The 59231-nt window shown below is 42.2% G+C and overlaps 2 protein-coding genes across 2 annotated transcripts; one reads left to right on the forward strand and one right to left on the reverse strand.

The window, feature by feature from the left end:
- Positions 1-2650: 2650 nt before the first annotated feature.
- On the forward strand, positions 2651-7564 carry LOC142750363 (securin-like). Its single transcript, XM_075859360.1, has 5 exons — positions 2651-2714; positions 5724-5854; positions 6606-6687; positions 7010-7177; positions 7503-7564. The coding sequence occupies exons 1-5, from the start codon at positions 2651-2653 to the stop codon at positions 7562-7564; spliced, it is 507 nt and encodes a 168-aa protein (XP_075715475.1).
- A 20275-nt stretch (positions 7565-27839) lies between these two features.
- On the reverse strand, positions 27840-45894 carry LOC142750364 (uncharacterized). Its single transcript, XM_075859362.1, has 8 exons — positions 45780-45894; positions 44890-44934; positions 42689-42790; positions 41032-41209; positions 39779-39864; positions 38259-39071; positions 30529-30732; positions 27840-28968 (listed from the first exon to the last, which is right to left on the reverse strand). The coding sequence occupies exons 1-7, from the start codon at positions 45886-45888 to the stop codon at positions 30536-30538; spliced, it is 1530 nt and encodes a 509-aa protein (XP_075715477.1). The 5' UTR covers positions 45889-45894; the 3' UTR covers positions 27840-28968; positions 30529-30535.
- Positions 45895-59231: the final 13337 nt, after the last annotated feature.

Raw genomic sequence — 59231 nt, forward strand, 5'->3', positions numbered from 1 at the left:
GATTAAAGGCGTGGTTTAAAATGGAAAAAAATTGCCACGTCGATCTACGCGCGCCGCATCTGTTGCCCCTCTTTGCGACTCTTGAAAGTTGGCATGCTTGTTCATATAATGCAGATTTTGCATGCATTTTTTAAGCCAAAACCAGAATTAGATCAAGCATAGGAGACACTAAGGGTCAGTTCACACATTTTTTTTTTTTACGTTGGAAAACGCGCCAAAAAACGTCCGAAAATGCCTCCCATAGATTTCAATGGGAGGCGTTTTTTACCCACGTGCGGGAAAAAGAAGCGACATGCCCTATCTTCGGGAGTTTACGTTTCTGACCTCCCATTGACATCAATGGGAGGCAGAGAAAGTGTATTTTGCTGTATTTTTGTCCATGGGAAACGGCGTGGAGGCAGGTCAAAATCTGCCTCAAACTTCCAAACTGAATTGTGAGGCAGAATTTTCTGCCTGCAAGAAACTCTGTGTGAACATACCCTAAAGGGTTGTCCGGTTTTAGCAAATCAAAGTTCTTTTGTATAATTAAATGTTATAACATTTTCCAGTATACTTTCTGTATTCATTTTGCACAGTTTTCAAGATCTCCGTTTTTTTTATTCAGTAAGAACATTCATTGTTTACTACCAGTGGATACAATTCTGTCCATGGTCATGTGAAGGACACACAGGTGCGTCGTTGAGGCTGTTTTGTTGCGTTTGAAAACCGCATAAGGTCAACTGCATGGGTTTTTTGTCTCTGTAAGGCCGGATTCACACGAGCGTGTTCAGTCCGTGATATACGGTCCGCAGGTCGGCCGTATTTCCCGGAGCGATCACAGTGCAGGGAGCCGGGCTCCTAGCATCATCGTTATCTATGACGCTAGGAGTCCCTGCCTCTCCACGGAACTACTCTCCCGTACTTTGAACATGCTTTCAGTACGCGACAGTTTTCCCGCAGCGAGGCAGCGACTCCTAGCATCATAGATAACGATGATGATAAGAGCCCAACTCACTGCAGTGTGTTCAGTCCGGAAAATACTGCCGACATATGGACCGCATATCCCGGACTGAACACGCTCGTGTGAATCTCATGCTGCAGTTCTGTTGCGTTTTTTAAAGGAAATAATTGATGGACATAGTTTTCACTATTAGCTATCCACCCGTGTTGAAGTTTGTTAGGTGCTTCCTGTATATAGTTCATTACAATGCATTGCAGAACTGTTAGCAAAAACTCAAGCAGTTCAGAAACAACTTTGGCAGCGCGGTCATTAACAGCATGCGGTCAGACATTATGAAGATGCGTTCAACCGCACAAAAAACACATTGTAATCTAATAGCGCCGTCTGTCCATAACAATAATGTCACCATTGACTTCTATTCAAAAATGACTTGCTGCGGTTTAAAAACGCAACATAAATGCAACTTGGCCGCAACTAAATGACAGCAAGCGGAGATCTTTAAAACGGCAAGGAATTAATACAGAAATTATGTTGGAAAATTGTATAACCTTCAATTATACAAAAAAATAACATTAATTTGCTGAAACCGGACAACCCTTTTAAGGCCTTTCATTATATATTTCTGTTTTGGTTCCGTTCCTGATTTTGCCTTAAAAAAATAGATGCAAGATCTGCAGCAAATCTGCACTATGCGAACAAGGCTTTATGGTCCATTCACACGTTGCGGCTGAGGTGCGGTTACACCCACTTAAAAAAACTGCATTCAAAAACTGCATTCCATTTTCACCGCTATTTGTTTAATTTTATGATGCAGTTGTGGTAAAAAAAAAATATGCAACGACATTGAAAAACAACGCAGCAAATCACTGTAAAAACGCATGCGGTTTTTAGAAGCATTTTTTCGATGCAGTTGAAACCGCATCTCAACCGCAACGTGTATATGTTCCCTTAGTGCGACTTCTCAGCGATTTTTGTAAAAACATGGCAAAAAAAACAAACCAGTAATGAGACAAGTGGAAGGGGTTAATTGGATGAGATTCATTAATTGGTCAGCTGATATTTAGCATAAAAGGGTGAAAGGGTTTCATTTCCTCATGTGGTGACGGGTTGGAGCAGTGTTTGTGGTGTGGCTGTAAGTAGCGCTGAGGTGACGCAGGTTGTGGGGTCATTTGTTCTATGTGAGTGTTTAGCAACTAGATGGCGATATTCAACAGATATGTTCTGATCCACTTTCCTCTAAAATGATCTCTCTGGTTGTTGCTTTGTGTTTGGGGATATGGTAGCCCGACTTATGAGTAGTTTTGCCTGAAAAGTTCTTGTTTAATGTCGTCCCTTCTACCAACTTTTTTTTTTTTTTTTCGTGGGGGGTAGTTGGTTTGGTCTCTATAGGGTTAAAAGTGGGCCTAGTATTCCGGCTGTAGTTTTGCTGAACATTTGTCTTTTGTGAAATGTATAATCCGGAGTTACAAGAAGTGTGTGGTTTTTGTCTATATCCTTATTATGTGAAAGCCTGGCAGCAACATATAAAGGAAGGCCTTCTAGTCTTCCACTACTGGATCCAACTCTAGGGTTTTTTTTTTTTTTTTTTTAAATGCATGCAGAGTCTACAGCAAGTCTGTAATGTTTGGTCATGGCTTACTTTTTTTTTTTGTCTAAAGTGATCTCTACAAGGCTGTGTGGTGAGGTCCAAACAAGAAAATGGAAGCTATCATGAGGGTTGAGAAGGAAAATGGTGACCTCTGCCTTCTTCCCTCCAAGACTAATCGAGCACCGTGTAAGTTTAAGATCAAAGCACGTTCCTTCTACATGAGTTCTGTTTTACAGGAACCTGGCATGTCCACCCCTGAACACCATGTCTCTCTAGATAGATATGTCCTGTGTATAATGTTGTACTGGCCCTGAGTTACAGCCTGTAGTCCAGAGCTGCATTCACGATTCTGCAGGGTGCTGCTTGGAAAAGAATCAGCTAAGATCAACCATTTGGGGAAGTGCCTCAAAATAAGCTATAGAAGGCTATCCGGTTACTATGCAGTGCCTGGTGTAGAAATGACCCTTTAAATCCTGGAATGCAAATGAAGTGCTAAAACTGCTTGGAGATTTGTCCTCTGAAGCTAGCAGAACTATGAATGCAGCTCTGAATTATATGCTTGGGTTTATTAATGCTGCCATAAGCAAAGCTAAGCCAGGGACTACGAAGTGACCCTGATAGCTGGCGGACAGCAAACATTCAAAGAAAGACAAATGAGCATGAGCGCACACAATACCCAGCTATCAGAGATATAGAAAGATGAACTAAGATATAACTTTTATGTATTCTAACTAAAAGGAGAATTGGGACAAACATAAGTTTAAAAGTAGCCAGAGTAGACCAGCAAGAAATGGTAGGTAGAGGAACGCAAACGTGGTAAGTAGAACAAGTGCACCTGAGCATTGGTATAGCAGACCAGCGGCAGTCGTACGCTATGCCGCTTAGTTTCAGTATGATTGCTGGCCTAACAATGAATACGTCCTCAGGGGTATAATTAGCCATTAGCCCCATTATACCCCTAAGGATGCTACTAGCGAAACATGTTGGGGGGGGGGGGGCTTTAGTGCCTTTAATAATTCATTGTTAGGCCAGCAATCATACTGAAACGGTCAGCGGCATAACGTACGACTGCCGCTCGTCTGCTATACCAGTGCTTAGGTGCACTTGTTCTATTTACCACGTTTACGTTCCTCTACCTACCGTTTCTTGCTGGGCTACTCTGGCTACTTTTAAACTGTTGTCCCAAATGTAATCCGTTTAGTTAGAATAAATAAAAGTTTTATCTTCATATATTTATATACCTCTGTGATAGCTGGGTATTTTGTGTGCTAGTCTGTCTTTCATGGCTAAGCCAAGGCGCAGACAACCTTCATCTAATGTGTAGTAAGAAATAATAAATGAATAGTGTGTGTGCAAGTGTAATACTATAAGTGAAATATAGGGGGCAGTAATAAATGAAGTGCCTCAATAGAAATAAATGGATAATGGGGTGCAAGTGAGTGAAACATGGAGGGATAGTGTGTACGTCATGAGGCACAACGTGTATAGCCAGGTAGAAGCCTATTTGTGACGCCTTGATAATTCAATTCGGGTCTTTGATGCTGGGAGAGCATGGTGTGTTGTTGTTTGGCATAGCAAACAGGGTAGCCCGCTCTATGAATTATCAAGGCGTCACAAATGGGCTTCTACCTGGCTATACACGTTGTGCCTCATGACGTACACACTATCCCTCCATGTTTCACTCACTTGCACCCCATTATCCATTTATTTCTATTGAGGCACTTCATTTATTACTGCCCCCTATATTTCACTTATAGTATTACACTTGCACACACACTATTCATTTATTATTTCTTACTACACATCCCATGCACCACACACCACTCCCCTCAAGACTAGTGGGAGTGGCTATTATTATTTAAAACACCTGCTCACCCTTTCATCAGCGTTTCTGACCTGGCTGTGTCCATTTGTAAGTATGGCCTTTTTCGGTATTTTTGTATATGTCCCCTTGTTTTTATCGGTTCTGTTTGAACCTTCATCTAATGTTTATATAGTATTACCCTCCAATGACTTGCATCTTGGGAGAGTGGATTCAGTACACTTGCTGAGATACATGCCAAGGGGTTATTTTTTATCTAATGCCTTGACCTAAGTAGTCGTGTGCTGTTGAACCTTCTCATTCTCCTTTTTTCTCCCCACCAACCGAAGAAAGACACGTGACAACCGAGGTTGGATGTGAAAATGGCCACAGCAGCCATTTATTAATTACAACATTTAGAAAAATGCAATTTAATCCGGATAAATACGAGGAATTCAACCAAACAATTCCTCCTCTAATTCACATGACCCAACATGGGTCAGTATCAATAATAATAATAACATTACAGCAGGGGAAGTACTTGAAGCCATTTTTCCTGTTTTTAGGTCTCATGCACACGACCGTAGCCATGTGCACGGCTGTGATTTTCAGGTCGGCCGGCAGCAGACTGTCAGCCACGAGCCGCCTGCATTTCGCAGGCCATGCACATGGCCACAGCCATTATTTTCAATGAGCCCGGACTGCAGAACATGGCTGTAATAAGACATGTCCGTTCTTTCTGCGGTCCGGTCTCCCGGGCTATGCAAGGACCGCAAAAGCACGTTCGTGTGCATGAGGCATTACCTTGAGTTGGCCATCTGCAACCACCACCAACGATTTACTTCCAGCCGTAAACCAGCTCTGAGGCACCGCTCACCTCTGCAGATGGCTCCAACTACCAGAAGACCACTTCCTATGAAGTCTTCCAAATAATATACCTTTCCGGGGGGTACACATGCCCCCACCCACCAGTTTGTACTGACCGACCTCAAGGACTCTCCAACCCCCTACTCCTCCTTGCCCTCCCCTGCACTGACCCCACCATTGTTAACCCCCTTCCCTCCTATAGGGGTCATGGAGGCTTCCCCTTATTACTTTCGGGCTGCAGTCCAGCCTCTCCTATATATTAACGGCAGCAGTAGTGGTAAAATGAGCTGGTCTCAAAGATAATAAATTCAGAAATGCTGATCAGTCTTTATCTGGCTGTTGTAGAACTATTTATTCGGGTGCTCTAAGGTCATATTTATCAGGATGCTACTTGCCTAGGTCAGTCTATAAAGGGACTATTGGACCACCGGCCACTTTCAGAGACCATGTTGATCCTTGAGACCCTGCATGATTTTTGATGTGAGCACTGGATGATACACTGCTGATCTTTACTAACTTTCTTGCAGTTGCACAGATTTCTAAAGGGTCCCTACGAGTGCATAATGCAAAAAACTTCACTGTGCCTAAACCTCAAGCACTTAGGAAGGCGTTGGGAAATATTAACCAAGTGCAATCCAGGAAAACTGCTTCTACAAAGGTAAGTATAGCTGGTCACATGAGATGTCGCCTAGACAGTGGGAGACTTAAGGCTCGATTCACACAGGGTTTTTTGATATCTGATCCACCTATCGACTTTCAATTTTATACACCTCGTTGTGTACTTGTGTTTTTATACCTTTTGAGTGTTACAATAAAATTATATATTCTTGTGTACCTATAGTCTATGACTCCTTTTTCTCTTGGTTTCTAATGTTAATGTGGAGTTTTCGCTAGCTTATAGTGATATTTTTGGAGGTAGTACATTTCGCCTTGTGGGTGATACCTAGCCAATTACCATACCTGTGAGACCTTTTTGGTTGTTAATTTGGTTACATGAGATGTAGCCTAGACAGTGGAAGACTTAAGGCTCGATTCACACAGCTTTTTGGGCTTCAAAAACGCCAGAAAAAAGTGTGTTCAATTTTAAATTCCAGTAGTTTTTATATTTCCAGAAAAAATAAATCTTTGAAGGAGGCCTAAAAGGGTTGTCCAGGATTAGAAAAACATGGTTGTTCCTCCAAAAACGGCACCACATCTGTCCATGGGTTTTCTGGTGCTGCAGTTCAGCTCCATTAAAGTGCAAGTTGCTTGTGGTATTGCAGCTCAGCCCTGTTCAGACATGAGTGGTGCTGCTTTTAGAAAGTCTTAGATCTTCTAATCTCAGACAACCCTTAACTTTTATGTGGCCTTCCAAAAAGCTGCCTATGCAAGCTAGTACTGACCTAGAAACCTTTTTCTCATGTCCACAGGTGGACAAAAAAGACAACTTGGTGAAGCAAAGGCCTCAGAAGTATCCTGAAATTGAAACCTTCATCCCATATAACCCTCTAGGTACTATTAGCTATCCACCCAGTTTAATTGGTAACCAATCAAAACTGACATCTGTCAGGCACAAGTGGGTACATACCCTAACTTGTTCACTAAGGTGGGGAAACTTACTGAAGTAGGAGCTTCCTATTACATGTGACTAATCTGGCATCTCTATAATGTACATGTTGTGATCATAGTTGTACAAGCTTGACTGGTGGATGGCAAATCTTACTGCTATAGCTGCTTTGTTTCTTGCTGGGTCTTAGTTACAAAGTTCATGGCTCCATATCATACATGTACATGCAAAAACCTCTTAACCAAGATTCTCACCATTTTTGAACAGATTTCGAGACCTTTGATGTTCTTGAAGAACACAAGCTCAATGACCGCTGTCTTGCTGGTGTTCCGCTCTTTGTTTCAAGGGATGATGCCATTAGGTTTGATGTACTTGCCAGTCCTGTCTTTTCACCAATGAAAAATGAGCCAATAAACTATGGCAAGTATCTGGGATGTGAATGGTTCAGTGTGGTATTTCTTCGGGCTTGACTTTCTAATCCACTTTGGTCTAGGGACCGAAGTCTAGAGGTGATATTCTGTCTGTTGGAAAGCGTTGGGACGTAATAGGTTACTAAACTGCAGAAGGAATAGTATGGGGAAGATGCAACAGAAGCACAAATGTCACCACTCCAGCACTACAAATGTGTGCCCCTATTTTCAGTATAGCAGCAGGATATGCCATAAATGGGGAGGGGGAACCCCTTTGCTTTGCTATTGAGAACAAGGACAAGTTTTATTCAGTTTAGAAGTAACGTTAATGTACATATATTTTCTTCCAGATTTCTTCGAGACCTTCATCCCTTTATTTGATGACATCCCTATTGACTTGCCTCTCCTGTGATATTTTTTTAAGCTTTGAACTGTAAATATTTCTATTTAAATAAAAATTATTTTATCTTACCTAGTTTTTTGTTACCCTTGCAGCTTTTATGAAATTTGTAATCTATTTGTTTCTCAAGTCTGATCAACCGTTTCAGTACAACATTAAAAAAAGACTGCTACCTGAAAATGGACGAATAGCCATGAGTTTTGCTCTGGAAGGCTATGCTGCTTGCGAGCATTCAACATTGAGTAACAATATAGTCCATGGTCATACATGATGTATTGGTGGTTTCCCTTGGTGCACTGAGCTGTCTGCGAGTCATGACTTTTTGACAGTACTTCTAAGGCTTATAGTTTGGAAAATTAGTAAATATGCTTTTATCTTTTTTTTTTTTTTTTTTTTTTTTTCTGGTATTTTATAGTTCGATCTACTGTAAATTTGGTTATATTGCCTATGTCTATTTTTAGGGTAATTTGGCCAGGGCTAGCCCTAAGTCAATGATTGGCAGGGGAGGGTTGTTTAAACTACTTTCCATTGACATGGGCTCCAGTGCAGCCCCAGTTACAGGGGAATTTACAGTGGTTGTCTTCCGATTTCAAAAATAGATTTTAATACCAAAATGTTGGCCTACTGAAAAGTATGTACAGCATATGCACTCAATACTTGGTCGGGGCTTCTTTTGCATGAATTACTGCATCAATGCGGCATGGCATGGAGGCGATCAGCCTGTGGTACTGCTGAGGTATTATGGAAGACCAGGTTGCTTTGATAGTGGCTTTCTAGACATGTAAGTCACATATGGTATAACAAATTGTTAGAAATAGACAATTCACTGATTGTGATTAATGAGTAACCTTTTTAAATGTTAGTTAACTCGATAAAATAAGGGGTACAATCACCACCGTGAAAAAAGCCCACCATGCTAAATTAGAAATGAAATAAAAAAAATTAGTTGCAAACCCTCCTAAATTAGTATTTTAGGATATATCGGATTAAAAGACTTTTAAACATTGGTGTTACAGCGAATAGAACCCATAACACCGGAGTCTCCTAATACCGCTCCCATGAACCCCAGTGCAAGGGTTAAATTATCAATAACGTTGTCACCTATGCTCAGGGGCGTAACTAGGAAAGACTTGGTCCCCTAGAAAACTTTTGACTGGGGCCCCACTCCCCTGGGTATCACACCCCCCCCCCCCCACTGGTAGATCGCGCCGTACACGGCCCCCTGTAGATCGCGCCGTACACGGCCCCCTGTAGATCGCGCCGTACACGGCCCCCTGTAGATCGCGCCGTACACGGCCCCCTGTAGATCGCGCCGTACACGGCCCCCTGTAGATCGCGCCGTACACGGCCCCCTGTAGATCGCGCCGTACACGGCCCCCTGTAGATCGCGCCGTACACGGCCCCCTGTAGATCGCGCCGTACACGGCCCCCTGTAGATCGCGCCGTACACGGCCCCCTGTAGATCGCGCCGTACACGGCCCCCTGTAGATCGCGCCGTACACGGCCCCCTGTAGATCGCGCCGTACACGGCCCCCTGTAGATCGCGCCGCAGCCGCTACATCGGTAGTTATGCCACTGCCTGCGCTAGAAATCCGCTTATGTCTGGCCCTACACGTTTCTCTATAATTTCATCAGGCGTCTGTTCATTTATAGAGCTGGCTACTGCGCCAGCAATATTGAATTGTTATGATATTCTGTTACACACACGGAAACGTGCTCGCATTGATGTCAGCAGCATGCTTCACTCAGAACTTGGAGTATATATAACTAATACTCCACCCCATGGGCAGAGGCCAAGCCCTTGGGCAGAGGCCAAGCCCTTGGGCAGAGGCCAAGCCCTTGGGCAGAGGCCAAGCCCTTGGGCAGAGGCCAAGCCCTTGGGCAGAGGCCAAGCCCTTGGGCAGAGGCCAAGCCCTTGGGCAGAGGCCAATCAATATCACAAACGGCATTCGTGACGTGATCATGTGACACCCAGCATGTCATGTGACATGCCCGGATATCACAGCCATCGCCTAACTAAATGCGCATGCGCGGAGAGGCAGCGAAGTGCATCTCATTATAGCCCCTTACGTCTAAGGGGAGGTGTGACCTGTTGTCATGGGAATCAAGAATGCTGTTCGGGCTCAAGACTGCACCCTGGCAACCAATAGTCCAACATACCCTCTGGTCTCACACTATAGGAAGTGGATTATCAAGTCATTAATGTACAATGTAATACAGCATGACCCACAAAACATATATAATTGGGACACCCGTACCAATTCAGAGATTTAAGCTCTTAATTTAATCTAAATAGATTAATAGATGTTTAAATAAAGCACGTATAATTTGTCTGCTCGTTCAAGGCATCTGGTTGTACACATGCCAACCTATAGATCCTCTGTGCCTCTTTTCCCAGGATCAGATTGTCCCAGTTCCCTCCTCGTGGTGGATGGGCCAGTTCAATCGCCTGAAAACAAACATTCTGCTCTTCCTTGATGTTTCTCATGTATATGTTTTGATATGGGAGTATCCCCCACACTTGTCACATTCCCTACATGTTCTCTAATTTGGCGATTAAATTTCCGGAAAGTTTTGCCAACATAATTCAGTGGGCATGGACATGTAATCAGGTAAAACTTTTGTATTTTCTCCCATTCTGGATAAAGTTGCAAGCTCTGCAGCTGCCACATTTGTATGTACCTGGAATCTTCCTATCCGACCAAGTTTCTTGTTGCAATATTGGATCAAAGCAGTGATGCATCACACTGTCCTTTTTTTTTATATTCTTTCCCGTTTGGAAAGTGACGGTTGGTTAGTGATCCGGTCTGCTAAATCTGTGTCTGCACTGAGAATACGCCAATATCTCTTAGAGTGTAGCTAAACGTTCGACAAACTTCTGACGTGTCATAGTGACATGTCAGAAGTTTGGATTGGTGGGGGTCAGAGCATGGAGACCCCCACCAATCTCTAGAACGAAGCAGCTGAATTTCTCGTGTGTGTGTGTGCACGCTCATCTGCTTCGTGTATGTTCGGCTATTTCCGGAAATGTATTGGTGTACGGACTCTATACAAAGTCTATGAGCCTGTACACCAATACATCGGCTTTCCGGAAAAAGCCAAACGGAAATGAAGCAGCTGTGTGCTAACACGAGCACTTCAGCTGCTTCGTTCTAGCGATTGGTGGTGGTCTCCGTGCTCGGACCCCCACCAATCCAAACTTCTAACATGTCCCTATGACATGTCAGAAGTTTGTCGAACGTTTAGCTACACTTTAAGTATTTTCATCACTCCTGATTGTTTAGAGTGAAAGGTGCCTATGAGTCTCGTGATATTCTCTTCCTTTCTCTAGGGACTAAGATTAGTTCTGTCTGAGCCATCTCATAAGCCTGTTTCACCACCTCTTTGGGAAAACCTCTCCCTCAATCTATTACCAAGATCCTGTGATTGTAGCTCAATCTTTTAGGGAAATACAATTCTGATGTACCCTCATAAACTGGCCCCTAGGAATATCTCGTTTGAGAGGATAGGGGTGACAACTGTCCCATTGCAAAAAGCTATTTGTTGCTGTCTCTTTCCGGTACACCTTAGTACGAATAGTGCCTTCCCTCATTTCAGTAATCTTAAGATGCAAAAGTTATAACGAATGGTGACTAATATCACTAGTGAACCTCAGTCCCAAGTAATTCTCATTTAGAGCTGCCACAAAGGCATTGAACTCCAACTGTGGAATTCCAGAGCAACAATATGTCATCAATATATCTTATCCAGAGACCTACTGATGAGGTCCATTTGGAAAATTGATCTTCAAAGACTACAGTCTCCTCCCACCAGCCAAGGTATAAATTGGCATAAGTGGGAGCAGTAGGGCTCCCCATTGTCGTACATCGTTGTTGATGGGAAATGTGGTCCTCAAAGACAAACCTATATTCTTTTCCAATACGAAATGTAGCAGTTGAAACACAAGTTGATTGTGAGCCACATATTGGGTACCTCGTGACCCGAGGAAATATCCCACTGCTTGGCAACCAAGCTCATGCGGTATAGAGGAATACAATGCCTCTACATGAAGACTTGCCAACATTGAACCTTGTTCCAACGTGATACCATCAATTTGTTTCAATACATCCATAGTCTCACGGACATAAGACATGTCAAGCTAAGAACAAAAGGACGCGAAACTACGTCTATATATGTGCTTACATTTTGAGTTAGATTATTAATGCCTGATACAATTGTTCTACCATGTAGGGGAGGGTACCCCTTATGGATTTTTGGTAGGCTATAGAAACATGCCATGGTTGGGAATTGTGGAAGCAGAAAATTTAATTCACTAGCACTAATAAGTGCTATGCTTTTTGCATCCTGAAGCGTATATAACAACTCCTTCTTAAACCTTGTGGTGGGATTCTCCTTAAGGATTGTGTAGCACTCTGGATTGAGCAGTATATCTTCACACATCTTTTTATATTTCTCCCTATTCATAACTACAATGTTCCCACCCTTATCGAATGCTTTTAACACGTTCTGAGGGGGTCAACATTGGTAAAATCTCCAACTGGCGGCAGTTTCCTACTTCTTGTTTTCAGGCTAGTAAACGGGCCTTGCCCTGGGGTTGTATTGGCTACGAGCTGAGGATGTTGGATCAGGATATGAGTGTTAGGCAAAATAATCTGTCCCCCCTCAGAACGTGAGGCTCTTACTACTTTGGAAAAGAGACAAAATATAGTGGTAAAAGCATCCGATAAGGGTGGGAACATTGTAGTTATGAATAGGGAGGAATATAAAAAGATGTGTGAAGATATACTGCTCAATCCAGAGTGCTACACAATCGTTAAGGAGAATCCCACCTCAAGGTTTAAGAAGGAGTTGTTAGATATACTTCAGGATGCAAAAAGCAGAGCACTTATTAGTGCTAGTGAATTAAATTTTCTGCTCACACAATTCCCAACCATGGCATGTTTCTATAGCCTACCAGAAATCCATTGTCTTTGAGGACCGCATTTTCCATCAACAACGAGGTACGGCAATGTGGAGCCCCACAGAATAAAGTTAACATGTTGTTTTAATTGCACAGTGAATTCCGTAAAAACGGCGCGCAAAAAAACATGGAGGAATCGCTGTTTTTTTCATTTTCTACCCCACAAATAATTTTTTTCCCGTTTCCTAGTACATTATATGGCAAAATAAATAATAGGAAAAACTACAATCGTCCCGCAAAAATCAAGCCCTCATAGTACTATATCGACGGAAAAATAAAGAAGTTATGGCTTTTGGAAGGTGGGGAGGAAAAAACGAAAATGAAAATCTGAAAAAGGGCTGCGGCAGGAAGGGGTAAAAATGGCCATTATTTCTCTTTACTCTAAACCGTCGGCTAAGATCCTTTCTTCTGGACTTTTGTCTAGAGATATATCAGATACTAATGGGACTAGGTTGTCCTTTATCCCCTTTGATATTTACTTTGTGTATGGAGCCCTTCTCAGAAATGATCCGTAGTTCCAGTAACATTTCAGGCATCAAGGTATGGTTGATGGCACATAAAATAGGTTTATATGCGGATGATGTTATTTTAACTTGTACCTCTCCTTTTGCGTCCTTGAAGGAGTTATTACATATTATTTCTCTGTACTCGGAAGTATCCTATTATAAATTGAACATTTCTAAATCAATGATGTTATCTATTAATATTGATCCTCCCCTTAACCCCTTCCCGCTCCTGGACGTACTATTAGGTCATGGCAGCTGTATCGTTCGCACTCTATGACCTAATAGTACGTCTCGGGAGTAATGGCCGTTTCGGCCGTCCTCCCGACACATACAGGAGCTGTGACAGCTGCTGTCTAGTACAGCAGCTGTCACAGCTCCTACAGCGGGGACGGATCGCTGTGTCCCCGCTGATTATCCCCTTAAAAGCCGCGTTCTATAGAGATCGCAGCTTTTTAGGGGTTAAGCTGCCATCGCCGGCCTGATACACGATAGCGGCCGGCGATGGTGACTATGGCAACTGGCCACCAAACAATGGCGTCCGGCTATGCCATAGACGGAAGCCTAGTGGGTCCTGACAACGTCAGGACCCACTATGCTTGCTGTCAGTGAGTAGCTGACAGCTCTAATACATTGCACTACGCATGTAGTGCAGTGTATTAGAATAGCGATCAGGGCCTCCTGCCCTCAAGTCCCCTAGTGGGACAAAGTAATAAAGTTAAAAAAAAGTAAAAAAAAGATGTGTAAAAATAAGAAAATAAACGTTTTAAAAGTATTAAAAGTAAAAATTGCCCTTTTTATCTTATCAGTCCTTTATTATTAATAAAAATATATAAACAAACAAACAAACTATACATAATTAGTATCGCTGCGTCCGTAACGGCCTGAACTACAAAATTATTTCGTTATTTATCCCGTACGGTGAACGCCGTAAAAGAAAATAATAATAAACCGTACCACAATCACAATTGTTTGGTCACTTCACCTCCCAAAAAATGGAATAAAAAGAGATCAAAAAGTCGCATGTACCTAAAAATGGTAATGATCGAAACTACAGTTCGTTACGCAAAAAATAAGTCCTCGCACGGCTTTATTGATTGAAAAATAAAAAAGTTCTGGCGCTTAGAATAAGGTAACACAAAAAGTGAATGATTTTTTTACCAAACGTATTTTATTGTGCAAACGCCATAAGACATAAAAAAAAACTATAAACATCTGGTATCGCCGTAATCGTATCGCCCCGCAGAATAAAGTGAATATGTCATTTATAGCGCACGGTGAACGCTGTAAAAAAAATTGAATAAAAAAACAATAGTAGAATTGCTGTTTTTTAGTCACCAGGCCACCTAAAAATAGAATAAAAACTGATCAAAAAGCCGCATGCATGACATGAAAACTGCAATGGATTCCTCAAGGGGTCTAGTTTCCAAATTGGGGTCACTTTTGGGGGGTTTCCAATGTTTTGGCACCACAAGACCTCTTCAAAGCGGACATGGTGCCTAATAAAAAAGAGGCCTCAAAATCCACTAGGTGCTCCTTTGCTTCGGAGGCCGGTGCTTCAGTCTATTACCGCACTAGGGCCACTTGTGGGTTATTTCTCAAAACTGCAGAATCTGGGCAATACGTATAAAATCCTTTTGTGTTATTAAAAAAATGGTATAAAGAGGATTTTCTGACAAAAAAAAAATATAAATTTCACCTCTACTTTGCTCTAAATTTCTGTGAAACACCTAAAGAGTTCATAAACTTTCTAAATGCTGTTGTGAATACTTTGAGGGGTCTAGTTTCTAAAATGGGGTGTTTGATAGGGGTTTCTAATATATGGGCCCCTCAAAGCAACTTCAGAACTGAACTGTAACCTAAAAAAAAATAAAAAATTAGGCAATACTTCGCTTCTTACATTATATTGATAATGAGCCGTGCCCACCCCGAGATGACCCCAGTTTTGACCGTTTGTATAAACGGAGACCCCTATTTGACCATTTCAGTGCCCGGTTTTCCCAAGCATACACCCCCGAGAAGTGTATTTCTATTGATGAGTCCCTGGTACATCTTAAAGGGAGGGTTGAATTCCGCCAGTACCTGCCGGGTAAGCGGGCAAGGTATGGCGTGAAGATGTATAAGCTGTGCGAGAGTTCATCAGGGTATACCTACAGATTTAGGATATATGAAGGAAAGGCCACCCCCAAACCAGACTGCATCCTTGACTACAATAGGTACATGGGAGGGATGGACTTGTCAGATCAAGTCCTGGAGCCCTACAGCGCCATGCGGTGTGGTATAAGAAGCTGGCCGTGCACATCATACAGATGGCATTGTACAATGTGTACGTGCTACATCGATGTGCAGGCCAGAGGGGAACTTTCTTGGAATTTCAAGAGGTGCACCCTGTACTTCTGGAAGCGGGGCCACACGCATCGTACCAGGGTGGCAACACTTTCCAGGAGAAGTTCCCCAAACTGCCAAGAAGGGAAAAAGTCAAAAGAGGTGCAAAGTCTGCTATAAGAGGGCGATAAGGGATGACACAATATATCAATGTGACATGTGTCCCGAATAACCAGAGCTCTGTATGAAAGAGTGTTTTAAAATTTATCATACATCCCTTGGTTTATAATTTACCCCAATTTTACTTACCCTGATGCCCTCCGCACAGCTTATCCTCCCTCGTCTTTCCCCTCTGGGCCCTGCTGTGTGCCCAGGCAGCTGATAACAGCCACATGTAGGGTATTGCCATACCCGGGAAAACCAACATTACAGTTTATGGGGTGTAGGTCTCCGGTCAAAATGCTCACTACACCTCTAGATGAATGCCTTAAGGGTGTAGTTTTTAAAACGGGGTCACTTCTTGCGGGTTTCAGCTGTACTGGTACCTCAGGGGCTTCTGCATACATGACTTCACACTAGAAAATCCCCAGTAGGCCAAATGGTGGTCCTTTCCTTCTGAGCCCTCCCATGGGCCCAAACGGCAGTTTATCACCACAAATGGGGTATTGCGGCACTCAGAACAAATTGCGCAACAGAATGGGGTATTTTGTTTCTTGTGAAAATAAGACATTTTCAGACAAAACTACATATTATTTGAAAAAAATAATTTTGTTTTAATTCCCAGCCCAATTCAAATAAGTTCTGTGAAAAAATTATGGGGTCAAAATGGTCACAACACCCATAAATGAATTCCTTGAGGGGTGTAGTTTCCAAAATGGGGTCATTTGTGGTTAGTTTCTATTGCTTTGATACCTCTGGGGCTCTGCAAATGCGACATGTCACCCGAAAACCAATCCAGCAAAATCTGGACTCCAAAGAACAAATAGCGCTCCTTTCCTTGTGAGCCCTCCCATGGGCCCAATAGGTCGTTTATCACCACAAATGGGGTATTGCTGCACTCAGGACAAATTGGGCAACAAAATTTAGTATTTTATTTCTTGTGAAAATAAGAATTTTTGAGCTAAAACTACATATTATTTGAAAAAAATAATTTTGTTTTAATTCCCAGCCCAATTCAAATAAGTTCTGTGAAGAAACTATGGGGTCTAAATGGTCACATTACCCATAAATGAATTCCTTGAAGGGGTGTAGTTTCCAAAATGGGGTCACTTCTGGTGGGTTTCCATTGCTTTGATACCTCTGGGGCTCTGCAAATGCGACACGGCACCCGAAAACCAAACCAGCAAAATCTGCACTCCAAAGAACACACAGCGCTCCTTCCCTTCTGAGGCCTCCCATGGGCCTAAACAGTCGTTTATCGCCACAAATAGGGAATTGCTGCACTCAGGAGAAATTGGGCAACAAAATGGGGTATTTTGTTCCCTGTGAAAATAAGAAATTTTGATAAAAAATTACATCTTATTGGAAAAAATGACAATTCAAATAGGTGCTGTGAAAAAACTGTGTGGTCAAAAATGTAACAACAACCATATTTGAATTCCTTGAGGGGTGTAGTTTCCAAAATGGGGTCACTTCTGGTGGGTTTCCAATGCTTTGATACCTCTGAGGCTCTGCAAATGCGACATGGCACCCGAAAACCAATCCAGCAAAATCTGGACTCCAACAAACACATAGCGCTCCTTTCCATCTGAGCCCTCCCATGGGCCCAAACGGCAGTTTATCACCACAAATGGGGTATTGCCGCACTAAGGACAAATTGGGCAACAAAATGGGGTATTTTGTTCCCTGTGAAAATAAGAAATTTTGATCACAAATGACATTTTATTGGAAAAAATGACATTTTTTTCATTTCACAGCCCAATTCAAATACGTGCTGTGAAAAAACTGTGCGGTCAAAATGGTAACAACAACCATAAATGAATTCCTTGAGGGGTGTAGTTTCCAAAATAGGGTCACTATTGGGGGATTCCTACTGTATTGGCACCTCAACAACTTTTCAAACCTGGCATGCTGCCTAAAATATATTCTAATAAAAAAAGAGGCCCCAAAATGCACTAGGTGCTTCTTTGCTTCTAGGGCTTGTGTTTTATTCCACGAGCGCACTAGAGCCACATGTGGGACATTTCTAAAAACTGCAGAATCCGGACAATACATATTTAGTAGTGTTTTACTGGTAAAACCTTCTGTGTTACAGAAATTTATTTTTATAAAATTGAAATTCAGCAAGAAAAATGAAATTTGCAAATTTCACCTCCACTTTGCTTTATTTCCTGTGAAATGCCTGAAGGGTTAAATAAACTTCTGGTATCGCCGTAATCGTATCGCCCCGCAGAATAAAGTGAATATGTCATTTATAGCGCACGGTGCACGCTGTAAAAAAAATAGAATAAAAAAACAATAGTATAATTGCTGTTTTTTAGTCACCACGCCCCCTAAAAATAGAATAAAAACTGATCAAAAAGCCGCATGCACCCCATGAAAACTGCAATGAATTCCTCAAGGGGTCTAGTTTCCAAAATGGGGTCACTTTTGGGGGGTTTCCACTGTTTTGGCACCACAAGACCTCTTCAAACCGGACATAGTGCCTAATAAAAAAGAGGCCTCAAAATCCACTAGGTGCTCCTTTGCTTCGGAGGCCGGTGCTTCAGTCTATTACCGCACTAGGGCCACTTGTGGGTTATTTCTCAAAACTGCAGAATCTGGGCAATACGTATAAAATCCTTTTGTGTTATTAAAAAAATGGTATAAAGAGGATTTTCTGACAAAAAAAAAATATAAATTTCACCTCTACTTTGCTCTAAATTTCTGTAAAACACCTAAAGAGTTCATAAACTTTCTAAATGCTGTTGTGAATACTTTGAGGGGTCTAGTTTCTAAAATGGGGTGTTTGATAGGGGTTTCTAATATATGGGCCCCTCAAAGCAACTTCAGAACTGAACTGTAACTTAAAAAAAAAAAAAAAGAAAAATTAGGCAATACTTCGCTTCTTACATTATATTGATAATGAGCCGTGCTCACCCCGAGATAACCCCAGTTTTGACCGTTTGTATAAACGGAGACCCCTATTAGACCATTTCAGTGCCCGGTTTTCCCAAGCATACACCCCCGAGAAGTGTATTTCTATTGATGAGTCCCTGGTACATCTTAAAGGGAGGGTTGAATTCCGCCAGTACCTGCCGGGTAAGCGGGCAAGGTATGGCGTGAAGCTGTATAAGCTGTGCGAGAGTTCATCAGGGTATACCTACAGATTTAGGATATATGAAGGAAAGGCCACCCCCAAACCAGACTGCATCCTGGACTACAATAGGTACATGGGAGGGATGGACTTGTCAGATCAAGTCCTGAAGCCCTACAGCGCCATGCGGTGTGGTATAAGAAGCTGGCCGTGCACATCATACAGATGGCATTGTACAATGTGTATGTGCTACATCGATGTGCAGGCCAGAGGGGAACTTTCCTGGAATTTCAAGAGGTGCACCCTAATACATATTTAGTAGTGTTTTACTGGTAAAACCTTCTGTGTTACAGAAATTAATTTTTATAAAATTGAAATTCAGCAAGAAAAATGAAATTTGCAAATTTCACCTCCACTTTGCTTTAATTCCTGTGAAATGCCTGAAGGGTTAAATAAACTTTCTAAATGCTGTTTTGAATACTTTGAGGGGTCTAGTTTTAAAAATGGGGTGTTTTATCAGGGTTTCTAATACATAGGCCCCTCAAAGCCACTTCAGAACTCAAGAGGTACCTTAAAAAAAAGGCTTTTGAAATTTTCTTAAAAATATGAGAAATTGCGGTTTATGTTCTAAGCCTTGTAACGTCCAAGAAAAATAAAAGAATGTTCAAAAAATGATGCCAATCTAAAGTAGACATATGGGAAATGTGAACTAGTAACTATTTTGGGTGGTATAACCGTCTGTTTTACAAGCAGATGCATTTAAATTCTGAAAAATGCTATTTTTTCAAAATTTTCTCTACATTTTGCAATTTTTCACCAATAAACACTGAATATATCGACCAAATTTTACCACGAACATGAAGCCCAATGTGTCACGAAAAAACAATCTCAGAATCGCTTGGATAGGTTTAAGCATTCCGACGTTATTACCACATAAAGTGAAATATGTCAGATTTGAAAAATGGGCTCTGAGCCTTAAGGCCAAAACTAGGCTGCGTCCTTAAGGGGTTAAAAGATCCTTGTCTGCGTTTCACATGGCTTGGGCTACGTCGGGGCTCCCATACCTAGGGATAACACTCTTTTCTTCAATCTCTGAAATATTAACTGACAATTATTTGTATCTTCTTGTGGGAATGTGGGCAGAATGTGAGAGACTAACTGCCTTTCAACTGTCCTGGATTGCCAGAATCAACTTAATTAAAATGTTATTACTTCCCAGATACCTGTACTTTTGTAGAACCATTCCTTTACACGTACCTGCCTCTATTACTTCACAAATTCAAAAACTGCTTCTTACTTTTATTTGGAATGACAAATGAGCGAGAGTAGCTAAAAATCTATTATTTCGTAAAGTGCTTACAATATAGCAGCTATTATGGATCAACTTCACTCGTTATTGAACTCTTAGTCCAATAATTTATGGGCTCAATTGGAAAATGATATGTTCCCTCACTCATCCCTAAAAATCCTTATGGCTGCGTCTTATGTGGGTGCACGTTTACCTATGGTGACATTGCACACCACTTCTGATTCACTGAAGATTTGGAAACGATATATATGTAAAAATAGATGGGTACATTTTGGTCATTACTACTCCGATTCAAGCTTTTCAATCTTTTGTACCACATGTAGCTTTGTTTCCATTGGAGAATGCAGGTATGACAATTCTTTCCAATTTTTATGACAGTGGTAATGTGCAGTCCTTTGAAAATTTAGAAAAGGTGTATAACATTCCCCGTAATTTATTTTATCAATACCTTCAATGTAGACACTTATTACAATCAATGAAGCTCCCTGCTAAGCCCCTCAATCTCTCGCCCTTTCATAAGTTTTTATTTCAGTGGCAGAGGTACGATAAAGAACTTTCTTGTAGCTATGATCTTCTCTTGAATAAGGATGTCTCGGGAAAGTCTGCTAATATGTTGAAATGGGAACGAGAGTTGGGGAGGTGTTTTCTGTTGAGCAATGGATGAAAGCCTCTGGGTGGATTCTTCGACATTCTAAGTGTATTAATCATATAGAGCTCATACAGAAAATTCACCCTAGTTGGTATCTGACTCAGTCTAGATTCGCTCACTTCTTTACTGGTAGTTCCAATATTTGTTGGAGGGGCTGTGGTTCTATTGGATCCACTCTACACATGTGGTGGTACTGTTCAGCGATTAAAGTTCTGTGGGCAGAAGTCTTTAATTTAATTCTAGATCTCACTGGTGTATCTATTCCATATAAACCAGAACTGGCCGTCCTTGACATTGGGATAAAGGATATTCCTCCCGTCTTTAGAGTATTGGTGCATCACATTTTCATAGCCACTAGACTGGCCATAGCCAAATCCTGGAAATCTCACATCTCTCCTCTATCAGAAGTAATTAATAGGGTAAATGTTAATTGTCATCATGAAACTCTGTTATTGCAGAACCCTTCCAACCATAGTAAGAGTTTAAATAATTGGAAGATTTGGATGGACTCAACATATTATCTGTAATGTCATGCTTCACAAATTATTTTATAATTGCTATTTTTGGTGCAGCACTCTTGTTATATGTTTGTGCATGTAGAATGTGTGTGTTTCTTATGATGTTTTACATGTACTTTATGCAGTGGCGGATTAAGAAGACCATGGGCCCTGGGCTGTTACCCAAACTTGGCCCCCCATTCTTCACCGCCACCCTGCCGCGCCGTAAATATTGCTAACACTACCTTTTTGCACAAGCATTAACAAATGGGTGTTACAATTTCCCTTTCACAGGGCTGTGTCCCTACATACTGACAGTATCACACTGTGCAGGGACACATCCTCCTGACAAGGGGAATGGTAACACCAATTTTTCTATAAGTCCTGGACTTCAGAAAGACTTTATGTGGAATACAAGGATTTCCTATAATAAACATGTCAGGAGAGGGGACAGAGTCTCTACAAATCCAGTGACTCACATGTGACGACGTCTCAGATGCTAGTAGTTTTTTTCCTCTTTCCTTCTCCATCTGGTCATGAGCTCATGACGACTTCTCCTGGCCATGACCCATTTCTGCAGCCCTTAAATATATTATCACCATGCACTGCGCGCCTGAATATAATTGTGTCACACAATGTAAAGTAAAGCACCACATACATCGTGCCCCCTGTAGATAGCGCCAACCCCCCATGTAGACAGCGCCACACACACACACCCCTGTAGATAGCACCACACACCCCCCCCCTGTAGATAGCGCCACACACACAACCCCCTGTAGAGAGCGCCACACACACAACCCCCTGTAGAGAGCGTCACACAGCCCCCTATAGATAGAGCCACACAGCACTCCCTCTTGTATATAGTGCCACACAGCGCTCCCTTCCTTATATATAGTGCCACACAGCGCTCCCCCCTTGTATATAGTGCTACACAGCATCGCTACACTGCAGCCCTGGGATGACATTTTATCCCATATGACTGCTGCAGCCTGTGATTGGCCTGTGATTGGCTGCAGCGGTCACATGGGGTGAAACGTCATCCCTGGAGGCCAGCCCGGACCATTAAACAGAATACTGGGCAAGTATAAGATTTTTATTTTTTATAAATTTCGTTTTTACATAACATCTGTTTTTTTTGTTGCGGGTTTTACCTCCCCATTGAATTAAATGGGGAAAACCCGAAACAAATGAGCAGCGTTTACGCAAATACAATTGACATGCTGCGGAACAAAAAACCGCACCGCAGGTCAATTTCTGAGCTTTTTCCCCCACTTATCATTTGCGCAGCGTGTGGATGAGAATTGTTCACATCTAATCTACTCTGCTGCTACTGTATTAGGGCTTGTCCACACTTAACGGAATTGCTGCGTATTTTCCGCCCGGAAAATACGCAGAATACAGCAGTGGCAAAGTGAGTGAGATTTATCAAATCTCATCCAGACGCTGCGTAAAATTTCCGACCAGACATTTTGTCCTGCGGTGCGTATTTCTCGTACTGCAGCATGTCAATTCCTGCTGCGAAAAGTGAACTGAATTGCTGCGTTTTTTCAGAGGAGACGTCACCATCTCCCAACATTGAGAAAAATGCAGAAAAATATGCACCATTTTCTGCAGCAAAAATGCAGGAAATGGTGCTTTTTTTTCTGCAGCAGAACTTCTGCTAGTTTATGTGGAATTGCTACAGAAATTATATATATATATCTATATATATCTATATATATATATATATATATATATATATATATATATATACACACACACACACACACACACACACACACACACACTACCGTTCAAAAGTTTAGGGTCACTTAGAAATGTCCTTATTTTTGCAAGAAAAGCACAGTTTTTTTCAATGAAGATAACATTAAATTAATCAGAAATACACTCTATACATTGTTAATGTGCTAAATGACTATTCTAGCTGCAAACGTCTGTTTTTTAATGCAATATCTACATAGTTGTATAGAGGCCCATTTCCAGCAACTATCACTACAGTGTTCTAATGGTACATTGTGTTTGCTAACAGTGTTAGGGTATGTGCACACACACTAATTACGTCCGTAATTGACGGACGTATTTCGGCCGCAAGTACCGGACCGAACACAGTGCAGGGAGCCGGGCTCCTAGCATCATAGTTATATACGATGCTAGGAGTCCCTGCCTCTCTGCAGGACAACTGTCCTGTACTGTAATCATGTTTTCAGTACGGGACAGTAGTTCCATGGAGTAGCAGGGACTCCTAGCATCGTACATAAGTATGATGCTAGGAGCCCGGCTCCCTGCACTGTGTTCGGTCCGGTACTTGCGGCCGAAATACGTCCGTCAATTACGGACGTAATTAGTGTGTGTGCACATACCCTTAGAAGGCTAATGGATGATTAGAAAACACTTGAAAACCCTTGTGCAATTATGTTAGCACCGCTGTAAACAGTTTTGCTGTTTAGAGGAGCTATAAAACTGACCTTCCTTTGAGCTAGTTGAGAATCTGGAGCATTACATTTGTGGGTTCGATTAAACTCTCAAAATGGCTAGAAAAAGAGAGCTTTTATGTGAAACTCGACAGTCTATTCTTGTTCTTAGAAATGAAGGCTATTCCATGCGAGAAATTGCCAAGAAACTGAAGATTTCCTACAACGGTGTGTACTACTCCCTTCAGAGGACAGCACACACAGGCTCTAACCAGACCGCTGCACAACTGAGCAACAAGACAAGTACATTAGAGTCTCTAGTTTGAGAAATAGACGCCTCACAGGTCCTCAACTGGCAGCTTCATTAAATAGTACCCGCAAACCGCCAGTGTCAATGTCTACAGTGAAGAGGCGACTCCGGGATGCTGGCCTTCAGGGCAGAGTGGCAAAGAAAAAGCCATATCTGAGACTGGCTAATAAAAGGAAAAGATTAATATGGGCAAAAGCACACAGACATTGGACAGAGGAAGATTGGAAAAAAGTGTTATGGACAGACGAATCGAAGTTTGTGGTGTTTGGATCACACAGAACATTTGTGAGACGCAGAACAACTGAAAAGATGCTGGAAGAGTGCCTGACGCCATCTGTCAAGCATGGTGGAGGTAATGTGATGGTCTGGGGTTGCTTTGGTGCTGGTAAAGTGGGAGATTTGTACAAGGTAAAAGGGATTTTGAATAAGGAAGGCTATCACTCCATTTTGCAACGCCATGCCATACCCTGTGGACAGCACTTGATTGGAGCCAATTGCATCCGACAACAGGACAATGACCCAAAGCACATCTCCAAATTATGCAAGAACTATTTAGGGAAGAAGCAGGCAGCTGTTATTCTATCTGTAATGGAGTGGCCAGCGCAGTCACCAGATCTTAACCCCATAGAGCTGTTGTGGGAGCGGCTTGACCGTATGGTACGCAAGAAGTGCCCATCAAGCCAATCCAACTTGTGGGAGGGCCTTCTGGAAGCATGGGGTGAAATTTCTCCCAGTTACCTAAGCAAATTAACAGCTAGAATGCCAAAGGTCTGCAATGCTGTAATTGCTGCAAATGGAGCATTCTTTGACGAAAGCAAAGTTTGAAGGAGAAAATTATTATTTCAAATAAAAATCATTATTTCTAACCTTGTCAATGTCTTGACTATATTTTCTAGTCATTTTTCAACTCATTTGATAAATATAAGTGTGAGTTTTCATGGAAAACACAAAATTGTCTGGGTGACCCCAAACTTTTGACCGGTAGTGTATATATATATATATATATATATATATATATATATGCACACACATATACACATGCTATATATATATACACACACACACACACACACACACACACACACACACACACACACACTATACATACATACACACACACACACGTACACATCACAGACACACATGAATATGCACATTATACAAACACACGAGTATGCACATTATACACATATAAAGTACACATTGTAAACACACATGAATATGCACATTATACACATATAAAGTACACATTGTAAACACACATCAATATGCACATTATACACATATATAACTACACATTGTAAACATACATGAATATGCACATTATACACATATAAAGTACACATTGTAAACATACATGAATATGCACATTATACACATATAAAGTACACATTGTAAACATACATGAATATGCACATTATACACATATAAAGTACACATTGTAAACACACATCAATATGCACATTATACACATATAAAGTACACATTGTAAACACACATGCACTTACCTTTTATGTAGAATATTTGTTAGTCTTCACACAGCGTTTCTCCTGCTCACAGCCCGTCACAGAGCCCGCCGGCAGTCTCCCCTCCCCCATGTCCCGACTGCTAGTAGCACGAGAAGAGATGTGTAGAGCAGGGAAGGGGGGCTGGAGGGGGAGCTTCTAAAGCAGCATAGACCATGGCTGCTAAGTAGGTCAGAAGCTCCCCTCACCTCATGACAGGTGCGGTCCTGGCACCCGGGCTCTCTCCGGTGCTAGCGACGCCACCCGGCATGAGGGGGTTCGGGCCCTCTAATGACGATCCACCACTGAGACCAATCAGAGTGTTCCTTTTACCCCAACGAGCACAACTATTGGATGACTTTGTGGCTTGACTAAATTTGGCAGATGGTTGGCCTGGCCCAATATGAGGGAGTGGAGGGAAGAATGGCGTCTCTGTGAAAACCCGGGGTATTCCCCTCAGGAACGATGTGCTTGATGTAGTGACAGGTTATCAATAAAGCACATGTCTATTATATGTTTACTGACGGATTATGTACTCCAGTAACCCTTTACTGACATACAAGTAATATATCCTTCATTAATGTAGGATATAGTCTAACAGGAAAATGATATTGGAGGATAGTCTGTCAGTAAATGGTAAATAGAGGATATATTCTGTCAGTAAAGGGTTAATGGAGGATATATTCTGTCAGTAAAGGGTTAACCGTTAAACCTTTTATTAACTCAACTTGAAGTCCCGCACCCAAAACCACGCCCACTTTTTACCCATGTTGTGCTGGGTGTTTTGTGTTTTCTTTGTTTAGTTTTTTTGCGCAATTTGCAAAAAAGTCACACAAAAAAATGCACTTGTAAATACATCCTGAACCTGGCCAGTATTTTTGGACGGAAAAGGCGGCGACCCTACACCCAGCATAAAGTAAGATGGCAGCAGAAATCTTCACAGGCCGTGACCTTTTTCATTCTTTCTTATGCGCACACAGTCTCCCCCTCACAGTGGAATCTCCCGACTCAGCAAGAAGTCTCACAGAGCAGTCAAAATCTCATGAGAAGTGGACTGCACCCCGCTCCATGTCAGGAGTCCTCTTCATATAAAGTTGACTCATTTCTTAAAGGGGCAGAACATTAGAGAGAAACGTTTCTGAATGGCTATGCTATTACTTCATGAGTTTTGTTTTCCATAAAGTAATTTAAAAGGGGAATAGGGGATTTAGAACTTTGTTTCTGAAAAAAAGGTCTAATCTAATATAAGAATGTATAATTTAATTTCACACAAAAAATAAAAACAACCTGACTAGACCAGATTGACAATGTGGTCTGTTATGTGGCTGCATCAAGTGGAAAAATAAAAAACACTACATTTTGCTCTATGAAGCCCATGACCCCTATTGCCATTGGGACCCAAACAATTCTCGATCCACCCCTGCAGATTCTGAGACAGGAGCACCCAAAAAAAAAAAAGAATTATAAATTGTCCCATAATCTAAAAAATTTCAGAACAGGAAGCAAATACTGATCAAGATGTCTAGATATATGAATCTCATGACAAAAAAAATCGTAACAAAATGTTAACTTACAATGATTTTTTGAGGGGTTGCACAGTCATATTGATTGGATCAGGGATGGATTTTAGGGGTCATGGGGAAAATTTTCCTCCCCTAAAGAACAGAACCCATTTACTTTTTACGCAGTTATCTATTTGATTCATCTAATAGATAACAGCTGGTAACACTCTCGTTGCTTCTCTTTAGCTCCAGGCTCCACCATCTTTCTAGGTCCTGATGCTGTCCAGCATAAAGGTGCGAGGAGAGGTGAGTATATAGAGGGGTTTTTCTTGAGTTCTGATTATTTAAGGGGTCTGGTCTGGTGTCTGAATTAATTTAGGGTTCTGATCTGGGATCTAAAGTAATGTCGAGGCCTGGGCTGGGGTCTGAATGGATGTAGGGGGCTGGACTGGAGTTGGAATTAATGAAGGGGTCTGATCTTAAGTCTGAGGTAATTTAAGGGTCTGGTCTAAGGTCTGCATTAATTTAGGCCTCTAGTCTAAAGTCGGAATTAATTTAGGTGTCTGGGGTCTTAAGTAATACAGTGGTTTAAAGTCTTAATTAATTTATGGGTCTGGTCTTGGGTCTAAATTAGTTTGGGGGTGTTTCTGAATTTATATATGGGTTTAGTGTCTGGATTTATTTATGGGTCCGGTCTGGAGTCTCAATCTGTGTTGGTATAGAGGGTGGGGATGGGCTGTAGAAGTGAGGGGCCAAAGATTTTGACAATGTGTCGAAAATATGTTTTACATATTTAAAGGCATAATGAGGAGCGTGACCGAACAAAGCAAAATTCCCCATGCCACACTGCTTTTTTTCAGCCACTCCCTAGATTATTATACTGAATCCGCTACGGATTCTGTTTCATGACTTTCAGCAACATTTCACTATACCTTTCTAGTAATCCAGAATGTGTGGTAAACCAGCATATTTCAGGGTACAGACAGTTTTCTATAGTAATGTACTACTTATATAATAAAACACTATATTTAGATGTTCATATTTTTATTGAAATAGCATGACTACAACATTTTTTCCATAAAGTTGGCATACATGTATCAATATTCTAAATTATGTAAGGTGCAACCACAACCAGTAGCAGTCATGAAAATGCCAGTCTTAAAAATCCTCCTTTCATCTGGAGACGGTTTGTAACTACAGTCTCTTCTGTTGGTAATGGTGATGAAGGGTATTCAAATTTTTCACAGAGTAATGTTGACAGCTGGCACAAATCGTTGGCAGGTGGCACTTATGTCCAAGATGGCACTATGACTCAGCCGAGCCACAGGCAGAGACAATTGTCATTTTTAATGATGTTAAGCACTATGACTCAGCCGAGCCATAGGCAGAGACAATTGTCAATTTTTATAAGATTTTGCCCTGTGACTCAGCCGAGCCACAGGCAGAGAAATTTGTCAATTTTGGTGATGTTAAGCACTATGACTCAGCCAAGCCACAGGCAGAGACAATTGTCATTTTTTAATGAGGTTTCGCACTGTGACTCATCCGAGCCACAGGCAGAGATGTTTGTCTTTCCTTGTGAGTTTATTTCACAAAGTCTCCGGGTATATGGATCTATAGTCCAAAGATTGGTCAAGTCCAGGTTGGCACTGTGACTCAGCCGAGCCACAGGCACAGAAAAAAAATCCTTTGAGGTGGACCTAGGTTTGCTGGTACTCTTTTCTCCAAAAGAGACGCATACTAATTCCTTGGGATGCTTTTCTGAGGAAGAGGTCACAGGAAATTCATTTGACTTAGTCTGTGAGGTTGGTCTTGTTGTCTTTCTCAATGCAAGCTTTGGAATTGTAGAAACTCCAGGTCCAGTTTCCCCAATTATCGGTGTAGAGCTATAATGTTTGAACCACTGAAATCAGTAACAGGGTAGGTCATGGCAGATTTGTAATTATGACCACCACTGCATGCAAAAGTTTGTGGTTGTTTGGAAACATTATAGTTATGTCTTGAGCAAAGCAGAGCCCTGCTGCTCATTGCGGTGAAAGTCTAAATAGCTTCAAAGTATTGACACATTTGTTTAGCTCATATTTGCCTTGTGTGGAAATTAAGGCCAGGATCCTTTGTTCTCTATAACCAGTGCAGCCATGGACAATCCAAGATGACGTCTTATGGTGTTGAGAAGTGGTTATGTATATTATAATGTCCATGGCGTCATGCTGTTGTTGAGATAAAACAAAATGAGAAGCTTAATCAGATCATTCACATTTTATACCGTTCTACTTTATAACACTAGATGGTCAATAACAGGAATACTTACAGATTGTGAATTATTAAAGTCACCCATGGGCCTCAAGTATAAAAACTCTAACATAAAATCTGACCTTGTTGCCCATAGCAACCAATCAGTGCTCAAATTTTCATCTTAAAGGCTATGGACTCCTTTGCGGGATTTTCTCATTGCAATTGGTTTTAATGAAAACATTTTGGACGATCTTACTGGCGTCTCATTTTCCAGCCCCTCTGCTCTCCTGAACACTAATCTAAGCTTACAACTGAGATTAAAGGAGTTTTGCAGTGAGAAGAAATTGATCATTAATATTTGATCAGTGGGAGTCTGACTCTCGGCACCCCCACCAATCAGCTGTTTTGTGGTGGCCACGGAGCTCCTGCAAGTCCTGCTTCCCCCATCATTCTTGTCACTGCTTTTTACTGTGAAACATTAACACACTTGTAGCGGCGGTTTACAGTATTACAGCCTTTTCCCAATAAAATAAGGCTGTAAAAAAAACTTGGAACCGCAGCTACAAGTGTGTTAATGTTTCACAGTATGGAGCAGTAAAGGGAAATTGGCGGGGGTTCTGAGATTCAGACACCCACTGATCAAATAATGATGGCCTATTCTGTGGATAGACCATCGATTTCTTCTCACTGGAAAACTCCTTAAACTTTCAAGGGAGCAGAGAGATGGGATGGGGACTGACCAGACAGTAAATTCATCTGACAGGATGAGCACTGAACGGCATCCAGCAGTTTGTATTGTATTGTAAGACATACAAGCAGCGGAAGACAAACAGTGCCACATTTTTTAATTAGAAAATATGTTTTATTTAATAGAATACATATGCTGCAAGAAAACAAAAAGTCTGCAAAGGTGTCTCTTTTGCAGGAAGGCACTTTAGTAGCCAAGGACACATCTGATACGTCCGTGCTACTAAAAGCTCCAGTTGTCATCTAGTCTGAGTTATTGCAGGTTGAAGTGGAAGGGGATAAACGGCAATTTTGATTCGCAAAAGTTTTGAGCATCAAATAAGGTTTTTTTCGTTGCATTGCTGCTACACCTGCTGCGATAATCCGGATCATAGTCACCATCCTCATCATCTTTCTCACCATTACATATGCAGCCTGAAGACTTACATACTTCACATTGGATAAAACGTTGATGGACACAACAAGGTCTCAGAAGATGGAGTGATAACGTTACTTCACCTGCATTGTATGTTGTGAGCCGAGTACAACTGGAATTAGCAGCACAGCGAGGAGTGATCTATGTACATGGCCATAGATTATAATGAGCGGGGCAGCCGGGGGATTCTACAGTTCGCTGCTCCTTCACTGCCCCCATCAGGACACTGTAGATATTATAACAATGGTTTATCTCCCATTGCAGAATACAGGTCACAGTAAGTGGCAGTCTGTAACTGGATGACCACTTCTCAGGACAACCATAAAGTTTATGAAGAGGTTTATGGAGATCTAAGAAACTCTCACATTCTTACCTTCTTTTTATTTGGGAGAAGATGCAGATTTTTCAAAATACGCCAGAAGATGTTTGTGTAATTCCTGCATTGGTGAAGAGTAACTGGCATTGTCTGTAAACGTATTGGTCTTAGAGGCGTTAAATCCAACTCCTTCCTTTTTCTGGCTAAGATGTTTCTCAGCACTTGGAAGATGTTGGAGATGTTCTTTGTCCTCTTGTTGTTCTGTAAAACAAACGCAGTCTATAAGATCAGCTGTTAATATAATGGACATTGTTCCTACTCCACCGTCCGCCTGGGGAGCGAGATTCATAAAATATTAGAAAATGGCGTAAGCAACAACTCCCTAATATATTGTCACCAATGACACGGCCGACAGGTTTTTATCCACACAATGTAAACTAGAACAACTGCTGCTACTTCTTATAATAACAATCGGTCTCTTTATCATATGAAGAATGGAAGATTCTCGCTCCATCCAATTCATCATCACCAGTGATCAGTAATATCGTACCTAACAAACATCTTGTTTTTGCTGGATTGGGTGGTGCTTATGCAAATATAATCCCAAATTGGGCAGTTCTGTGGGTGTTCCTCATAATGGGGGTGTGGTTTCGTAATTTCCCATGAATAAGGGTTAAAATGTTGGGAGATATCAGTAATGTGATGTGATAGGATAGGACTATAAAGAGGATGATACACAGATCTAAATTATTAACATAATTTAGTCACAGATACTGGCTGGTGACCGGTTCATGCAGCTTTATGTGTACTAAATTCACTGAAGTGATTTATGAGTAAAACGTATAACTTTTATTTCATAACTCTCTAAAAACAGGGGTACAATCCCCACTGTGAAAAGCCCCACCGTGTGTATTTAAAAACGTATTAAACAAACACTCCCAGTCCTGATTCAGTTGCGAACCCTCTATGACTGGGTGTACTTCAAAGATACCGATATGGAATCAGCGTTTAAACATTGGTGTAACAGTGGATAAGACCCTAAAACACACCGGAGCCTGCAGTTACCGCACCTAAATCTCCAGATGCTAAGGTACACATCAATACCACTGTCCCCTACGCAAAAATTCCTCACTTAACCTGACCCTACGCGTTTCTATACTTATCATCAGGGGTCTGTAGCTTGGTCACTCTGGCCAGGATGCCAGCGATATTTCTTCAACAGCAGATATTCTGCTGTACACCACGGAAGCGTGCACGCATAGATGTCAGCGGCATGCTTCACTACGAGACTCTGAGTTACTATAACACATTACTCCTCCCCCTGACCTCGGCGGCGCACTCCGAACCAGCCAATCACACTGACCCACCAGATTCGTGACGCCTGACCATGTGACTCCCGGCTGTCACCTGACATACCCGGGAGCAACATCGACAGCATCAAACCGAACGCGCAGGTGCAGTGGGAGGCTGTAGGCGCATCTCCTTGCTGCACAAGAGCTCATTCTCATTAGGGATAAAGTATAACAATAATAAGTTCGGATAATTATTGCGGATCAGCTCAAAACCGCAACTAGACTGCCATAAATAAAGCACCTTCCCTGTAGATACATATTGTATAAATAAATGAGCGATATAAATGTCAGCCACACTTAAGAAATTTTGAAACACTACTGAAAAAGAAGAACCATGCCTGTTGACATTGAATGGCATACTGCAAGTAGCTGTACAAGGACCGGGTTGAACGGCCATACACCTAACCAGAAAACCAACATGATATACATTCAATCAGAATGTATATTTAGATAAAACAGGTATAATTTGTTATAGGGTCAAAACAACTCTGCATCACCCTATCCCTGATGTTTTTACCTCTACGGAACGATACTGAAGGCCATTGTGTAATCTGATCCGCCAAGTCCGCATCAGCACCTAGGATACGCCAGTACCTTTTTAAAATTTGCATGATCTCAGATTGTTTGGAGTCATAAGTACCTATGAGTCTCGTAACTCTTTCCTCTTTGCGTTGTCTAGGGACTAGAAGACTCTGCCTGTCTGCATCCCTCGCTCCCTCATAGGCCTTTCTGATTACTCCCTTGGGGAAGCCTCTCTCCTTTAATCTATTTGTGAGGTCCTGTGCCTGTATCTCAAAATCATCTATCGAGCTACAGTTCCGGCGTACTCTCATGAATTGGCCTCTGGGGATCCCTCGTGTACTACCCTATTTTGCATAAGATATGGCTGTACCAAAACAGCACTTTTAACTTTTTGTGTCATCCGTATTTCCTCATAGATTGTAATATCTTCTGAGCACGGCCCTCAATCCTCTTGTTTGATTTGTTAATTTGTGTGTTACTATGTAATTTTATTAGTAATATTGGGTAATATTATTGTAATGATGGGGGGTAGGGAAACGGACAAGTGAGCCCCAATCTACCCGCCACTCTGTCCCTGCCCACTTGCAACGACCCGCCCCAGGCGACGGTGCACAACTGGGCGGCGGTCCCTACGCTCAGTAAGTGCACGAGACAAACAGACAAGGGTACACAAAGCTAAGGGAAATGGGGCAGTTGCCCACGGCAACACCGTGAGCAACAAGAGTGGCGAACGAGCCGAGTCAAACCAGGAGGGAACGAGGTACCAAATGCAGAGCAGGAGAGTAGCGAGTAAGCCAGGGTCAGTATGGAGCAGGATCAAATAATAGAAGCTGTAGCTGGGCCAGGAAACCACACGAGAAGAATCACAAGCAAAGGAGGAACAGGAAAGGCAGGTATAAATAGACAGAGGGCGGGAGCTAGCTCCGTCTGGCCAGGCTGCGATAGGCTCTCCCGCTCCTAAGCCTGCCATCCTGAGTGGTGGAAGATGGAGTCAGTCTCAGAGACATAGACTCAGGTGCAGACTGATTACCTATGGGCGTATACACAGAAGTTGTGCCTGGCAGATCCTTTACAGTACCCCCCCTTTTATGAGGGGCCACCGGACCCTTTCTAAGTGGACCTGGTTTATTGGGGAAACGAAGGTGGAACTTCCTGACCAATACCCCAGCGTGAACATCCCGGGCGGGTACCCAAGTCCTCTCCTCAGGCCCGTATCCTCTCCAATGGACCAGGTACTGGAGGGAGCCTTGGACCATCTTGCTGTCCACAATCTTGGCCACCTCGAATTCCACCCCCTCAGGGGTGAGAACGGGAACAGGAGGTTTCCTCGAGGGAGCCAAAGACGGGGAGCAGCGTTTAAGGAGGGAGGCATGAAACACGTTGTGTATTCGAAAAGATGGGGGCAACTCCAGTCGGAAGGAGACAGGATTGAGGAATTCAATGACCTTATACAGCCCAATAAACTGGGGAGCAAACTTCTTGGACGGGACCTTAAGGCGCAAGTTCCTAGACGATAACCACACCAGATCCCCGACCATAAACAAGGGGTTAGCAGAACGTCTTCTATCAGCCTGAGTTTTTTGTACGCTCTGGGACGCCTCTAGGTTCTTCTGAACCTGGGCCCAGACTGTGCACAGTTCCCGATGAACGACCTCTACCTCGGGATTGTTGGAACTACCAGGTGAAACGGAGGAGAACCGTGAATTAAACCCAAAATTACAGAAAAAGGGGGAGACCCCTGACGAGTTACTGACCCGGTTATTAAGGGAAAATTCGGCGAGGGGAATGAATGAGACCCAATCATATTGACAGTCAGAGATAAAACACCTTAAATATTGTTCAAGAGATTGATTAGTCCTCTCAGTTTGGCCATTAGTTTCAGGATGGAAGGCAGAGGAGAAGGACAGATCAATCTCCAACATTTTACAGAAGGCTCTCCAAAACAAAGAAACAAATTGTACCCCTCTGTCTGAAACAATATTGACAGGGACCCCATGGAGACGCAGGATGTGTTTGACAAACAAGGTGGCTAACGTCTTGGCATTGGGTAGTTTCTTGAGGGGCACAAAGTGGCACATTTTACTGAAGCGGTCTACTACAACCCACACCACCGACTTGCCTTGAGATGGAGGCAAATCGGTGATAAAATCCATGGAGATATGGGTCCAAGGTCTCTGGGGAATGGGCAAAGAAAGTAGTAAGCCCGCTGGTCGGGACCTGGGAGTCTTGGACCTAGCACAAACCTCACAAGCGGCGACGTAGGCCTTAACGTCTTTAGGCAACCCAGGCCACCAATAGTTTCTGGCAATGAGGTGTTTGGTACCCAGGACGCCTGGATGACCAGATAGTGCGGAGTCATGATTTTCCCTAAGTACCCTTAGCCGGAATTGCAGGGGAACAAACAGCTTGTCCTCAGGAAGGTTCCCGGGAGATGAACCTTGATCAGCCGCAATTTCAGAGACTAAATCAGAATCAATAGAAGAAATGATTATACCAGGAGGCAAAATACAAGCAGGATCTTCCTCTGAAGGAGGGCTGGCCATGAAGCTACGCGACAGTGCATCGGCCTTAATATTTTTAGACCCAGCCCTATAGGTAACCAAAAAGTTGAATCTGTTAAAAAATAGCGCCCATCGAGCTTGTCTCGGGTTTAGCCTCCGGGCAGATTATAGGAAAACCAGATTCTTGTGGTCGGTAAGGACCGTTACCTGGTGCCTAGCCCCCTCCAAGAAGTGGCACCACTCTTCAAATGCCCATTTAATGGCTAAGAGTTCGCAGTTGCCAATATCATAGTTACTCTCAGTGGGCGAAAACTTCCTGGAGAAGTAGGCACAGGGACGGAGATGGGTGAGGGACCTGGTACCCTGGGACAAGACAGCCCCCACTCCCACCTCGGATGCGTCAACTTCCACGATAAATGGCTCCATTTGGTTGGGCTGAACCAGCACCGGGGCCGAGATAAAGCACTTCTTAAGGACCTCAAAAGCCTGGACAGCCTCAGGAGGCCAGTGGAGGAGATCAGCACCTTTGCGAGTGAAGTCCGTAAGAGGCTTAGCGATGACCGAGAAGTTAGCAATAAATCTCCTGTAATAATTAGCGAACCCCAAGAAACACTGTAACGCCTTCAGGGAGATAGGTTGGACCCATTCTGCCACAGCCTGGACCTTGGCGGGGTCCATGCGGAATTCATGAGGAGTGAGGATTTGACCCAAAAATGGTATCTCCTGTACCCCAAACACACATTTTTCGGCTTTTGCAAACAGTTTGTTTTCCCGAAGGACCTGGAGTACCTTCCTGACATGCTCAATGTGGGAGGACAAGTCCTTGGAAAACACCAGTATGTCATCAAGGTACACTACAAGAAATACCCCCAGGTAATCTCTTAAAATCTCATTTACGAAATTCTGGAAGACCGCAGGAGCATTACACAACCCAAAGGGCATGACGAGGTATTCGAAATGACCTTCAGGCGTGTTAAACGCAGTCTTCCACTCATCCCCCTCCTTGATGCGGATAAGGTTATACGCCCCCCGTAGATCAAACTTAGAGAACCATTGGGCCCCCTGAACCTGGTTAAAGAGATCAGGAATCAAAGGAAGGGGATACTGGTTCCTTACAGTGACCTTATTCAAGTTACGGTAGTCAATGCATGGCCTAAGACCACCATCCTTCTTCCCTACGAAGAAGAAGCCAGCACCTACCGGAGAAGTAGAGGGGCGAATGTAACCCTTGGCCAGGCATTCCTGGATATACTCTCTCATGGCTTCACGTTCGGGACAAGAAAGATTAAATATCCTACCCTTAGGGAGCTTAGCTCCTGGTACCAATTCGATAGCGCAATCGTATTCTCTATGAGGAGGTAACACTTCGGAGGCCTCCTTAGAGAAAACATCAGCGAAGTCCTGAACAAACTCAGGTAGCGTGTTCACCTCCTCAGGGGGAGAAATAGAATTAACAGAAAAACATGACGTCAAGCATTCATTACCCCATTTGGTAAGCTCCCCAGTATTCCAGTCAAACGTGGGATTATGCAACTGCAACCAGGGAAGGCCTAAAACTAAATCGGACGATAATCCCTGCATCAACAGTACAGAGCACTGCTCCAAATGCATGGAGCCAACAAGGAGTTCAAAAACAGGGGTATGCTGTGTAAAATAACCATTAGCAAGAGGAGTGGAGTCGATACCCACTACAGGGACAGGTTTAGGCAAATCAATAAAAGGCATAGCTAGAGACATAGCAAATTCCACAGACATGATATTAGCAGAAGACCCTGAATCCACGAAGGCACTGCCGGTAGCAGACCTACCACCAAAAGAGACCTGAAAGGGAAGCAAGATTTTATTACGTTTCATATTTACGGGAAATACCTGTGCGCCTAAGTGACCTCCCCGATGATCACTTAGGCGCGGAAGTTTTCCGGCTGCTTATTCTTGCGCCTAGGACAGGTGTTCACTTGATGCTTGTCATCCCCACAATAGAAGCAGAGATCATTCTTCCTGCGGAACTCTCTACGTTGTCGGGGGGACACGGAGGCCCCGAGTTGCATAGCAAGCTCCGAGTCTTCCGTGGAAGAGCGAAGCAACGGGACCTTGGGAGGCATCATGGGGGAGTAAGAGGGGAAAACACAAAAACGTTCAAGTTGTCGTTCCCTGAGACGTCGGTCAAGTCGTACCGCTAAAGCCATAACCTGGTCAAGGGAGTCAGAAGAGGGATAGCTAACTAGCAGGTCTTTCAGGGCGTTCGACAGACCCAACCTAAACTGACACCTTAAGGCAGGGTCATTCCACCGGGAAGCTACGCACCACTTCCTAAAGTCAGCACAATACTCCTCAACAGGTCTCTTACCCTGACGTAAGGTCACCAGCTGACTCTCGGCAAAGGCAGTCCTGTCAGTCTCGTCATAAATGAGTCCGAGAGCAGAAAAAAACCGATCAACGGAGGAAAGTTCAGGGGCGTCAGTAGCCAAGGAGAAGGCCCACTCTTGGGGCCCTTCCTGGAGCCGGGACATAATTATACCCACCCGCTGGCTCTCAGAACCTGAGGAGTGAGGCTTTAAGCGAAAGTAGAGCCTACAACTCTCCCGAAAGGAGAGAAAAGTCCTCCGGTCCCCTGAGAACCGGTTAGGCAACTTGAGGTGGGGTTCAAGAGGTGAGGTGAGGGACACTACCATGGTAGCGTCAGGCTGGTTGACCCTCTGAGCCAGGGCCTGGATCTGTAGGGAGAGACCCTGCATTTGCTGGGCCAGGGTCTCAAGGGAGTCCATAGTAGTGTCAGGGACCAGGGTAGACTAGGTATTGGCTTGTGATTATGTAATGATGGGGGGTAGGGAAACGGACAAGTGAGCGCCAATCTACCCGCCACTCTGTCCCTGCCCACTTGCAACGACCCGCCCCAGGTGACGGGGCACAACTGGGCGGCGGTCCCTACGCTCAGTAAGTGCACGAGACAAACAGACAAGGGTACACAAAGCTAAGGGAAATGGGGCAGTTGCCCACGGCAACACCGTGAGCAACAAGAGTGGCGAACGAGCCGAGTCAAACCAGGAGGGAACGAGGTACCAAACGCAGAGCAGGAGAGTAGCGAGTAAGCCAGGGTCAGTATGGAGCAGGATCAAATAGTAGAAGCTGTAGCTGGGCCAGGAAACCACACGAGAAGAATCACAAGCAAAGGAGGAACAGGAAAAGCAGGTATAAATAGACAGAGGGCGGGAGCTAGCTCCGTCTGGCCAGGCTGCGATAGGCTCTCCCGCTCCTAAGCCTGCCATCCTGAGTGGTGGAAGATGGAGTCAGTCTCAGAGACATAGACTCAGGTGCAGACTGATTACCTATGGGCGTATACACAGAAGTTGTGCCTGGCAGATCCTTTACAATTATAAGGCGAAATTAAAAGATAAAAGCCCTGAGAACTTACTTTCAGAGGTGGTGTCCACATGATATGGGCTGATATTGGTGGTTACATCATTGGATCCAGGCATGGAGATCTTAGTGTCTTCAATGATGTCTATGTTTTCAGCCCGTCCATGAGAAGCATCATCGGTTATAATGTCAGTGGCGGTGTCCACATCCTCTGGGCTGATATTGATGGTTACATTTTTGGATCCAGGCATGGAGATCTTAGTGTCTTCAATGAGATCTCTGGTTTCAGCCAGTCCATGATGAGCCTCATCGGTTGTAATGTCAGAGGCGATGTCCACGTCCTCTGGGCTGATGTTGATCGTTACGTCATTGGATCCAGGCATGGAGATCTTAGTGTCTTCAATGAGATCTCCGTTTTCAGCCAGTCCATGAGGAGCATCATCAGATATATTATCAGAAGCCGTGTCCACGTCATCTGGACTGACATTGATGGTAACATCATTGGATTCAGGCATGAAGATCTTAGTGTCTTCAACGATATCTCTGTTTTCAGCCTGTTCATAAGGAGCATTATCGGTTATATCAGAGGTGGTGTCCATGTCCTCTGGACTGATATTGATGGAAACATCATTAGATCCAGGCATGGAGATCTTAGTATCTTCAATGAGATCTCTGTTTTCAGCCAGTCCATGAGAAGCATCATCGGTTGTAATATCAGAGGTAGTGTCCACGTCCTCTGGGCTGATGTTGATCGTTTCATCATTGGGTCCAGGCATAGAGATCTTAGAGTCTTCATTGATGTCTATGTTCTCAGCCAGTCCTTGAGAAGCATCATCAGTTATAATATTAATTTTGTCCTGATGTTTTTCTGCAACACAGAACATTAAAATCAGAAATTATAAAATGAAAGCTTATATATGTTCAGTGTATTTTATTAACCGTTTACAGGTATTTGAAACCCCCTGAATGGCACATTAATCCACGAGAATAAAAAAACACAATCTCTAAAGCTGCCTCTACATCTAGAATTCCTTCACTTTTCTTTGCTGACATGACATCCCCCCAGTTTCCCTGTATAACCATGTTCCCGGATTAATGATCAAGGCAGCGAGATAGAGAAACTGATCAAATACACAAAAGTGGACCAGTGGTTATATTGAGTGCTGTATTGAATAATCTATAAAATGGAGGATTGTACTGTAAAGTGAAGCTGCACTTTTACCTTTGGTGCATGTGGGAATAACTGTATGTGATGGCGTGTAGTGTTATGTCCCAAGACGGCAGATCGTTACAGAGAACGGCTCCGGATGGTGTGAGGAGCGGGAATGCTCCGTCCTCGCCAATAAGAGGCGTTCATTGGGAAATACATTGAGATATAGTGCGCAGTTGTGATGACTCCAGTGACGTTACTGAAAATGTTCATAGATTAGGTTTTTGTTTTTTTTAGCAAAAACATATAATTCAATCAAAGAGACGAACCAGAAAATTCTCAGTGTCCATGTGATAGAAAACCCTCCTATAAATGGTTCTATGTAGATAGATATTAATATGTCACATCTGTTATACCGTATTTACCGTTGATTTGGTCGCTACTCTCTCTACTTTCATCGATAGTACATTGGGTCTCAACATCTCTCTTGGATTTTTTCTTCAACGATTTTCTATATAATTGTAATAAGGGAAGTAATATTGTGGATTAGTGACATGAATCATCTCGGTTTTCTGTAGAATGTGATAAAGCTTCATATGTTTCTTCATTTTATCTATTTCTATCTGTGGAATCATTACCCCCAAGTCATTTTACATCTGTGACAATCAGCAATTCTTTATATTACGTACATAGAGGTGTAATGTGCCCCCATTAGACCACCACGGGCGCACAACTCCAGAGTGACATGTTCATGAGCCACAAGAAGTCTACATTGTAATATTCCCTTTACTGGGTTATGTTAGAACTAGAAGAGGTGGTACAGTATTTTCTATATAGACTCCGGTGTAGAACATATATATATGGCACTGAGGAGTTATGTGCTGGAGGAACCTGGAAGCAGAACACAATTATATACCCTCCAATATCCAGAAGTGCAAATACATCCCAGCGCCATAAAGAAATATAATATGCTGTTTATCCCATTACATACATATAACAGTGTGATGTATCGGCAGAATAAACTGCATTTTTAGAGCATGTTTGAAAGTTGATTTATTTTGCTGAAACATTGCCCTGTTATATGGATGTAATGGAATAAACAGAATTTTATTTGCACCAAGAGGATCCTGAGATGTTGAGATGTATTTGCATTTATGGATGATATAGAATTGGCACCCGAAGGATCATGGGCAGAGCAGGACTGAACCCCAGTGATGACTCTTTTACCTACAACCCTCCAATATTCAGATATAAAAATAGTTACAACACCAGTAACAGTCGCCCACATAAGAACCAGCCAAAGGTGACCCCATAAAGGATCGGCATGTTTGATTTCTACATGCCCGATCCTTTGCTTCCACGGGAGATGTAACAAGTGCTTGCCTGACCGCTATATAAAGTGTATGGGCGGCTTAAGACTTTCAGGGTAAGATGGCTCCGTTACACGTCTGGGCTTTGCACTTCAGAGAATTTGGACTCCACTGTTCTAATACAACATGAAATCCGGGCAAATCACAGACAGATATTTTGCCGTTATCCTTTTGTTCTTCTATATAGAGAAGAGCGTGAAAGGAACTACAGAATATTCTTCTGAAATCTCTGGTTTGTGAGTAGACGGCTGTGCCTGGAAATCAGTATGGTAAAGGCAGGACATGAAATCATTATTTACAATACTTACTTATATCTGATGTAATGGACGAGAGAAAAAAACATTCCAAGGATGAAGATGGCGACAACAGAACCGGCAGCAGCCGCAACGTATTTATTTTTAAGTAGAGAGATGATGGTAGAAGCTGCAGAAGTCACAATAAATTTATTCCAAAACGGTATTGGAGGCGAAGGAGTAGTGGTATGTACTGGAAAAGAAGGAGAAGCAATATAAGTGATCAGATAACCGGTCTACTATAATTAATTATTATCATTACTATTATTATTACTATTATTATTACTATCATTATTATTACTATTATTGTTACTATCATCATTATTATTATTATTAATAATAATATCATTATTACTATTATTATTATTATTATTATAATTACTATTAGCATTATTATAACTATTATTATTATTATTATTAATAGCACTATTATTATTATTACTACTATTATTATAATTACTATTATTATTATTATTATCATTATTATTACTATTATTATAACTATTATTATTAATAATAATATCCCTTTGATACAAATTTTTAATCCAAAATTAATGTCCCCAAGCTTGTCTGGAAATGTCATTGTTCTGGTTTGTATGGGATGTAACCACAGTGTAGTTAGTGTCAGTGATGCCAGCAGTGATTCAGCATTGGATATGAATTAGCAGTGGCTGGCTATTTACCATATAACCGGACCCTACATAGATATATTGGGGGGAATTTATTAGGACTGGAGTATCAGATGGCAGTCTTAATGTAAAGAGCGCTGGAGTAAGATGCGTCTTAATAAATTAGGCGCATCTCTGATTGTCCGTGTGACAGAAAGTCAAATCTACTTAAACTTGAGCTGGAGTAGATTTATGCCATGATTTATGCCTATTTCTGTGGTAAATTACAGTAAATTTGTGGTAGGCTCCACCCTTTCTGTGGGCCCACCCACTTTTTATTAAAGGTGCATGAATGGCCATGTATAAAAGTCATATTTTTTTGTGCAAGTTGCGATTTTTAAACCATTTGCGATATGTCCACAGTAGAAAACCGGTAAAGGTCAAATAATAAATTCCCCTTTTGTATGCGTTTTGGTCACTAGTGTATAAGAAAGACATAGCAGAGCTGGAGCGGGTTCAGATGTGGGTAACAAATACATTGAATGGTTGCACTGCAGTACCCAGTAATACTATTAAATATGGGGGTTTTAGTTTGGAAAGATAAACCGTTTAGGGGTGACCTAATAACTATGTATAATATATATTAATGGACAGTACAGAGATCTGTCTAGTTGTCTTTTTATATCCAGGCCTGTAAATAAGGGGCATCCACTACGTCTAAAGGAAAGAATGTGTCACCATCATCATATACGTGGATTCTTTACTGTAAGAGCAGTGAGACCATGGAACTCACCGCCACAGGATGTTAATTCATTGAAAGATTCTAGAAGTGGCCTGGATGCTTTTCCTGAAAAATCTAATATTATAAGGGATCTGTAATAGATCGCTTGGGATGGGGCATTAATCCTTGAATTTATATCCTGATCATCATATTTGGAGGTGGAAGGAAAATTGTCTCCGGCCTCATAGGGGTTGTTTTTAATAAGAACCTTGCAGGATATTTGGCTGAACTAGATGGATTTATGTTTTTTCAATCTTACTACCTATGTAACTATGTCCCTTACCTCCACAATCCTGAGGTCCTTGGCACTGCTCCATGCGGAAGAAACATTTGTCTTTTTGGTCGGGGCAGCCTTTGGTGACATAGACCACCCGAATACCAATGCCTGACAAAAGGAAACATCAATTAGTTGTGTGAAAACACGGAAACATCTCCCAATCTATCAGTGTAATTCCCTGTAGTCTTCTAGTGGAAGAGACGTATCAATAAGGGATCTCAGAAATGTCGCTCTACTAACATATACATTGTATACGGCGCCTCATTGATTTATTCACATAGGATCATTTCCTCTGATCATGTGACTGTGACAATAGAATGATAGAACATCCAACCAATCACGTGCGGGAAATTCTACAAAGATCATCCCCCCAGGAATGAATATAATCCCATGTATGATCATCACCGCCACAAGTCATCTCTATTATTCCATGCAGGGCAGGAATCACAGGAATGGCCGGGTTATGAGAACCTGGAATAGGGAAAACATAATGGGAGTCACACACCGAAATTACTGGCAACTCACATGAAAAATCGCCCGTTCTATTTATCACGTGACATTAATAATCCGTGGTCACTTTACAAATGTGACATAACAGTGATAACCTGTTATCTGTAATGAAGCTGGTCTGACCCTCATGAAAGGACTTGGACCCTATTAGGCCTTGTTCACACACTACAATAAGCCCAGTATGATGACTACACCGCACATCCGGTCATAGTACATAGAATAACACGTGTGCCCAGCAAAATACAAGAAGGAGACCACCAAGCAACCACTGAGTATATATTAACCCGTTAGTGACCGGCCCATCGTGTTTCTACGTCGGTCACTAACGGGCCTTATTCCGATGCCATAGACTTTTTACGTCGCGGCATCGGAATAAGTTTACAGAGCAGGGAGCTGTCAAATCTCCCTGCTCTCGGCTGCTAGAGGCAGCTGAGGGCTGGGGGCGTCCCTGCTCTGCCGTGTGAGATCGATATTAGTATCGATCTCACACGTTTAACCCCTCAGATGCGGTGCTCAATAGCGAGCACCGCATCTGAGTGGTTTTGGAGAGAGGGAGGGAGCTCCCTCTCTCCCCCACCGACACCCGGCAATACGATCGCCGAGTGTCTGTGTCTCTAATGGCAGCCGGGGGTCTAATAAAGGCCCCCAGGCTGCCTGGAGTGAATGCCTGCTAGATCATGCCGCAGGCATGACCTAGCAGATGCCTGTCCGTGTTAAACGGACAGACTGTAATACACTGCAATACAAAAGTATTGCAGTGTATTATAATATCGATCGGAGAATTGCATATTATAGTCCCCTAATGGGACTAGTAAAAAAGTGAAAAAAAAGTTTAATAAAGTTAATTTTAAAAAAAATGTGAAAAAAAATGAAAAACCCAGCTTTTCCCCTTACAAAATGCTTTACTATTAAAAAAACAAAATAAAGTTAAAAAGGTACACATATTTGGTATCGCCGGGTCCGTAACGATCCCGACTATAAATCTATTACATTATTTAACCCGCACGGTGAACACCGTAAAAAATGTAATAAAAAACTATGGAAAAATTGCTGTTTTCTGTGAATACTGACTTTAAAAAAATGTAATAAAAAGTGATCAAAAAGTCGCATCTACTCCAAAATGGTACCAATAAAAACTACAAGTCTTCCCGCAAAAAAAAAAGCCCTCATACAAATGCATCGGCGAAAAAACAGAAACGTTACGGCTCTTCAAATATGGAGACACAAAAACAAATAATTTAGAAAAAAAAGTGTTTTTACTGTGTAAAAGTAGTAAAACATACAAAAACTATACAAATTTGGTATCGTTGCAATCGTAACAACCCGCTGAATAAAGTTATTGTGTTATTTATACCACATGGTAAACGGCGTAGATTTAGGACGCAAAAAAGAGTGGCGAAATTTCTGATTTTTTTCTATTCCCCCCCAAGAAAAAGTTAATAAAAGTTAATCAATAAAGAATATGTACCTAAAAATGGTGCTATTAAAAAATACAACTTGTCCCGCAAAAAACAAGACCTTATACAGCTATGTTGACGCAAAAATAAGAAGGTTATAGCTCTTGGAATGCGACGATTGAAAAACGTAAAAAATAGCTTGGTCATTAAGGTCCAAAATAGGCTGGTCATTAAGGGGTTAAGCCCCCAGACCAGAAAATGATGATAAAATAAGTCAGATCTCAGTTTTGTGCTACTTACCGCATGTTTTTGAGCAGGGACCATATAGAAGATCTCCTCTGATGTCTAGAAAGTAAAAAGAGACATTAAAGAACAACTCTACTCAGAAAATGAGAAACTCCATCTATTCCCTATATCTCTTCTGTACACCGCGCCAATGCTCTCCTGCTATATCTATTAGTGAGTGTATCCGGCATGGACAGGACAGTATTAGGCGGGATGCACAAACACTTTTTATTCAGCTTTTTAAAACTCGTGGAAAAATAACCTGTTGTTTCAAGCCTTTTTAGTGGCGATTTTAAATGCATTTTTAGTGGTAATTTTTTATTTTGTGACATTTGTACGTTTTTCCTGGTGTTTTTGAAGTCCTAGAGAGAAGTCTATGGGATAAAACACCAGAAAAAAAACCAAACAAAACTAGAGCACGCTGTGCTTTGAAAATATGTATGAATCCAGCCTTAGACTTCCATGTGTAATCTATAGGTTATTGGACTGAACACTGGATCAGTCCTCTCAGATTATTTACCTGTCCCAACTGGTATTAGGCCTTATTCAGACAAGCGTATATGAAAATCAATGGGGCTATTCACACATGCTGTTGTTTTTCACGCGGCGTGTGTTTCCGTTGAATGAAACTCACTGCATGTCCTATTTTGGTGCGTATTTGCGCACCACGCAGCCCATTGAAGACAATGGGTGTGTGAAAAAAAACGGACAGCACACGGGCGGCATACGTGTGCTGTCCGTGAGTCACACAACAGGTGCAAAACAAATTATGAGAAAAAAAAACGGATGGCAAACGGAACTGCAACGCAAGAAAAACGCTACATTTTTTATGCGCGCAAAACAGACACGCTCGTGTAAATCTAGCCTTAACCCCATATTCAGTGTATATCTGGTGATGCTCTTACCTGTGCTTATCCTATTTCTCGCACCTGAGTCATATCTGCGGATATCGATAGGAGCGCCATTCACAGACGCTAATAGCACATTCACAATTAGAAGCAGTCGAAACAGCATTTTGGCCTGGAGTATATCTCTTCGTGTGTATATCCAGACTAAGCCCCCACTGTAACACCGTGTAATTTTCCTACAGATTCCGTGACATCACAATTGTACACACATCACAGGGAGCAGCAAACAGCAGCGATGTCACAATGCTGTGATGTCACATTTGTACACACATCACGGGGAGCAGTATACAGCAGTGATGTCACAATTGTACACACATCACGGGGAGTAGTATACAGCACTGATGTCACAATCGGGGACCAAGACAACCACTAACAAGAAGAAGCTTCATCCATCTTTGTCTGTGTAATATTACTAGTCTCTGTATCACGGATCATAATAAAACATTACACAGGTTTGATGCTGGAATATGAGCATCATCAGGGGCAGGGGCGTAGTTAAAGTGTAGCTAAATGTTCGACAAACTTCTGACATGTCATAGAGACATGTCAGAAGTTTGGATTGGTGGGGGTCCAAGCACGGAGACCCCCACCAATCGCTAGAACGAAGCAGCTGAAGCACTCGTGTGAGCGCTCAGCTGCTTTGTGGCAGTTCGTCTTTTCCCGAAAGCCGATGTATCGGAGTACAGGCTCATAGACTTTGCATTGAGTCCATACACCGATACATTTATTTATTTATTTATTTACATTTACACTTTGGAAACGTTTGTGTGAGATTTACAGCAAGGCAAGCGTAATCTCGTTTTAAATGACAGTTTACAGCGTAATCTCGCGAGATTACGCTTGCCTTGCTGTAAATCTCACACAAACGTTTCCGAGGTGTTAGGATTCTGAACAGACATCGCGTCCTGGCTGGAGGTGATGCCTATTCATTGTCAGGACACTTCAGTAACGTTAATGTGTGTGTAAGTGGCTGCACATAGTGATCTAGTAAGATTACTATGTGCTGTGTAAATTTATGGAGAGAAGTGTATGACGCTGATTGGTCACTGATTGGTCAGCGTCATACACTTCTCTCCACAACGCCCACTTGGTCAAAAAGTAAAACACGCCCAGTTGTCCATTAAGAAAGTCATTAGCATAAATCTAAAATAGGTCATAACTCCGTCAAAAATGATCGTTTTTCTAAATAAAAAACACTGCTGTAATCTACATTACAGCGCCGATCACATCATGTACAATATAGGCCACTTATGATGTGGTGACAGAGCCTCTTTAAGGGTAAGTTCACACATTGCAGAAATTCCGCAATGTTTTTGCAAGATAAATGGACATGCTGCAGATTGAGAATCTGCACTGCAATCAATTGATAAACTTTTTTTTTCGATGTATTTTTTCTGCAGCGTGTGGATAAGATTTGTTGAAATACAAATTTGCTGCAGATTTTGCAAATTTCTTTTTTTTAGCCATAACGAGGAACGGAACTAAACAGAAGAAATATATAAATAAGGGTCTTAACGTGTTTCATATTCTGTATCGTATTCTGGTTTTGGGTTAATTCTGCATCAAATATGCACTGTGTGAACAATGCCTAAGGCTGGAATCACAAGAGACGAAAATGCTGTGGATTTTCCACAGTGTTTCCGCAGAAAAATCTGCGTTTTTTGGTAAGGAAATCAGACAAGCTCATTATTAAAGAAACGTAAACATGTTACATTAATGCTATATGTTATATAACCTTCTGTATGAAAACCCGCAAGTAACTCCTTGGAGCAAATTTGTATTTTTTTATTTTTGTTTTTTTATTGTTGCGTTCCAAGAGCCATACGTTTTTTTATTTTTTTGTCAACATACCCGTATGAGGGCTTGTTTTTTGCGGGATGAGTTGTATTTTTTTATGAGAAAAAATACAACGGCACCATTCAATGCACCACATAATGTACTGGTATACTGGAAAATAAATTGTGGGGTGGAATAGGAAAAAAACAGGGATTACTCCATAGTTTTGTGGTTTGTTTTTATGGTATTCACTGTGTGGTAAAAACGACATTAACTTCATTCTGTGGGTGAATACGATTATGGCGATACCAAATTTATCCGTTTCTTTTATGAGGTACTACTTTTACAAAGAAAAAATAATTTAAGAAAAAAATTGTTTTGTGTTGTCTTATTCTGAAAACCATAACATTTTTATTTTTCTGTCCATGGAGAGGTCTGAGGTCCTGTTTTTGTGGGATGATCTGAAATTTTTATTAATACCATTTTGGGGTACATACAACATTTTGATCACTTTTTATTCCATTTGTATGGGGAGGGGAGGTGACAAAAAACAGCAATATTTGCATTGTAAAAAAAAGAATTCCTAGGGCATTCACCTGAAGGGTTACATAACGTGGTATATTAATTTTTCGGACTTTTAAGATTGCGGCAATACCAATAATGTTCACTGTTTTATTGCTTTCATTCTTTTTTTTTACATTTAGTTATTTTTCTCATATTTTTAAGAATTGTATTAAACAATTTCTTACTTTTATTTTTAAGTCCTTGATCAGTAAACAATGCATACACAGCAAGAAATCTGGTGTCTCTCGTTCCTATTTGGAGTCTCAATGTTTCCGGAGTCACGCCAGGTGTCCTCCACCGGGCTCGGTGTGGACGGCTAGTGAAGAGCAAAAGTGCATTATTTAAGGGAGCTTCTCAATGCCAGTTATAGGTGTTATATCGCTTTTTATCACCGTTCTGCCTGAACTCAATTACCGACCTTGGCTAGTCTACCTGCGTTAGCACACACCAGCGCCCTATTCAATGATCTCCTCTCACCAGTATGTTTTTACGTGGACTTGCAGTTGTCATTGCCCCTAGCAGCTGTATGTTCAAACCACTCGCTTGTATTCTGGTTCCACCTTATTAAGGGTATCCAACACTGGACTAGCTTAGGGCACTGAATTCCTGAGGCCAGATGAGTACCTCCAGGGGCGCTCATGAAGCGAGGTGAGCAAGTCTGTAAAGATGCAGCCAGCCCTGCCTTACCAGTGCAGTCTCATTGGCTAGAAGCGGTGAAGGACCTGCAATGACATCTGCTGTTGTGCTATTGCTGTTGCGTTGTTGTGCTGCTGTCTTCTTTATCCCTCCACTAGGTAGCACTTGTGCAGTGGTGAAACCGACCACTGTCTGGCAAAGATGGAACAAGATCTACTGCATTGGAGAAGAGGGTCGTCAATCCGGCCACCAAAAGACGTTGTGTACATATTTAATCTTGTTGCATTATTGACTTCTTATAAACGGTAAGTCAAGGTACTTGGCTTCTTCACACTCTAAATTTAGGGCACTGTGATTTACGGCCGGGAAGCCATTTTAAGGCTACATAAGCCATTCTGGAACATAATGATGGTGGATGCGTGAGCGTATATGCGTCATCACGCCTGGGAATGGTTCCATTTAGAGATGGAAGAGAGGAACCTGAGTAAGACTGATCAGGACCGTACTAGTCAGTATCCATCGTTAGGTCTGGGGTGGCGACCGGTCCTGAAGATTGAGCAGGGTTGGTGTGTGTAGCCCCACTGTAAGGATAGCTGGGCTGAATGGTGAAATGTACATGATATGAGACATGACCCAAGACAGAGAGGTGTAACGGCAGTGGTCAACAGTAGTGCAAAACTAAAAGGATCAGAGTCGGTTCATGTTACAGAGCCTGTTTACAGTGCATTCAGCAGTCACTATCTCAAGGGGCACTAGGCACGACGTATGCAGTAGCAGCCACCATCTTGAGGTCTACTAGGTCTAAATCAGAAGGCCCTTGTATCAAGGAGGGATGCCCTTGACCCAGTGTCTTCCGGTCATTTCAGAACAAGTCCGTCATCTTCCCAGCCTAATCCGTAACGAAGTCTGTGCTTCACTGCAGTGAGAAGAATTGTAAACAGTGCAGTTTGTGTAGTATGTGTATAGTGTGCATGTGGAGTTCGTAGATTGTGTTATGTGTATAGTGTGATGTGTACTGTATGCAATGTGTGTGTGTCCTTACTCAGTGAGTGTAATGTGGTATTTGTATGTGCCGTGTGTTTCGTGTGTGTGTGTGTGTGTGTGTGTGTGTGTGTGTGTAGTGTATATGGAATGTGTGTACATTTTGTATGTAGAGTATATGTGGGTTGTATGTTTTGTGTATTGTGTGTGGAGTTTGTACATTATGTAGTGTGGTATGTATAGTGTGTGTGTGTGTGTGTGTGTGTGTGTGTGTGTGTGTGTGTGTGTGTGTGTGTGTGTGTGTAGTCTGTATGTAGTGTACATGTGTAGAGTGTATGGAGTGTCTGTGTAAACTTTGTAAGATTTGTGTACATAGTGTAATGTGTGGAGATTGTACAGTATGTAGTGTGGTGTGTGTGTGTGTGTGTTACAGTTACACATTCAGTCACACACTCGCACTACATACACTGCATGAGTATGTGGGTTTATGCATGGGTGTCTGTATAATTGCCTTTGTGTGTGTTTGTGCATGTGTGTCCATTAGTGACTTGTGTGTGTGCTGCGTGGCACATCTGCGTAAGGCAAACGTTTTTGGAAAACAATGTTGTATTCTGACATGCTACGTCCAGACGAACCAAACCTTGACAGGCCACACACCCTGATAAGCCGCATCTCAATCTGTCCTGATTACCAAAGTGTCCCTAGAAAACATGTATAATGTCCATTTTGTATGGAGCCATCAAGGCGTTTTCCATGACATTTCAAAGACCGGCTGCCCTCCAGGGGATGTGATAAAGTAAAAAAATAAGTAATACTAATCTAGTAAATCCCCCGGGGCCGCCCTCCATGGGTCTGTTTACAGTGATGATATGCTGGTCCATGCACATAACGGCTGCAGCCAATCACTGACCTCAGCGGTGACGTGCCAATCTTGCCAGCATCCTCGCAGAGGCCGGTAATTAGCTGCAGTGGTCACATGGTTAGGATGGCACATTATCACTTCCTGTAAAAGTTGGCAAAGACCGGTGGAGAGAACCAGAGCGTCGGCACTGGAACGGGGGGGGGGGAGGGTAAGAGGAGAGTACTACTCATTTTGTTATTTTATCGCATTCCTTGTCTGCTACCTTTAATAGGACTCTCTTTCTACTTCATGGGGCTTTACTTTGTAGGCCTCCAATGTCATATTCCAGCATACAGAGAGTTTATCTGTCATATCGTGTCATGCTCCATCGGATGCCCCATGTACAGAGGCATTCTCCAGTAGAAGCATTGCTCTGTATCTATGGCACCTGAAGAAGTCTGTACAGCAGAACACAGAGGCCGTATGTCTCCATACTCCACACACTGAAGTGAAAGCAGAGAGGCAACCCGCGAGTGACAGGATTTACCTTCCATGTATGTATCACTGCTGAGAGACTCTCTCCAGCCTACTCATCTAGATGACTCCAAAATACACAGGAATCCATCTTGTATAACAAGATATATATATATATATATACACACCAGTAAAAAGAAGCAGCAGCACTCTGGTTCCAAACAGAAGTAATCCAGTAATAGACGGGTGCCAACTGATAGTCCTGATCAAAAGACCGTATAGATATTCCAAAAGTAAATCCAGCAGCACTCCGATGTTCAAAAGTGAAAAAAGTGGTTTATTGTGCCAGCATGGCAGGTACAATGCAACGTTTCCGTCCCACCTTGGGACCTTTTTCAAGCATAGTGATACATGCACATTCAGTGATATATATATATATAGTGTGTATCCAATTTACATAATCAGACTCATTAACATAATGTGGCTAGCAAAAACAACTCAATATAACGTGAAAAAATATTAGAAAGAGTATCCACATGAAATACATCGATACATGCTGTGAGTTCGTGAACAAGGTTTAAAAACAACATATAACATACATAGATTAAGCAAGAAAAGAAATACAATTACATAGATTTCTAATATTCAGCAGCTGGGTAGATGTTTGAGACTGCACGACCACTAGCCAATCAGAGAAATGCATCACGTTGCTATATGACGTATGAGACCTGTCAGTCCGAATCACGTCTGTCTAACTTCAATACGCATGCTTCAGATCAGTTCGGACCGGAAATGACGGTGATAGGCATTTACTGTTGCATAAATGTGAATTAAAATGGATATTTCTATTAAACTCTTTGCGCCCGAATGGCCTAAATGTCGAATTTAATGTGGCTAGAGCTATTTCATGATGATTTCCCCTTCATCTTATCTCGACTCCTGGCGGTGTTCTCCCATAATTTACAGTTTCTGTGATACATGTTTATTTGCTGATACAATTTTTAACAATAATTCTTTTTTTATAGATTATCATGGGACTGCAGGACCACTGCAGACCACACACACTGATATAATGTTAGGAGTATCAGTGTAATTCATACATGTGAATACTATATTATATTGTTCCACGCTTTTATAGACAATTGGCTTATTATGTTTAGTGATCAGCATGTTTGATAATAACAATGATTATTTAGTGACTTACAACAGGGCTATTATAAACTATAAACTATTCTTCTTTCTATTTTAATACAAATGCTTTTTGAGTCTGATACAAGAGTTAGGTTTTGTGTATGGGACCGCATACACGAAGGTGAGATGCGGTTTTCCTTCACGAACCTGGTTGAGGGTTACCGCTGAACACGTTTTGTGATCAGGGACCTTATTCCCTCGTGTGGACTTTATATTTCATATCAAAGTTGTAATGCATAAACTAATTGAGTAATATCTATAATGATACTGTAGTATCATTGTGTACCTCTGTTATATGGCTCTGTAAATGTGTCGGTAGATGTTTGGTATATTTACCTCTGTATGCTGATCATATACATCTAATGCCATGGTGTCTTCTTAGTCCACTTCCTACAGAAGTCTTTGTTTACCAGCGATTGGTATCCTAGAGACAAGATCGACACGTCATTTCCGGTCCGGACTGATCCGACGCATGCGTATTGAAGTTAGACAGACGTGATTCGGACTGACAGGTCTCATACGTCATATAGCAACGTGATGCATTTCTCTGATTGGCTAGTGGTCGTGCAGTCTCAAACGTCTACCCAGCTGCTGAATATTAGAAATCTATGTAATTGTATTTCTTTTCTTGCTTAATCTATGTATGTTATATGTTGTTTTTAAACCTTGTTCACAAACTCACAGCATGTATCGATGTATTTCATGTGGATACTCTTTCTAATATTTTTTCACGTTATATTGAGTTGTTTTTGCTAGCCACATTATGTTAATGAGTCTGATTATGTAAATTGGATACACACTATATATATATATATATATATCACTGAATGTGCATGTATCACTATGCTTGAAAAAGGTCCCAAGGTGGGACGGAAACTTTGCATTGTACCTGCGATGCTGGCACAATAAACCACTTTTTTCACTTTTGAACATCGGCGTGCTGCTGGATTTACTTTTGCAATATATATATATATATATATATATATATATAACATCCAGCTAGGTTCACCACCTAGCCGGAAAAACACTGCACCTGCCGATATTACACCGGAAAGCGGTACATCTGTATTTTATAAGCAGAGATCAGCAGATCAGGATCATCTCAAGGCCAGCAAAGCAAGTGTTAACAATGTGCGGCTCACGCTGTTAATGTAGACCAATCAGAGTGTTACCCCAACGAGCACAACTATTTGATGACTTTGTGGCTTGACTAAGTTTGGCAGATGGTTGGCCTGACCCAATATGAGGGAGTGGAGGGAAGAATGGCGTCTCTGTGAAAACCTGGGGTATTCTCCTCAGGAACGATGTGCTTGATGTAGTGACAGGTTATCAATAAAGCACATGTCTATTATATGTTTACTGACAGATTATATACTCCAGTAACCCTTTACTGACATACAAGTAATATATCCTTCATTAATGTAGGATATAGTCTATCAGGAAAAGGTTATTGGAGGTTAATCTGTCAGTAAATGGTAAATAGAGGATATATTCTGTCAGTAAAGGGTTAATGTAGGATATATTCTGCCAGTAAATGGTAAATAGAGGATATATTATGTCAGTAAAGGGTTAATGGAGGATATATTCTGTCAGTAAAGGGTTAATGGAGGATATATTCTGTCAGTAAAGGGTTAACCTTTAAAACTTTTATTAACTCAACTTGAAGTCCCGCACCCGAAACCACGCCCACTTTTTACCCATGTTGTTGTGGGTGTTTTGCGTTTTCTTTGTTTATTTGTTTTGCGCAATTTGCAACAAAAAAAAAAAAAACACAAAAAAATGCACTTGTAAATACATCCTGTACCTGGCCGGTATTTTTGGATAGAAAAGGTGGAATTTATTTATTTATTATTTTTCCAGATTGCCACCACTGACTAGGCTGCCGATAATAAAACACAATAAGGCACCTGTCAAGGTTTGGCACTGAAAATCACATTTGTCTGCTGTCTGTGACACACCTACAATAATGTGTGCAGTTGGCTGCTTTTTGACACCTGGTGGGATACACCCATCCTTCTAGGTGTTATTAAAGCGGTCATAACCAGACTAATCCACAGGTATCAATTGGCATATAATTTAGTGGCGTGCTTTGGGCATATAGACATTATCGCGTACTTGATGTATTATTTTCCCATCCACTAGCCTATCACATATAGGTTCTATGGGTTTTTTCAATCTATGGGGTGCACTTGAATGAGGGACCGCTCACCCCATCTCTGTTAGGCATAATATACCTCTCTAAGCCGGTCATTTTAATATTTAATTTCTATTAATCAATCCAAGAGATCAGTTGATCTCTAAGCTTCTTGCCCTTCTTCTCCGAACTCCTTCCCCTCCCTTCTCTATTTGTTCTATCAATCTGGTGGTGTACATCAGGGCAAAATTGGAAGCAATAAAAGTCCTCAAGAGGAATTTCTATTATTGATAGAGATATAGTTAGACGTGGATTAGGAAGTGGCTAGAAATAGAATAAAAGCCAATAGGATAATAAGTTTAATGACCACGCACTCGCAAAGTACATCTTTTTTTAAAAATTATTTTCAATTGAATTGATGCGCAAATCACGCACTGCACACGGATGTGCATCCATGTGTGGTGAGTGGTTTTCACGCACACATTAACTACAATGGGCACATCGGTACGTGAAAAACGCATCAATATAGGATTGACACTCGTTGCATGAAAACTCCTGCATGTGTGAAATCAATGGGTCCGTGTTCTGCATGTGATTTCCATGCGCAGCACACGGACGTTATTCACATTCATCTGACTGAGCCCTTAGGTGTGTGAAATTTTTTTGTTCTGTCCCCTATAGGACAGGTAGGTCGGTAAGGTTCTCTTCCAACCAGGTAGGCAGCAACCTTGATAGTACATTGGAATTGTATTTCTTCTTATCTTATGTTGTTTTCTTATCTCTTTCAGAGCCGACTGGGGGTGTCCAGCTGGCGCCGGTTCAGTCCCACGATTCTCTTTTTTTTTTTGTGTCTTTACTTTGGACTACTTTATTAAGTTTGCTGACTCCTTTCCTAGATGTCCAGTTCACCTGAGTAGTTACCTAGGAGGAAGGAGCCTGTTAAGAGAAAGACCAGACATATGGAGTTCAACATCTGTCAACAGCCCCTGTAAGATGAGTATACGCCGGCTGTCAGTATTAACTTCACTGATTTGGGTTCCGGTAGGCAGGGCATTGCGAGTGGCCGCATTTTACAGAGGCTCCGGGGGACCAGTGTGCTATCTGGGGGATATCAGCGCCATTCGCACCTGAACTGACACTGAAAGGTGTCTATAAGCACCCTGCAGGGGACGCGGACCTCGGAGCCCAGAAAGTTTAGCCGGAACCGGCCTGAAAATCGGGAAATACTGCCTGGTGCACGGCACCGCATTGCACGGTCCACCATTTTGGAGAGCGCCACATGTCCGACCGTCATCACGGACTTTGCCCTGGGAACGCTAGTTTCCTGTGACCGGAGAGGTGATCCAGCGCGGTCGTGGACCTGTCTTCCCGGACAGCACAGCTCCCTGCTGCCACAGGTGAGCAATCTTGGCCCCATGCTCCGTGGAGAACCTGGGAAAGGGTGTCTGGCCTTGAGCCTAGGCCTGAAACTCCCTCCCTACCTGCCTGAATATATTTTGTAAAGTGCTCCCATAGGAGGGGATTCCCTGCTGCTGAATTGTCATCCCAGACAGCACAGATACAAGCTGCCACAGGGGAGCGATCCTTGCTCCTCGCTCCCTTGAGAACCTGGGACAGAGTGTATGGCCCTGAACCTAGGCCTGAGCCTTCCTACCTGCCTGACCTCTTGACAGTGCTCCCTTGAGAGGTGATCCAGCGCTGTTGTGGAATGGTTATCCCAGACAGCACAGATACATGCTGCCACAGGTGTACAATCTTTGCCCCATGCTCCCTGGAGATCCTGGGAGGGGGTGTTTGGCACTGAACCTTCCTACTTGCCTGACATCTTGAAAGTGCTCTCAGAATACATAATAGGACCCCTTGTGGCAACCGATCTTGTTCACAAACTGTTTATACTCTGACAACACAACAAATTTGGCTGTGAGGTTTTAACCCCTCGGTGGGTATTCGAGAGACGTTGCTCTGAAAGTTAACATTTACCTAATGGGGGAATACTGCCAGCATGAATAACAACTAGGGACGCCCTCAGTTACGTGTCCATTTTTATCCGAATGCTTGGCCCAGACTTCTTCCACACAGATGGCCTATCAGGGTCCACCAGGCCTCCACATGAACTAGACTAATTGAATACCCTTCCTGGGGAAACCGATCTCTCTCTCCTACTCTATCCGTATAGGAATGGACAAATAAATTCACAAGTCCTCCTCAGCCACGAACCTAAGACAGACTAGACAATCTCAATCGTCACGACCACCTATACTGACGATGTCTAAAGGGAAACAACCGAAAGACAATACAAAAGCACATAAAAAATATTGTGCTCCACAAGTGGAAGAGACACCCTCACAGGATCTACTCTCAGATGGGGATATCACCCCTCCCAATCTTTCTCCAGCAGCCTTTCCTGAATTTTCCCCAGGGTCCAGCTTTTGATATGGCGCAAGAAGTTACACGACAGCTCCTACCAATACTGGATAAACGCTTTGACATCACACACGCCTCTATAAACTCAGCCTTGACACAAATAACAACCAACTCTCGAAAGATAATTGACCTCGAAACAAAATTATTTTCGCACGGGGACACCCTCTCGAATTTGGACCAAGCTATGTCACAAAGACAAAATGCTGAAATTATATTACGTGACAAAATAGAGGACTTGGAGAACAGGGATAGAAGAAATAATTATGATTCATAGGAATTCTGGAAAAAATCTCGGCTGAGAACATTATTCCCTATCTTACCAAGGAAGTCCCACTAGCTCTCAACATTAACCTACCATATGATCCTTTGACCATCGAAAGGGCTCACCGAATCGGGCCACCGAGGGGAGAGAGAGACAACAGACCAATACCGGTTATCGCCAAATATTTAAACTGGCCCGTCAAAGAAATGATTCTCAGAGCATATTGGAAGCAATCTCCCCTTCAAATAACATCCTGATATTCCAGGACTTTTCGGCTGCAGTGGCACTGAAGCAAAAGGCCTTTACTCCGATCTGCAAATATCTCTTCGAACTACTGTTTCCTGCCCACCTGAAGGTTCTGGAGGATGGCAGACCAACGTTCTATGAAGATCCGGCCGAAGCTAGACGACGCCTGATCAGAGAGGTACCGGACTGCATTATACTAATACAATCCCAGGGAGGAGACTTTCCATCTTCTCTTAATTCATAAATGTTTAACAATAACACTGTTATGCTTTTCCTTCCCTTTTACCTTTGCATAATGTCAAATGTATTAGGTTTACATGTTAACCTTTGTTTTTTCATTCCTATGACCCATGGTCTCCCTACCCCCCCCCCCCCTCCTGGACATCCAGGCTTCGGGAACTGAGGAGGCTCTTCACTAGCTGGGACAAGGAGTCTTCCCAAAATGACACAGATCCAACGTACATCATCATCCACACACCGGAATAGGATGAGTACTCTTGATACAGACATGTTGACACACACATACCCACAACCCCAAACACTAAATTTTGTATCCTGGAGTGTAGCAGGACTGAACACAGTTGTTAAACGGGAAAAAAATTGTAACTCACCTAAAACGATTGAAGCCAGACATAGTCTTCCTGCAAGAAACACATTGGAACAAAGAGGAAGTAGGGACCCTAAAAGGTAACTGGATAGGTGATTGCCTGATGGCGTCTCACACATCTAAGACTAGAGGAGTAGCGATCATCATACATAAATCATTATCATACTCCATTCATGAATCTTATGCAGATCCAGAAGGTAGATTTCTAAAATTTGGATGTAACAATCCAGGATACTAGATATAGCCTCCTCAATATATACGCTCCTAATTACCCTAATGCACATTTTTTCTCTCACTTGCTAGACTTTCTACTACAACAATCACTTCATTCCCTGATAATAGGGGGAGACTTTAACACCCCCCCTACATAATGACATAGACTGTACTAGCTCGTCTACGCAGGATGACATGGCAGCCTCGGTTATTCTTGACCTAATGATCCAACTATCTCTATGTGACCCTTGGCGATTACTTCATACGACCAAACGAGACTATACCCACTATTCACACGCTCACCACTCACACTCCATAATTGATTTATTGATAATGTCATTACAGGCCTTCCCTGCGATTGTCTCAGCAGAAATATTGACAATGGCCATATCTGACCACGCTCCCATAACTCTCACAATAGATGCAGGACCACCAAAACTTAAAAGTCGTAATTGGAAATTTCCTTCTTACTTATTTACCTCAGAGGATTTTAAACAATATCTAAATACGCACTGGTCACACTACGCCGGACAATAAGGAACATATAGATAATTCCAGTCTATTTTGGATGGCATCAAAAGGAGTTATGAGAGGTCATGTTATCTCATATCTGAAACATAGACATAGCAACCTACAGAAACAATTTAATATATTAAATCTTGGTGTTATGGAGGCACATAAATGCTATTTATTAGACAGATCAGCAGAGAATAAATCCTTTTCATAGAAGCTAAAACTCTTCTGGATACTTATCTGCAGGGACAAGCTAAATGGCACATTGATGCCATAAATAACAAGTATTTCCGCTGGGGCAATCGTATCGGCCAGCTACTGCCGAAAATCCACAAGCCTCGTAGATCCTCATATGATTTACGGAAATTAACTCATCCCACCACGGTAGAAACCATGTTGATCCCAGACCAAATCCAACAAGCAGTTCTTCTTGGAATTTTACAAACCCACACAATTTGATTCGGAGACAACAGGGTCTTTCCTATCCTCTCTTACATTGCCTAAACTCTCAGTGTCAGAACAGCAACTCCTAGACCAGGCACTCACCAAAGAGGCGGTACAAAGAGCCATTACTGCCTTACCAAATA

The sequence above is a fragment of the Rhinoderma darwinii genome, chromosome 3 (genome assembly GCF_050947455.1).
Source record: "Rhinoderma darwinii isolate aRhiDar2 chromosome 3, aRhiDar2.hap1, whole genome shotgun sequence".
Lineage (NCBI taxonomy): Eukaryota > Metazoa > Chordata > Amphibia > Anura > Rhinodermatidae > Rhinoderma > Rhinoderma darwinii.

What these genes read in the sequence shown, in the direction of transcription:
- LOC142750363 (XM_075859360.1), top strand. Translation starts at nt 2,651, where the DNA reads ATGAGGGTTGAGAAGGAAAATGGTGACCTCTGCCTTCTTCCCTCCAAG. An exon ending in CAAGACTAATCGAGCACCGT is followed by an intron (nt 2,715 to 5,723) that starts GTAAGTTTAAGA and finishes ACTTTCTTGCAG; the next exon opens with TTGCACAGATTTCTAAAGGG. An exon ending in GGAAAACTGCTTCTACAAAG is followed by an intron (nt 5,855 to 6,605) that starts GTAAGTATAGCT and finishes TCATGTCCACAG; the next exon opens with GTGGACAAAAAAGACAACTT.
- LOC142750364 (XM_075859362.1), bottom strand. Translation starts at nt 45,888, where the DNA reads ATGCTGTTTCGACTGCTTCTAATTGTGAATGTGCTATTAGCGTCTGTG. An exon ending in GAGTAGCGACCAAATCAACG is followed by an intron (nt 39,072 to 39,778) that starts GTAAATACGGTA and finishes TCTGTGTTGCAG; the next exon opens with AAAAACATCAGGACAAAATT. An exon ending in TGTGGACACCACCTCTGAAA is followed by an intron (nt 30,733 to 38,258) that starts GTAAGTTCTCAG and finishes TTTGTTTTACAG; the next exon opens with AACAACAAGAGGACAAAGAA.